Source organism: Colossoma macropomum, unplaced genomic scaffold, assembly GCF_904425465.1.
Source record: "Colossoma macropomum unplaced genomic scaffold, Colossoma_macropomum, whole genome shotgun sequence".
Classification (NCBI taxonomy): domain Eukaryota; kingdom Metazoa; phylum Chordata; class Actinopteri; order Characiformes; family Serrasalmidae; genus Colossoma; species Colossoma macropomum.
In genome coordinates this window covers 15,173,913-15,245,298 of record NW_023494788.1, presented here as the reverse complement: position 1 = coordinate 15,245,298, position 71,386 = coordinate 15,173,913, and the positions used below count along the sequence as shown (strand labels likewise).

The window sequence follows — 71,386 nt, the reverse complement described above, 5'->3', positions numbered from 1 at the left end:
TTTATTGAGTGCTTCAGAAAACTCAGAGCTAGTGTCTATGGTTGTTAAAACGTAACGGTTTATTGTCTTCTCGTCATGGCCTGATCAGCCATGACGGGTACCTAAATGTTGTTTTTTCTCATTCCAGGCTGTTTAGCTTAATCCTAGCTGTTGATTTTAATGAATTAAAGTGAGAGTTAGTCAAATGAGCAGTTTTAAAGAGGAAATTTAAATTATTAAGATGTAAACAAAGTGATTTGTAGTGGTTTGATGTTAAATTCACCATTCTAGAGTCAGAACTGTTCACAGTGGTGGTGATAGGAACCAGATGACTGAAGCTTTCAATCCTTCTAAAAGTTACATAAAATTACATGAAATGGTTATGAATACACTGCCTGATGCCTTGGATGTTGTTTTTTACATTTTGAGATAAGATTTAGGTCTAAAATATATATGTTTGAATCCATTCCTAGTGTAAGGTACAAAAGTACCCAAAGAAAACTTTTTTTTTTTCAGATTTGCCATATTTTACCACTATCAACATTACACATGAAGACACATGTATGTTCACCGGTTAGTTTGGATTATAAATGTCGCTGTAGACATCGCAACCCCTGGTTCCTATCAACACCACTGCAAAGAAAAACAGAGTCAGTAAGTTTATCTACAGTGCACTGTTTCACATCAAATCACTCTGAATGACTTTGTTTCTATCTCAATTATTCAATTCTCTAGATTTTTTTTTTTTTGAAAAATCAGTGGAATTTCTCTTGAAAACTACTTAAATGACTAATCAAACAATATGGTTTACATTACATGTAAAACATACAAGGATAGATACATAAATAACCCTGATTCAAAGGATACAGTCTATTATGAGTGGCCCACTGTGTGCTCAAGTTTCTTGTGATTTATTTGATCAGACTACATATTTCTGTTCAAACTCTCTGTACTGCCTGAGTGTCACTGGGTTTTGCTGACAGAAAATATTCATGATTCATTATCGACTCCTGCCACATCTATTTCTTTAAAGAAAACATTTCTGGCTTTCATAACATGTCAAATATCAATTGATATAAAACAATGCTGTCAAAATAATTAATGTTTCTTTTATGCGGTTCTAATAGTTTTGTTTGAAGTCTGCATAGCAGACGTCCCATGTTTTCTCAAAGATATATGAGAATACAACGAGAGCGGGCCGTCTCCATGGATATAATCTTTGGCATAAATCATCTTTAATGTAACCTCCGTTATCTAATTATGCTGCATTGCATAGTACATGTAACAAAAGGCCTTCTCCTCTCTGGAAGGAAACATGCTCGTTTTTCACTGTATAAACTGATCAATTGAATGGGACATCAAAAAATGAAATTTGAAGCACCAATTTTTTCGCTCTTACTCCTCTTTGAAACACCACAGTAATAGCAACAAAGTGCTTTTTCGTCAAAAGTGTACTTTCCGCAGATGGAGTGAGGGCTCGGGGCAGCGCATTTGAGCGTGTGAATGACGGGACACATCAGGCCTAAGTGAATTATGGCCCTGTTAAACTGGGTTTTAGTGCCATCCGTGGCAGACACATTTTCCTGACTTTTCCTGTAATTTTTGAAAGCCTTTTTGCTGTAATAAAATATCACTTTTTTCCTGCATTTGTGCATTAAACGTCCATCGTCTTCGTTGCTTTTTTCCGATGATAATCGCATTGTGTCTCGTTTCCCCCTCCAACCTCTGTGCTCCCTCCGTTAGATCACTTTTCTCTCATTCTGTGAAGATGACACTGGGGCCTGAGAACCACTCTCTTTCTCTCTCTCTTTCTCTCAAAGGCCCTCTGTGATGATGTCATTGCACTGTCTTTGGGTGCTCCAGGAGGCTTTTGCAAAGTGCTCTAATGTCCCATCACCCTGCTCTTTACCCATAACGCCCTGGGACCAGGTCCTGCACAGAGATGTGTCCACTGCTGCGTTATGTCCTGCTGCAGGCCCTCAAATGATCTGTTAGCTTCCAGCAGCGTGTTATCAGTGGTAATGTTTGTAAAGCTCTGATGTCCCCTCCAGGTCCTGTTACAGTAAGAACAGAACGTACTCACCTCTTACAACCCATGGTCTCCCACGGATGCTACCCACTGTTATTAAGCTGTGCAAATATGACAGCTGGTGAAGAGGCGACTGCTGAGCCATTGAAACCCAACTGTGGATGGCTGCAATCAGGCTAGGCCTAATTGTTTGCAAATGAGAACTGGAGATCGTTAAAAAATGGCAGAACTGATGATTACTGCTTGAATGAAGCAACTTAATTTCCCTTGCTGTGCGATGAGCAATCAGTAGTGCTTAACAACTGGTTAGAGTTTTTTACTTATAAGTATTATTGCAGTCAAACACAACACCGTCATACTCCATTTATCACTGCATCCTGCATCAGATTCTAATACTGAGTGTACAGTCTTGATGCCAAAGGCAGCAGAGCATGTCTATCTCTAACCTCAGCCTCATCACCTGCAGTCACTTCCAGATTCTATTCATCTTGTCAGCATGCCATTGTCACTCCTCCTGCACTGAACTCAATCCAAGCGTGCACTGTGAGAGGGCTTTAATTACTGTTTTTCTCAAGATACAGAGCAAACTGTGCTTGTGCTGTCAGGTACTAGAAAGTGAACATGCAGGGGAGGAAAACTTTACCCATAACACCCTGGGATAAAGTATGTCTCTCTTAAAGGGACCTTATCAAGGGCAAACACTACTCACTCTCTTTAGCTTTTTTAAAATAAAAGAGTTGATGTAGGCTGTTCACCTATTCAGTTCTTATATGGAAATTAGGCTACAAAAAAGGTCATTGTAATAGTAAAAAACAAAGCATTTATCTATATATCCAGCTATATAGCCTACAGAAGTTTAGCTCTGCCCATTTATGTTGAAGCTATAAAGAGTGTTTCTTAACCTGAATTGCTTTTTGAATAAGGTACACAGCAGGGCAGCCAATCAGAACAGAGAACATTTACATGTATCAGTCTTAAAGGCACAGAAACACTCTGTATAATTCTAGGGGTTAAAGATAGGTTGGAAAATTGTCATGTAAAATGAATTGTTGGTACCTACACTTACGCAAATGTTAAAAGTGGACCTCAGGGGAAAATAAAACATAAAACATAGGATGGAGACTATAAGCACTGTCCAAGCTGTACGAGTTTTACTAGAGGAGGTTCTGTAATTTGTGACTGGCCGAGTCTGATGAAGTATCTGTTTAATTTCCCCAAATTACCACACATAGCCTGGATTGAGACATTATAGCCCAGATGTGCACATCAGCTTTATGCGACAGGCAGCACACTCAATAACAATAACAACACATTACAGTACAGGAGGTTACTCTACAGTTATTACTGAGTGTAAAAACTATGAACGTTATAGATTTGTACTAAATTAAAATAACAAATCTTGTTCATAATTTAATTATATTACCTCTGCAAATAAAACTAACCCAGCTCAAATAGGACTTTAAAGACCTTAAAGGGAATACTCAAGTATATTACAACCTAATCTCTATCAGTCTAATTTATTGCCTATGCTCTGTTACCATGGACAGTATTTTTGATGCAGAACAGACAAGAATGGAAAACTGGTTGACTCAAATCGAACATATAATAGAAGTCGATGGGCAGGTGCTTCAAGTCAACAGGTTTTCTATTCTTTTACCTAGTACTGGGAAGGGTGTTGCAATTATTGTCCATGGTAATCAACCATTTGCTACCTATGTGGCTGATATAGATTAGGTCAAAAATGCTAAAGGAGTATTCCTTCAATCAAGCTAAGAGGAGTTGAAAAACCTGAGAGAGAGGAAAACAGAAAAGGCTACTAACTGTAAAAAGAGGAAATAATCAGGGCAAAGACTGAAAAAAAGGCTAATTTTATGAGAAAAGCAGTTGATCAAATGGTAGAAATAGCAGGCCGACTGTGGAACATGCCAGAAGGATTTGTGTCAGACTGGACCGATGCTTCATTATGTCAGTGACAGCTGCTGCAGGTGTGGCTGTCACCCTCCCCAATGGCATCCTCCCACCACTGACAGTGAGATATCGAAGGCTGCAGCATCCCGCTCTCGTCACCATGGTCACCGCACCTCTCTTTCCTCCAGCGCTGCTCACGGGTCTGGCAGCACCACCAGCAGCTGCTGGTTTAGATCAGAGAGAGACAATAAACAACAAAACACACCCACATATCACCCTCCCAGCGCCTCTCTCAGGGGATCAATATACCTGTCAGTCATCATGCTCCTTCATTGGACTAAAGCAAATGCATGTGTGATTTTAATAATGGTCTGTCAAGCGAGTAAACTGCATACAAAGTGCTGCCTATAGACACCAGGGCTGGGTGCATTTCACAAAAAAACAGTCAAATAGAAATGTAAGCACTATTTGCTCAGTATTAGACAATTACTAATGCTGTCAAATTAGATGCTACAATGTTAACACATAATAAAAATATGTAAAAGTAAGTACATTATAAACTTTTTTCATGATTATTTTTCATAAAAAAAAAGATACCATTCTTTGGACTGATGACACAGGAAAAGCACTTTTCAATGGGTGCATAATCGTATCCCACAATCTTATGAATATAGAAACATTTCATGCTTAAGAGGTTCTTAGCATGGTGAGATGTAGCACAAAAAGGCACTGCTATTGTTACAATGTCAAGTTTGTAACATTAGAAGAATCCTTTTTGGTGCTATATAGAACCACATACAACACATTCTCTGTCAGTCTGAAGAACAATTTCACCATGCAAAGAACCATTTAAACATGCAAATGGTTCTTTGAGAGTTCATGGTTGTATGTAGAACCACTGTCTTTACTAAAGAACCCTTGAAGAACCATTTTTAAGAGTGTATTTTTTTGTCACAAGGCACATATCCTACACACTGATCTTGAATTTTACTTTTTACCTTGAAGTCCACTTAAAACGTCTGTCTGAGTTTATGTACCAAAACAATTATAATTTATTTGTACATGACCATTTTCCAACCTCTCCTTATCCCTTCACATTAGACCTTCTGTTTTTCTGTTTTGGCTACTGTGCTTTCAAGACTGATATATGTAATTGACCCTTGTTCTGATTGGCTGTCCTGTGTTGTGCCATATTCAAAAGCAGTCCAGGCTTATAAGTCCACTCCTTATAACTTTAGTGTGAGTGGGCAGGGCTGAACAGCTGTAGAATGAATAGCTGGATATATATAAATGTATACGTTTTCATGACATCACAGAAACTGTGAATTTAAAATAGGCTGGTTTTGCAGTGTAGTTCCCACATCAAGTCAAGTCAAGTCAGGCTTTATTGTCATTCCAGCTATATACAAGTACACAGTGAAACGAAACAACATTCCTCCAGGACCATGGTGCAACACAGGAACACAAGTGCAAGACAATACAATAAACACAGTGCAGACAATACAGTACAATAAATAAACACGAAAAACTTACAATAAATACAAAACAGAGCACAGGCAGTACACGGTACTGAGAGTATGTGGAGTTGTGCAAAAGGAGAATGTAACATACTATGACTTAGTAACTTGTATATGATAGCCTAGCTTATAATGAGCATAGCAGTCACTGAGATGGCAACCAGAGCAGCAATATATAGTATACAGTATTTGGTTGATACAGTAATTCTAGCAGCTAGCATTGTTAAAGTGAAGTAAAATATGCAAACATGCAAGTATTCAGATCTACAGTCGTATCAAGTGAAGTGTTTCAGTGAAATGCAGTAACTATATTTATACAGTGTTCCATAATTTGGAACTGCAAGAAGTGGGGAGTGAGTTAGTCCCATGTTGTTATGTATGTGTGTGTGTGTGTGTGAGTCCGTGTGGGTGTTATGTATATGTGTGTGTGGGTCCGAGGGAATTGAGGACTGAATGGAAACTTTTGAAAGTTTAACAATGTTTACATACTACATCAAATTCTTTTGTTTCATAAAAGTGAGGTAAATGTAGTTTTCCTCTAAATGGGCCCTTTAAAATAAAGTTTCCTAAATGATTCTTGGCCTGGATACAGGAAAACACTTTAAAGTGATATAGAAACTTTACATCATGTGGAGCTCCTCCACACTCACACATCTCATTTACAAAAATGGTTCATCTATGGCAGCGCTCCAAAGAACCTTTTTTGGCACCTTTATTTTTAAGAGTATGGTTTTGTACTAAGAGAACCATCCTTGTAAATGAGTATGAAGAATGTTTTTAAAGTTTAAGGAACTTCTACATAATGGAAAATCTCTTTACTAATTCAAGGTTTTTTCTAGATGCAAACATTGAAGCCAAAACATGTAGGACATATATATATATATATATATATATATATATATATATATATATATATATATATATATATATACACCTCCCTTTTTTGAACTGTGAACACTCAAAGAAGCATTTGAATGCATAAAAGTTTCTTTGCATGGCTAAATGGCAATCTGCTATGACTGAACCTGGTAGTATATGATTTTTTAAATAACCATTAAAAAAAAAGTTCTATTTGGCACTAAAAAGACTTCTATTTTCACATAAAAGAACCTTTTCTAAGAGTATATCCAAGATAGTGAAACATATGATAATGTTTACAAACATTATCTAGTGGAGATATAAAGGAATTCTTCAGTGCACCTCTATGAGGTGTTTCATTCAGGTCATGCAAGACAATAGTTTGACTTGCAGAGATAAATGTGCTGGTATGAGAACAGGAAGGAGATGGATTGGTGTGGAAGATTGCTGAGCAGCCACTGCCAGGCCCTCAGCGCCGTGTCTATGAGCTGCACAGACAGAGGGAAATACCTGCATCAGCCTGGTAATCAAATCCTGCCCTTCACAGGAAAGGCTAAGTGAAAGATTCCCTCTCCGGGGAGAAGACTACAGGAGATTTCATTCTTAAATGATACAATGCTGCAAATGGAAGTTTGATTGGCTATTTGTACACAAGGCAAGAGGTCTGTGCTCTCCTCATGTATTGTGTGGAAAAAGAAAGAAAGAAAGAAAGAAAGAAAGAAAGAAAGAAAGAAAGAAAGAAAGAAAGAAAAAGAAAGAAATTAGGCCAATAAAATGTAATGGCACACAAAAAAAATACCAAATTAACTAGCAGGCTATTACAATGGAATTTCCCTGATATTTTTAGTTTGTGCTTTATGTTTCCATATAATAAACAATGTAATGAACAATTCATAAATTATTATATCATTATATAATATAATAATATCATTGTTGTTATTATTATTATTATTATTATTATTATTATTATTATCACTCAGATACAGCATAATCCCGTCAGTCTAATCACAGCCGCGTGTCTCCCACATTAAGAGTGTGTATTTAAAAGTGTTCTGTTAATAACTTTTAATCCCATAATGAACCGGCCCTGTGCGTAAACCTGAGAAATTCGCCCGTGGCTGCGCTTTAATGCGCCTCTCAGAACTTTAATAGCTGCGTTTTAGCCGTTATGGCGCATGTAAACAAAGCACTACATCATCCTCATCAGCGGCCTAAAGTCATTTGCACCTCACATGAGCGGACAGTAATAACCTCTCATTCTCTCGTTTGTCAATTAGGAGCAGGGCAGGGAAAGCGCGTCCAGCTGAGAGCGCGCAATAACGCGCAGCTGGGCTGAAGCGCGCGCGCCTGCTTTATTACTTCGCGACAGAGGCAGACAGAGACATATTTCAGTCATTGGGAACTTAATGAGGGCGCCCCAAATCCATAATGGAAATGCCAAGCAACGGCGGAGCAGCGCGCGCTCTCCGCTGCTGTCCGTCTGCAGGGGGAATCCGAGAGCAGCACGCGCCACCTTACGGCCAGCACACACACACACCACCACCACCACCAGGATTAGTGTGAGCTGTGAGCCCTGAGCTCATGATGGATGCCGTTAATGAAAAATACTTGCCTTTATTTCACAAACACATAAATACACAACCATACTACACAGAGGAAAAGAGTTCAGTACTGCAGCAGGAAGGTGAATGAAAACATGAGTACAAAGCCAACAAACACTACAATAATACATACTTGAGCAACAGCATTGGACTTTGAAAGACAAAAATCTGGTCCACATAAAAAACTGATAGATCTTCACACTTTGGGAAGGCACAAAACAACATTAAGCCCCACCACTCAGCCAGCTACAAAAAGGAAAAGCTACATAATACATAATAACTAGCTGTGTGTATATATATATATATATATATATAGACAAACAAAATGAAATAGGCTTCATGTTGAACAATACAAGATTTATTTATCAAAATTCAAACAAGAATTTCAGAGGGATGTAGATTTTATAACCGATTTCACAAAGCTTCACAAATGTAGTATATTCCGATAGTATCCCTTTGCCCTGCACAGACAGCCTTCCTCTTTGAATTTTTTGTGCCATGTCCAAATCTGCTTTCCAGTTGGTGCATTTTTATTGAATTTTCTCAAAAATGCATGCTGCACACTCTGAGCATATTCTAACACACAAAATGCCTTTTCATTTCTAGTGAATAGCATTCTTCAACCTGAAAACATAAAAAATCCAACTTGGTTAGTTTTTACACATTTTGTTAAAATTTGAGATCATTTGAGGGAGAATTGGCTATGTTATTAGACTACGAAATGATGTCAATTTTTTTGGGACACCCTGTATGTGTATATATATATTTAGACTGTTGACCCTAGAGCCAGGACCTCAACATTACTCAGTGTGTTTGGGATTACTTATATCATGAGTCTCCCAAAAAGAATGATAGCTATAATAAAAGCAAATAGTGTATATATATTATCATTATATATTATATTATATTTCATAACTCATGAAAACTCATGGTTTTTTAATGGAAAAGAACAAAACATAAAACATAAACATCCATCGCTTTTGCACAGGCCACATTTTATTGTTTCTTTCCCAAAGTTAATTTCCTCAAATAAATACCAATTGTGAATTAGTGTTCTCTATAGAGAAGGTACTTATGTTCAGATTAGACAATCAACAAAAAAAAAATGTCACCACAAGGGGTGCTCAAACTTCTGCATAAGACTGCATATATAGTTAATAAATTAAATAAATTACCTTCCCAATAGTGGGTTGTAAACAGTACCATTTGTCAGTTTAAAATGTGAGGGATTTTTTCAAAGACATAGACCTAGATAACAAGCTGCTTTATCTTTTATCCTTATACTAAAATCGAGTCAACCCCCACCTGCTAAAAACACAAAAGAACTGACTTAATATAAATAGTTCCAGCAGTCATGAACTTCCAGAAATGCTCCATAAAACATCAAAATCAGCTCAGTAACTAGCTGGCAGCTCTGTAGAGGCTGTCAGGATCAGCAGTCAATATCAGCTCTGTCCATCTCTCCTGTGTATATTCACAATGTAGTCCATCGACCAGTGCATATTAAAATGCCCTTCATAGACTGTCTGGATGGGTTCATTAAATACGCTGTTTTTCCAGCATTCTGTAGCCTCAACATTTCCCTCTCACACTGTCCACTCAGTGCATTTAGACCTGGATACATCACACTGGCTACCATCAGAGGTGGGCTGTAATTAGTTCCAATTATTTTGTTACATGTTTGATGGATTTGCACTTCTCTAATAATACTGATAATAAATATGATCATACCTTTAATTCTATTTGAAGATACAGTTTGTGAGGAAAGAAATCTACTTTTTTTTTACTTAGTTCCACCTTTGCCAATCAAATTAACCCCTTAAAAGGCCATGACCCACCAGCAGGTCCAAAGTTCCATTACATGCTTCTATGAATAACTCATCTGCACCGAAATCCCTGTAGTTATTGAATAATAAGTATGTAATGTAAAAGGTTAAGTTACAAATTACTTTTTTGTGTGTTAAACTTAATTGCAATCAGTTGGTTCAGCTCCAGGACTGGATTTATACCAAAAAGATCCTAAAAAGAGACAAATAGCACCTAAAAAATTTAGATGTACTAAGCATTTCCACTGCAGTTCTATCGTGTTTTTACCACTACTCAGGTTGGTTGATTTATTTATTTATTTTTTACTCACTCAGCTAAAACATGTTTACTTCTTGTCAGTACAGTATGAAAAACTGAAAAAAAGAGCATTCAAGGGTCTTGTGTTTTGAGGAAAGTCATCAAAACTAGACATCAGAGAACATCCTGTATATTGTCACTGTCCACACATATATGCATCTCCATTTTTGTTGATTTTTATTTTTCTGCAACATTTGAACACAGCAGCTCTCCTTTGTATCTTATGAAACTTTCATAATGAATGGACCAATAGAAATGCTCCAAATTCACTCTTTACATTTGCTTAGCATTTTTAAATTCTCCTATAAAATGATTATTTTGTAAATACATGTTATCTTACAGAAAATGCTTCTTGTCAATCTTTGGTTTTGAAATAAAACCTGTATTTTTGAGCCAAACCAATCTGTGTTTTATAGAACTAGACCTCTGTACAAAGTGATTATATCATTAAAATTAAGACATTTTAACACATACAATATATCAAAAATTCTATCAAATCCTGATTTCTGAGTCCAAAATCATTCAAACACTAACACTACTGCCTACCATTTGAGATTTTACTCCACAAACAGCCCCGTTCATTATTATGGTTGGTAGTAACATCACAGACTAAACTTAAACATCAGAATGAACTTTTTGCTTTCTCCCACAGTTTTTCTTTCGTGTGAAAGTAAAGTGAGTGGTGTTTAAAATAGAGTGTGCGTGAAGGGTCAAGCTGAACAGTGGGTAACTGAACCCTGCACTTTATTCAGATGTCCATTAATAGCAGCCTTCTGCCCATGACCTTTGGCCCTGGCTGACCCCTGCACATGGTGTTACTGGACAAGGGCAGCAGGCGCTGCTGCCCATGCGCCTCTGATCCCAACAGCATCGGGGAGGGAGTCATTAAGCTGGCTTTGAGGAAGAGGGCCAGGGGAGAGCTTTAGCTTCAGCCAAACACTGCCCTGAGAAAGAGTGTCCACTCTAATATCCACAGATACAGTTACATGGAAGTGAGAATGAATCATCTTTTAATTGCATTCTCTCTCCCCCCCTCTGTTTGGTCTCTCCATCCATTACCTCCCTCTCTGTGCCTTTCTCTCAGGCTCGCTCACTCTCGCTCACACATACACATGCATATATAGACTCTCTCTCTCTTTCTCTCCATTCATTAACAAACATCCTTTGGAGAATAAAAGCATGACATTTTAGCTTGAGATTCACTTTCAATGAACCTCTTCAGTGGACAAATTTGAGAACCACTTATTTTTAAATGATTCGTTTATTTTAAAGGTTTGAGTCGGATCATTTACCTGCCAGCCATGAAAAAAAAGCTCACCTGCCACGTGCATCTAAAAATAAAAGGCCCACTGAAACGTTATATAAGCATTTAAGAAGGACAGTGTTGCCTTCTCACACTGTATCTCTCTCACTCTGTCTCTCTCTCTCTCTCCCTCTCTGAGGAGCCAGCAGTGCTGAAAGCTAACACCGGCCTGCTCAGCCGTCTCCCTTTTGCTGTTGTCACCTATCCGAGCGCTGGTGAGCTATCACCTGCACCGTCAGGATCTCGCCCGAAACAGATTGAATTCTGATTGATTTCTGCCCAGGAAAGAGGGGAGAATTTAAAGGTCTTCCTTCTTAATTGGGTATTTGGTGTGTGCTGATGAGAGGACTGTGTGCGTCCCCGGGGATCCTTTATGGGGCAATAATGGCGCTGGGCTACAGCTTGGGCTGCTCTCTCTCTGCAAGGCCATAACCCCGCATTTGTTCTGAGTGCTTTTCTATTATGCATTGATAGTTGAGTATCAATCAATACGAGAGAGGGAAACAGAAAACCCAGCGAAACCAACTTCTTAAGTGTAAAACGCCTCTTAATACCAGAGCTTTCAAACAACTTAACCTGGGCTGGGTGCTTTTTTTTCTTTTTTTTCTCCTGCTGTGTCTCTTGTAGGACAAGGAGATGGAGACTCTGATGGTTTATTCAGCATTAGGGGAGGTGCATGGTGTAAGTGCACACCAAAGTACTGTTTTTAGCTTTAAGAGAGACGCTGCTGCATAGACACACACACATGCAAACACACAATATACACTCACTCAAGCACAACTGCCATAAATGAGTTTTTATGAATTATGGTGCTTATGATTGATACAGGCTGAAAGAAACTGTACAATAAGGCCAAGAATAAGATGACGGAATACTGAACATATAGTCATATGCAACAGTTTGTATGCCCTGCTCAAATAACATGTTTTGTTAATTGTGTAAGTAAAACTAAGTGAACACAAAATATTAATTGTGCCATAACTTTTGCACCGGCCACACTTTCTTTTTTTTCCTTTAAATGTTAAAGTCGGCTAAGAAACAGTAATTGTGCATTTAAATGTGCAGTTATATGTTCTCTGTAGAGGATGTTTTAACTAAAATCTACAAAACCTTTTTGAAAGGGGTGCCCCCAACTTTTGCACAAATCTTTCCACGTTTAGTAAAATAGAAAAAACAGAAAAAACAGAAATCACGCAACCTTAATGAACAGCTGTACATAGTTTAAGTGGGTTGAGAAAAGGTCTGGGGGTGTATCTACAGAAAAGATTTGGGTGACTATAGATTTCTAGTATTTTCTGACAACATTAGTTTTGTAGCTGTAGCGCTAAACTAAAAAAGCTAAATTTGGACACAAAACGTGTCTTGGCTGATCGACTACATCTAGGGTAAGTGGAAAAACTTACATGCTATAAGCAAGATAATGCTCCATCTTGTTTCACTAGTTGCATGAAGGTAAGTCTAAAACTGTAGCTTACTACTACCAAAGCCACTTAATTACCACACCTGATGATGGGCATCAAACCTCAGAAGTCTATTGTTCTGATTTGTTTTTAGCATATTTTAGCAAAATATGAAATGGGGAAAGCGTTTCACACCTGATGTTTTGAAATGATTATAACTAGGAGTCATTTGTATAAATAAAATCAAGTTGAAGAAAGTGAGTATAGAAACATATAATAAGTATTTATTTACAGTGCTCAAACAATAGGTACTTACTCAAGTAAGACATCAAATGTTATAAAAGTGTTTAAAAGCGATGCTATAAAGAGTCTATTTTTCAGACAGGCCTAAAATGATGACAAAACATTGTTAAATGGATTTGCTGTATGATCATCACAATATCTTACAAATACATATATCCACTTGGTTGTCCCTCATAATCTTCATCATCTTCACTTTCAGCATCATTGAAGGACGTGTTGTGGGCTTCATTTTTCCTTTTGGGAAGCTCTCTGTTTTGTGGAGATCCTGGAAGATTTGAAAGAGAGTTATAATACACTAGTAATCAAAACAATTGCTCAGCATGGCCAGCACAGTCACACCATTTAAATCCTGATGAACTTGAAAATGTCCACATGTCCACAAATAATCACAACAATTTAGTGACATACCAAAATAGCAGGTGCCCAAAAAAGGCACTATGCCTCTCAGACAGCATTTTCAACAGAAATGATTCAAAGTAGAATCATTCGAGCCTTTTCTGCATAACCTAATAGTAAAACCCCTTCTTTCATTTATATAATTCCATCTTTTGAGAATTTCTACACTTTGTCCTAAACTCTTCTTAGGCAAAGCTCAGCCAATTGGAGGAGGCCTGCACTGTGTCCAGAGTCACCTTTCTCCACCACCAGTCCCAGAGTTCAATGCGAAGGGGACTTTCCGGGAAATAGTGGGGCGGGAGGGGGGGGTCTGCCTGTGGCCCAGATAAGAGAAGCAGAGTAGAGGAGCAGACCCCCCAGAGAAAGAGATAACAACCAGACAGTCACAGCAAAGGCCTGCCACATAATACACAAATCCCTCCACCCCCCCCACTTCTTTCCTCTGTGTCTCCTCGTCCAAATCGCCCTCATCTCCATCCTCTCTCGACCTCCTGTCATCACTAATGCTGCGTTCCTTCAAGAGAAAGCCGGTGACTGGTGTAAAGTTATCTGCTGTTCTGTGGGATTTCTCGGAAAGCCAAGTTCACCTTTTCTGGTGTGGAGATGCTGGGTGCAGATAGTTAGGGGCGAAATCGATTGGCCCCCACTGTCGATGCTCATGCATGTCTTTGTCTACTATTATGCAGACCACAAAGAGTGGACACAGTGTGCTACTGAGACTGCTGCAAAAAGACACTGTGCACTGTCATTTGCTTTTAGCAGAGGAAAAATATTTAATGTTGGGATTTTGTATTTTGTTTTTTTACCTAGACCTGTGGTTAGTAAGTACAAATTTAGAATCAATGTTTTCAAAAATACAAAACCAATTTAAGTGCAGATAAATTTATAAAATGGTTCTAATTTGCTAGTCCTCTAATACTGTCGCTGTCACAAGAGAACTTGTCTGGAAAATGGTAACACATGTAAAAACATTTTGTAACTTTAAAAAAAAAAAAAGGTTCATTATTTTAACATACATGAATATCACAAGATTTTATTTCAGACCATTGCTATTGATCCATTCATCATGAAAAAAAAAAACAAAAATGGAGTTTAACACAAGAAACAGATGTGTCCACAATGACGAACTGACCTTTAGATGACTTTAGACACACTGTGAAAGCTGTACAGCACCATGAACACATTAATAGTAAAATCCAGAATCACTCTTATTATTATCTTATCTTGAATGTGTGTGTAAAATTACTTTTAAATAAATTACTTTATTTATCACGTTCTGCTGTTAAATAAGACTGAATGAAAAAATATATATAAAATTTATTATTGTTAATGAAATAACAAAAATTATTATTTTGACAAGAAATTGCAATTTTCTGAATGGTAGTGTGAAGATGAAAAGCCTGCAATAAGCCCACATACCCCATAGGCCTACTTGCACTTTTAATGTGAAAAAAAGGGAAAAATCAGATTAGTAAAAAAAAATGGTGCAAACATACGTTTCTATTACTGTTATGAGCCGATATAATTCTTTCAGTTTGAGATATTTATGAGAATGTGAGACAGAAAAGAAAACGAGAAATATGATAATAATATTCTCAATATACAGAGGTTAATGAGTAAATTAAATTAAATGTTAGTAAAACTTGCATGGTCAGCTATAATTTAGCACGAGAAGCTTTCACACACTTATCATTTTTAAAGTGGTAGGCCTACATTATAGCACTTCCATTTGCAGAGTTTATATTGCACCTTCTTGGAATCATCTTTACAAATTTTAAAGTGCACTCACATAGAATACATAAATAACAAAATAAAAGCATTTAGTAAAACAACAGAATCATTGTCGACTAAAAACTCTACAATTAGTTAACTAGTTGGCTTACAATCCCAGCTAAAATACATAAAATGAGGAATTTTTAATAACAATGGTTTGTGATTCATCCATACAAGACTATTTTTTTCATTATTAAGATCATCAATTATTACAATTCATCATTTTTTTCTGAAATTAAACACTGACTGGACTTATGGGAACACAAGTGAGCTGAAAGGGTATAAGACTTTTCATCTTTACTGTTCTTTGTTTCAGTTTTTTCTTTTTAAGTAAATATAACTTCCTTGATTCTGTTAAATGAGAGACTAATCTTTCATTTTATTTTAAGATGTATCATTAAAAACAAAGGTCCTCATGAGAAATGCTTATTTAGATTTAGGTTAGCCCACCAAGAGTGTACAGAGAGAGACTGTGTTTGAGAATGTTTTTCTACATGTAAGTGTGGGAGACCAAGCTGTAAATGTCTGTTTTCTCAGGCAGTTGACCTCTGACACTGTTTGCTAACGGCTGTGTGCATGAGTGTGTGTATCAGACATACCTCTGTGCATAACCCGTAATCTAGCGGAGGCAGACACCTCACCGAAGGCGTTCCTGGCGGCACATGTGTACACCCCTGCATCGTCAGGGCCGACCCCGTGGATCTGGAGCCAGCCGGTGAGCTCAAAGCGCCGCGGGCCTCCGCGCGCCTGTAATTACACAGAAAAGCAATCATCCACTGTCTATGTGAATCTCTGGCTGTGTCGCTGCATGAGTACATTTCTCGTTCAACTTGCTGTGAGGACGCAACAGTGTCACAAATAACACTTAGTAGCTAGCTTTGTGTAATAACTCACCCTTAATTACAAGACATGGATACATTACAGCATGTCTTGTAGGGCATGATATGGACAGAATACTATATTGTGATTTTATTGCTACATATTGCAACTGTGATAGACTGCAATATGTCCATAAAAAGAATGTGCCGATACTCATTAATTAGGTATTCCACAATATTCAACAATCATGATATTGTTGTCGTGGACATGCTGTAATATGCTATACATAATAGCTTTGGTTTCACAAGGTTTTACTGTGCTGTCACATTGTAATCTCATGTTATACTTCATGTTTGTACAGCTCATAGTAAAGGTTGCAGTGCTATCCTTTTATATTTGGTACGCTAGCCAAAGGGTCTACCACCAGCCCAAAAAAAAAAATAATAATAATAATTAAATAAAGGGGAAAACACGTGATACCCATTAAGACGAGTATTCAAGCAGGATTCCAGAAATTAAATTATACATTTTTTTTTTCAAAGACAGGAATCCCCAAAATGTAACCATCAACACATTATTGCTATTAAAATTACATTCAGGATGCTTTATGTATATACAACATTAAGAAAATATGCTGATAATATATCTCACACCGTGATACAAGGTTAGCTAATCAGTGTTAAATTCTTATACTGGTACATGCCTAATCAAAATACCTATATAGCATTTGTGATGTATTGAAACTGCAATGTATTTAAAATACATTATAGAACCTTTAATATAACTTAATTAAATACTGGCCTACATACATTGGTCGGATCATGTGCATGTCTGGATTTATCAAAACACTCATAAAAACTCCTCTGGAGCATCTTAAATTTTTAGAAAGCTGATTTTGTCATTTTCAGATCAAAAATTCACAATTTTTTTTACATTATTTCAAAATGTCAACTGCCCTTTAGAGTGTGTGAACACGTCATGACAACAATATACCAATAGTAATGGCTCATAATTATCTTATGTTATATCTGTTTACATTAACAAACATTAAAGTTAAAAACATTTTTCTTCATCTGCAGTGGTATGCATTTTTTGATCACCCCCAGTCAAATGAAAGTTTTTCTTGATTTTCTAAGTGAAAATAAGTTAACACATCCTGTACTGGGAACAGTGACATTTTTGTGCAATTTTGGGGCACAATTTCTATTTATTTGCAGAGATTAACATATTGGAAAAAAATAAAACATAAAATATAAATTGTGGTGTAACTTTTGCACGGGCCATACTTTACATTATATTTTTCTCCAGTATGTTAAATTCAGCAAATAAACAGTAATTGTGCATTGAAATGTGCAGAGCTGTATTTTCTGTAGTGGATGTGTCAGCTTATTTTCACGACAATCAACAAAACATGTTGGGGCACACAAACATTTGCATATGGCTAAGTAAAGTTACTATTTCAGAGGTACATAGGTTTTGCTCCAACAGATTTTGTTACAAAAGAAATTGTCTGCATAATAATAATGGGGCTACGTTGGAAACATAATTAACAAACAATGAATTGTGCAGAATTAAGACACTGTAAGTAGGCCTTGGCAATATCTAAAATAATTAGCATGATATTGTCTAGTTAAAAAATCATGACCAGTTAACTAAAAAAATACTCTATTAAATTCACATTACATGTAAAAGTTTTTATTGAAGAATATTACAAAAATACTCAGGTGCATGTCACAGAGTGTTGGTCCATTTCAACTAAGTTTGTAACAAGTGTTATGATGGGCCTGGATGCTAAACAGAAAATATACCAGAATCTTGTAGTGCATTACAACAGTCAGGTTTACTTTATATTATAATATTATTACCATATTCTCTTGCTTTATGAAGTATAAAACATATATAATTATAACTACTTCTGAGCAATGATACAGGCTTATGCCAAGTATTTTAAGGTATCATGTATGCCATATAATGCCTTATAAATGCATTTACAAAGCATTATGTGAAGGATTAATGGGACGTGTGTGCACATACCTGTATGGCTCTGCTGGAATCATCAGAAGTAAGGAAGACGCTGTCCCCCTCTTTCCTCCACTGTATGGACGCCAGAGGGTACGATGAAACCTCACAGGAAAGGAGGACATCACTTCCCTCCAGAGTGATGATGTCACGTGGGGCATAGGTGATGATTGGTTCTGCAGAGTTAACAGAAGACAGATATCTGTGGTTAACACTGCTTTATAAATACACACCAAAATCAGGCTCTGGTCTCCCTGGTGCTAAGTGAGCACTCTATCATTTCACAAAAATCGATGTCAGCAAAGAGGCAGAATTACTCACAGGACATGAGAAATCTGAGGGACTGCACGGCTACTCTTGCAAGCTATACATAGATTCATACAATAGAGACAAATGCGCTTTTAGCATTTACATTCATCAGTCTCACAAGTTTAGCGTATTGGGGTCACTGTACAGCTTATGTATCTCCATTAACCTAAACAGCCAGCCATACTGCAGCTTTGTTATCTGTGCTTTATGTTGCTTATGAGGCCTCGCTCAAAAATTTGAAGAACAATCAGGCTACATGTGGAGCTAACTATTCTAAACATTAGAGATTAGTCAAATTGCAAATTAATTACAAATAAAATAGGATATATAATCAGCCATGTTTTAAATTACTGCTACAGTGGTAGGAAGTATGAAAGCTTGACAAAACAAAGGACGTGTCAAGCTTCTCTCACATGCAACAAGTTTTAATTAGTAAAAAAATGCAGTTCATTTGCAAAAGCACATTACTGCTTGTAGTTTTCATGAAGATATTTGGACTATATGAGAGTATGAAAGCTCTCTAAATGGTGCCAAGCTGTTAATTATAAATTTATTCTTAGCTTATTTTATTGTTGATGGTATTTGAACAAGCTGGATGAAGGCTTTTGAAAACCAGTTTTAAACCCTTAAATGGCCAGGACTCACCACTAGATCCAGACTCCTACTGCTCACTCATATAAATTAGGAATAACTCAGGCAGTTTGCTTTGTTTTCTATGTAATTACTGAATAATAAGCCCTAGTATATAATAAGCCTGAGATTTTATGTGGTTAAAAACAGTAATACATCTTTGTCTGCTAAATAATGAGCCCTATTGATTTGTTATGATTCTTTCTAAACATAAAACAACTTTGTACTACGCATTTGAAACTCACAATCATCTTAACTATAGATCATACACTCACTTGCTTTGCAGGGTCCATGATGCGCCACAGTAACCTTCTGCCGCTCGCCTAGCCTGCGCTGGGCTGCCCGCAGTTGGCACACGTTTTCGTATGTCTTCCCATCCGAGCCGCACAGCATCTCTTGCTTGGTGCACACACACACTGGCTTGGGTTCTTCTTTCATTGAGGAGTCCCTCCTTGGCGCTTTACAGCGGAGTCCCTCAGCGCAACGCCCAAAGAAAGTGGACCCGGTCCAGGGCTCGGGGTCACACAGCTGACCCTCTCCATTCCCACATTCCCAACAACACCCGCACGGGTCACGGACCTGACCCGACACGCAGCTCTGGAGCAGCCTGGCATCCGGACACAGCTCGGGCTGGCACTTTTTTGGGCACTGCTCACCCGGCCTCATGCCCCGCTGCCAGTCTAAGTGCCTGAGGTGCTCCAATGGAAGAGGCTCAGAGAGGCAAGCCAGCAGCAGCGTTAGCATTGCTGTCAAACACACCATTCTCTGTTCCCTTGGTTACGCTTGTTGACAAACAAGATGACTCCTTTTTACTCAAGCGAGTGAGTGATTTGGAGATCCTCCCTGCGACTCAAACAGCAGGAGAGCCTTTCATCTCCTGCAGAACGCAGTCTGTCGGACAAACTCTTGACAGAGATGAGTGATCCTTAGCAGGCTGTAGGCCTGCAAGTCCCAGAGCACTGGTGTTAAAAGTTGGCCAGAGGATTCCTGCAAGCTAAGGTAAAGCAGCTTATCTGCCTTCACTCTTCCAACCTAAACTCACCCTATAAACAGAGTGGAGAGACGTCTGTCGGTACTTGCTGCCCGGACAAGAAAGAGGGCTAAAGAAAGGTACAAAGGAGAAAACACAAAAGGCGACGGACCCCTCTTAAATTGTAGGGTGCTCCCTGAAGGTGTGAGAAAGGTGTGATCAGAAACCTACCAAGAGCCAATCATAATCTTCTGTTTGTGGGGGGAAGGGGGAGGGTGTGCATGGGCGCTGGTCCAACCCAAATGTTGCAGTCAGCAGGAAAGGTCATAAATTCAGCCCCTACACACCTGGTCCCAGCAATGGCCCGGTTACTTGCAGGCCCTGAGGGGGGTTTTCAGGTTCAAATGGGCTAGTAAAACATGACTATGTTGCAGAGTCTTGCCATGACCTGTGCTCATTTTCTTTGATGAGAGATCATTTGATTTGTGCTGCACTAGCGATTATTTAAAAAAAAAGCAGGCACAGTGAATCATAACATTCTTTCTGATGAATGTTTTCAACTTAAAAGCACTTTGGGCTAGTTCTTTTCCACTTGTTTAGTTTGAGGTATTCTAACAAATATAAAGTGTGGCCTAAATAGCCAGTAGCCTGAGCCCACAAAGTAGCCTGAGACGTGTTGCCTCCTCTGAACAGCACTGAATAGTGTCTATAGGCTAGAGTAATTGAGAACACATTTAGCCCACCTCTCACTAATCTCTCCATTCTACCTGCAATTCTCACCTCTCCATGTTAGAGCAAAACAAACAATTACGGGGCCATTAAGGGCCCATTGTTAATTGTAAATAATCCATCATTAATATTGATTAGCTGCAGTGAGCAGAGCTCATTCAGCGCATGCCTCCTAATGAGTTGGTCTTAGTGGAGCTAATTGCTTTGGGCCATCTCAATGGAGCTCTGGAATGAATGGGTTATTTCAATGCATTGCTAGAAAAGCTGCAGGTAGCACAGAGTCATGGGTTAGTATTATTAGTTATTACTAAATATAATTAGGAGTATTCATTAACAAGATGATAAGGTCAGAACAAATCAGGTAACTTATGAGAACAGACAACTTATTTATTTACACAGGAAGAAACAAAGAATTTATGCTCTTCTTTACAGAAAAGTTATGCAAGCATGTGCCACTAATTTATTTGCATAAATATAAAGAGTAACTAAAATGCTAAAGTACCTCTTAACGTTGACCGTTCTGGTTGTTTTTTCCTGCTCAAAAACAAAAGATCTCTTCTTATTAAAAAGGGATCTGCATTATTAGTGATAAGAGACTGACTCTTGCCTCAGTTAGGCCTCTCTTGCTGTAAAGCATTCAAATGCTCAAATGCTCAACAGCTGTTTGCACTTTTCAACATCTTGAAAACAAGGCAACAAAAGGCAGCTTATCTTCTGCTTGCTGGTCAAGCTGTCTTCTACTGATGAATAAAAGTAACATTCTGTCACACTGCATGTACAATACTTCATATACAGACCTAAATATCAAAATAGAATAATTAAAATAAAAACTATATTTTGGTTTATTTAAAAGATGTTTAGGTAAAAGCCATTGTTGTGGTAATCCTTTGGTGTTTTTTAGGCAGACATAAGGAAACACTGTCCATATGTCGTCCTTCGCAGCTACACGTTATCACTGTTTATTACTAAAGGCATTGTATGCTTTTAAGTGGAATGAAGATGTCAACATAAATAAAACTACTGCATGTAAAATGTGCTGGTCTAAATCTCACTGGATCTCAATCACTGTATCACAATATGTCTGCAATTTTCATGCACAAAACCTCTAAACTCATTATTATTATTCATTTATTATCTTTTACATACTATAAATGGTTTCAGTAACATAGTTGTAAATGTCCTCTATAATGGAAGCGAGCCTGATTCATTTTCAAATGGACAGCCGATGTCAGAGCTATGAAGATCTATGGCATCATCCCATCTCCTCCTTCCTCTGTCATCTCTCTCTCTCTCTCTCTATCTCTCTCTCTCTCTCTCTCTCTCTCTCTCTCTCTCTCTCTCAAGTATCTCTCCCTCTTGCCTCTTATAAAAGCAATATACAAGGAGGCAAATAGGAGGAGCAGCCTTACAGTCGTCGCGGAGCCTCCACAAATTCAATTCTTTTATAACAATGTCACAGAGGGGAGGTCACAGATGGAGCAAATGCTTGTAAAACCATGAGGCCAGGCTGCAACTGCAACTGTCCTGTGGGTAGCACATACAGGGAAAAATAAACCTAACTCTAGGTATTTTTCACTCTGCCTTATGATGACATAAATGCTGTAACCACTGTACTGGAGGATGAACGTAATTGTTTTCAGAGCGATTTATACGAGTAAAGCATTTCCATGTTTTAATTTATGGGAAATGAGAAAATAATTCATGAGAGAATGATAGCTTTTCCTAGCAGATTTAAAAACACTAAATGACTCCACAATTGCTTTCTGGTAGTCAGAAACACTTTAGGAAAAAATAAAAACATTCTTTACTTTTAATGTGAGTTAATGTAATAATACTTTTTCCCAAGTAATTCTGGAGCATTGCTACTGGTCCATTCGTTATGACATTTTGCCACAATTTGAAGGACAGCTGCTGGGCTCAAATGATGTAAAAAAATAAAAATTGAAAAACAACTGGAAATGCATTTTTATTGTCACTGTCATATCAAAACTGTCTTTTTTTTTCTTTTTTTCCCACAATTTGAAAAGGCCAGCCACCGTTTCATGATGCACAGACCAATGGAAATGAAGCAAAATTACTTGGAATAAAATCTCTTATTATTGACATACAGCAGTGGCAATAGCCAGTGGCATAACTAGGGTCTAATGGGCCCCAGTGCAAAAACAAAAAAAATGGCATAAAAATACAGAAATAGGCTGTCAGTGAATAAAAATGACAATGTAATTTGTTTGTTTACTTCCAATTGTTATGTATTAAACAAGCTAAATGGTTACATTAGACTACCTGTTATCTCAGTATCTATGTGAGGTGGCCAATAAAGATTTTAGGGGGCCCAGTTACCAAGGGGCCCAAATCTGATTGTGCCCCTCTGCTCCCCTAGCAGTTGCGCTACTTGCAATAGCTCAATGAAAATACAAATCAAAACCTACTATTTGTAAATTTAAGCATATAATTTGAGCTTTTAGAGCCCATTCGTGTGTTAAGAGACAGATGTAGTTCAGTGGAACAATAAGTAAAAACGCTGCACGGCACTTCAGGGAGGATGTGTTTGCCTGCCGTTCTCTTATTCAGCAACTTTATTTGAAATAGATCATAATTTTCTAGTAACTCTCCAAACCATTTCAGCCATTAGTTATTATTATGCACAATGCACACTGTTATATTCCTTTGAAATTGATTTAAACTGCAGCTATTTCTTGTTATCGACATTAGCCTCACAGCATTAGCCTAGGTTTGGGGATTCGGCCTGGATCCTTTTGGCAAACCGCTCAGTATGATATTGCTGCTAATCTGCACATAACTGTCGATGCAGGATGTTTTAAGTGCATCATTCATCATACTGTTACATTAATCATATCACTATATAACAGGTAGATCTGGGCAGCGTGCATGGTATTTCCCAACAGTCACACCCAATGCCTAGATAGAACTGAATAATTAAAGTGATTGTGTATACAGTAATTCATTTGAAGTGCTCTCTCATTATTTGCCCCCCTGGGAAGGGTTTGAGCGGGAAAAGCTGTACCATGAAACACTGTTAAATAAATAAATAAAATAAGCACTCCACTTCATCCTAATGAGGCTTGGGGAAGATATACAGCTCTTTACAGCCATTATACAATTCTTACACAGCATTCTGTTCCCCTAGATAAGGAAACTGTGTGTGTGCGTGTAGGCAGTGGTGAAAAGCAGTAGCAAAAACATCCATCTGCTTCATGGTTATGTAGCTCTGTGTGGGTTCTGCAGTTCACTTCATTAGTTTTGTTTTTGCAACTTTAGCTTCTACTCACAGATGTTTTGACAGAACAAATCCGGACACATTTAAAAGGGCATTCCGGTCTAAACTACAGTTTAATGTGTTATTTGTCATGCTATACAGTATTTTGTAGCTTAGCGTTATATCCCTCATATAGCCTCATTGATTTGACAAAATTCACGATTTTATATCGTTTTTATGTTTTCGTTTGTCAATGTTCTCTTTCTACAGTACCTCGCATGCATTACACAAACACATCATATACAATCACTGGTAATCCCTGCAGCGTCAACCAAACCTGAATGCTAGCCCAGCCACTGTTCTATAAGCTAATAGATACAACCATGACATAACTCTTACTTCAGTTGTCTAACAAAGTCATTAAGAAAACAGTGATTCTATCTTTATTCAGAACAAAAATGATCAGTTTTTACCCTTTCAGTCAGAGATAAGAAGCAAAAATGGTAAAGTTATCTAGACAGCCAAGTAATCATGCTAACTTTAGCTTTTAGCTTCTGATGAGTTATTTTAGTTGTTTGATTAATCCATTCTCTCCACAGTAATGAAGATATGAAGGCAGTTACTACCTTTATATGGCTGCAATAAGATATTCAATTCAATAATGCAATAAGTTAACTTCCTAGCAGTAACGCTAGCTGTTCGGCCTTCCTTGCTTTTGCATTCAGCAGGTACCGAAAATAATTACAATAAAAGAAAAAGAAATAACAGCCACCCACAAAAATCCACCCCAGAGGAGCTGTAGTTTTTCAAACGTTTTACCCACCTTCAAGATGCATCATCAGAAGGGAGTTTCCTAGGCTTTAAACTGGAAAATCTCCGGCATGTTTCCAATGGATGATGGTTAAATTGCTCATTTTGGAGTGTCCCTTAGAATAGGAAGAAAGAAAAACATACATAATTTGCAATATATTAAAAATATTGACATCATCCATCTCTTTTTTGCAGTAATTCTTTAAAGGGGTGTAATAAAGCATCATGAGCTGTCTGCAGACTCATTAAGCATAACTGGGGAGCTGCAAATCATAAAATTTGATGACTGATCATTTGACAATAAATGATTGATTGAATTTGTGATTTCATAAATATAGAAATTGCTACTTTTTCTAAATATTTGTTTTTCCAAGGACGTATGCCACCCTGGGTATAACAGTCAGTCAAAATAATAGATTAAGTATTTTCCATTGTTAATAGTGATGAGTAGAAATATGGCCAATTAGAAAGTAGATGAAATTAAATTAAAGCATTTAATCCAGGAGAGTGAGCATAGATGAGCATCATCAAGAAGGAAACACACCATTATTGGACTCCAGTGGGCTGTTTAGATCCTCCTAACTGTCCTGTCAATACATCTCTCTATCAATATAGGCTACATGTCTCTATGCATCCATTATTTTTTCCATGCATTTATTATCCTTGCATCTAATCTATGCATTCATCCATCCATGTTTTTATGTCTCTTTGTCAATCACTGAGAATAATGGATTTTCAGTTCTGTTATTATGAATGACTTTACCGGTGCTGCTTATATCAAGGACAAACAAAAACAAAGACCAAACGTACATAAACACCGTCTCCCAGGCATGGCCACAGCCCAGCACCAAAGTTCTACAGTTACACAAACTTTGCTTTCGTCCGCTCTCGATCAAACCCCTTTCTCTTCGCCTGCCATCTGTTCCACAAGAATCTGTTTCACTCTCCAAGCCAAGCCCAGCCTTTATTGGTCTTAATGGTGCTATCAGCTGAGCCGCCAAACCCAATTACTGCTTAAAAAGGGAGGCCACCCCAGCTAATCATGGCCGTCTAACCTGATTTGGCTGTGATGAAGAGACGGGATAAAGAGCAGTTAATGGAGGGAGAATGATCTCACAAATACAAAAAACTCAATTCATTTCTCTGGGAGGGCAATCTGTCCGATTCAGCTCTAATGGAGTGGAGTTTCATTAGACTCAGGGTCTAAGCAGCCATCCCATCTCCTCTTATCATCCCAATGACAAATACTATCAAATATGCGTGAGTCGTCATTTGGGTCACGTTTGAAAAAGCTCTGAATTCTTTATGAAAGTGTTTTTGTGCCATCAAGCAATGCATTTATACAAAATATGCTGATTGGAGTTAAATGAATAGAACTAATTCAAACGTTCAGAATCTCAGATTCAGTCTTTAATCTTATTGTCAGTATTACACAACAATAACTGTAACAATTGCGATAATAATTACCACTCCACAATGACTGGAGGACAAGGTGAAGAACCACATCTGATATTGAATCTGGCTATTTCAGCGTCTGTTCACAGACTGTAACTATACTAAATATCAAAAGCACAATAGTCTGTGTGTAGACAAAGATTACAAAATCCCTCTAAAGTCAGTTAGAATAATTTCCCATACACAAGGCCTTTTAAAACAAATAGTCCTCTCTACCTATCTTTCACTCAACTTTACAACACAATCCTGCTGAGACATTCTTATCCTATTAACACAGAGTATGTATGTATTCACCTGAAGACTTGAATTCAGTCAGTCTGCTTGCTCTGTACCACACTGCAGTGAGAGGCAGAAGGGCAGAGGGGCAGTGTTGGGCTAGCGGAGCAGGGCCAGGCCGTACAGACGGACATTAGGCCAAGCTGGAGTTAAAATCCTATTAGTTTGAGTTGGGAATCGGATTATCGTCGTCGAGAATCACTCGTCTGGCAACTAGGGTCTAATTTGCGCCAATCAACGGCAATTATTGAGGGGAAGGGGAGCCTCTATTAGGGAGGCTCATCCACTTAGGCTAATGAATGGGGCAGATTCAATCTCTTGCTGCAGAGACATATTGGGGAGATGCAGCTGGAGGCGAATGTACTGTGCTGAAGAAGCACCACTGTTATTTATCAGTGTGAGAGGAAAAGAGATGGACTTATATTGTAGGGCTTGCTCCCTTAAAAAGAGAGCTGTGGGCCTTCATAGCTCCCTTGTTCATTTCTACTTTGCAACCGTTATTAGTTTTCCTTATGAAGGCCTCAATTATATGTATCTAATTACAAAGTAAAAAAATATGCAGCTTTTAAATTTAAACAGGTAACTGGGTTAACTTGAAAGTTTGAGTTCACTCAACTTGTAATGTAAAACACTAATTATTCTTCTGGTAACTTTAACTTACACATTCAATGAACTCAACATATCAAGTTTACCTGGTTACTTACTTTTTTAAGTTTAAAAGCTGCATTTTTTACAGTATAAGGATGATTCATGTGTAAGTATTACAGCACTGATTTGCATACCCACTGCAGGGAAACAAATTATTAATATTTTTTCCAACATTTTCAACAGGGAATTATTTTGAGACATTACGTCTCACGTTTTCTTCCTCATATGTATTTTTAACAGAAATTATAAAGCTGTCATTATGTTTTTTATGAGATAGAGGAAGACATAGTTCAGGAGATATGAAAGATAATTGTGCCCTCTAGCGTGTGAAAGCTGACAGTGTGCTATCAGTCAAAATAATGCACTTCAAATAATTCTTGAAAAAATAAATAAATAAAATAAGACCAACAAGCCTTTTGGTGATGCCACACTATTCTGTTTGTTGTAGTGACATCCTGGATTTCCCGGGCCAAATCTTATAAAATTCTAATGTTTATTTGAAATCACTGCACAGTTTGTTAGCAACCCCAAAGCTAATCCAGTGACAGTGGTTCAGCTGATTATGGCTTAACATTGTCCATTATTTCACGCAACAAACCGGTGTTTGAGGCTGTCTGTTTTATAGTATGTCTACTCAAAAGGTTTTGAAATATCCTAGTATAAGCAGTCAAATTGATTAGATTATGTCTCCAAGTGTGGCGAAGGAAGCTGAGCATATTTATCTTCAGCTGACGTTACAGTGTGGAGCGACTCTCACAATAGATACTGTCAATAGCTATGCTTACCTTGAGTTCATTATGCAAAAATGAAAAGTGTTTCCACAAATAAAAATTGTATTTTTTCATACTAGAATCCAACTGAAAAGCAACACGCTATTGTACATAAGGACGTTTATTTTGAAACTGTTGGACGCACTCCTTAACACTAGATGTCGCTCTTTAAAAAGAAAGACATGCTTCAAAAAAGCCTGAGCTGTCCTTCGGAAAACCAAGGCACCGTTGAACTTGCGCCTCTGCGCTGATCTGGGAACAGTTTCAAATTTCTCCCGCAGTGGCTGAAACCGGAGTTGGTTATGCAGAGCTGGTCCCACGTCCGTGTAAAGGGCAAACCTACATCGGTAGCTTTCTGAAAATCAAGATTTCAATATGGCGACGGAGGTATTGCAGATAAATAATACAAGCTAACAAGCTAGCGAAACAATCTAACAACAAGTTTTAGCACCTTGTAGAATAGTATGCAGGAAACTAACTGGCCCATAGTGACAGAAGCGTACAGAAAACTTGCATAATGGAAACACGGGGCATAGAGCAGATGTTTGACTTCCAGCGGTAAGATTCACTTTTACCATCAGCGCTAATTTTGCTATTAGTTAGGTTAACTAGCTAGCTTGTCTCAGTCAGTGAGCTAGTTAACCTAGTAACTTAGTGGATTAGAGGAGACTGAGCGATGACAGCAAGCCGGCTAGGCGTATATTCCACTTAACCTGTTGTTACTGTGTCTTGTTTACATACTGGCTAAATCTAAGGCCAACAAAACACCTCATGGGTAACCACAGCGGTCATTTTGGTTCTGTCAGTTTGCACATTAACAGATGTAGCTTAGCTAACTACCTAGCAAGCGAACCTAGCTCAGGTTCCCTCATTTCGAAACTAGCTAACCTAACGTACCAGTTTAAAGATTCCCTGGCTAGTAGCTATTCATCACAAAATTTATCTGAATAACGTTTGTCAGCTAGGTTAACTAGTAAGTTACCTATTAAGAAATATCAAGAGAATGCTTTTCAATTCAGGGGGGCATTATTATTCTTAAACGTCTTAAACATGTTGCCTGCTTAGTAAACTGTACAGGTTTGCTAGCCATGTTAGCTAGCTAACTAGCTATGTGGCAGTGCTGGATATGCTTAAACCTTTAGTTTAAACCCTCGCAGCACACAATTACATCGATCTCTTCATTGCCTACTTATTATTAAAGCTGGCTTCCACCTAGCTAGCTAACCATGTGTTTTTCCGTACTGACTTCTGGTTGAGTGTCCTATTTGGCCAAAGCTTTTATTGCCAGTTAACAATATAGTAATAAGCGATGTAAGTAGTTGTTTCATATTGCTGCATAGTCTCTGCTCAGTTAAACGTCAGCAGCACAATGACGGGGTTTAATAACGACCTGAGTTAATAATAAGCTATCCGGTACAGGTTCTGTTTGTACTGTTTTATGAAATCAGTCCAGTTCAGGGATGGGATTATTTGCAGGGGCCTCCTTCTGGGACAAAAAAAATCTGGTACACTCTGGCCAGGCATGTATGTGTTCTGTTACTGCAGCCTGTATGACAGTATTCTTAGTATACAGATAGTGTGTCATTTAAGAACCAGCTTGACCAACAACACAGCCAGAACAAGAACTGTTCTATGGACACAGCACGAAAGACAGACTATAAAATATCTGCATGTCAGTTACTGTCAGAAAGACAGTAACTGACATGCAGCGAATCTTTTAGTTTCACATTCTTTTTCAGCTGTCATTTGTAATTATAACTCTTATAGTCACAAGTGAGCTATGTTCTCCATAAAGAGATGTAACTATAAAAATCAGTTCCATTTTAGTTCATGACTGAAGTGTTCTATATTTGCAGGTTGCCAAGTGACGGTCTGATCCTGCTGCTGCTGCTGCTGTATTCCCCAGTAGGCCTTTGTTTGATGTTGCTACGAATATTTATTGGTGTCCATGTGTTTCTAGTGAGCTGTGCACTTCCAGACAGTTTTATAAGAAGGTAAGTAGAGAAGTATACACATTTTTTTAACAAAGACAATTAAAAGTAATGATTAAAGACCATAAACCTCTGAGGCTTAGTGTCTTAGTGCAAGTACAGTCAGAATCTAGAAAGGAGGCAAGGAGACAGGTGACAAATTGTCTTGGTAAGGTGTTGCACCTGAATAGCTTCAGTGCACTGGTATAGTTTCTACGTGAAGACCATAGCATATGATGTACATAATGTTAATGGTGGGATGTTAGCTGCTTAATTGCATCATGCAATGCACCTGTCTGCAAGCATCTGCACTCATTATGTTTCTCCATGCATTGATTTGAGTTTTTCCTTTAAATTGTATGTGTATTCAGCTTTATTGTAGGTCCAGTATGGTTATTTATTCGTGTTTAGAACTGGGTTTTGGCAAGTATTTCATTACACAAAATCAGTCTACAGGGAGGTCTATGTGGTACATAAAAAATATTTTTTTATTATTTCTTTTAGCATCAAGAGTTAAGATGTATAGGAGCATGTGCTTTTACAGGAATTATGTTTATATTATGGCACACCACAGTTGTACTTCAATAATATTTTGAATATCATGACAATATTGAATGCTAACTTACCTGAGTGGCTTGTGTCTTTCCTTCTGTTTCAGATTCATCGTACGAGTCATGTGCTCTGTACTAGGTCTGCATATAAGACAGAACAGCCCTCGCTTAAGAGACAAAAGTGTCAAGTTGTATGTCTGCAATCATGTCACTCAGTTCGACCACAACATTATTAACCTCCTTACCTCCTGCAACACTGTGAGTGTACTCTGTGTATGTGTGTGTGCATGTGCCTGCATCCGTAGGTGTGTGCACGTGTGCGCTGGTATATCTACAGCGATGATTTGTTAACATAATAGAATCTTTCTTTTCAGTTGCTGTTGTGCTTCCTTGTCTTTTGAGTTTGTGTCAAGGCAGTATTGATTTACTCAATTGTTGTCATCACAATGAGGCCCATTAGTCACTTTGCAGCTGTGGTGACTTAATGTTAGGCTAGTGTCCAATGACTTTGAGTCGTTTTTTTTTTTTCTGCATATCAGAGAGTTTACTTGACTAGTATGGAAGAGACTGCAAAATAGTTACATTTACAATTAGCATTACTTTTTAATGTTATGCTAACGATTACCAAATCTATTAACTGGAGATAAAAAATGGTTTAAAAAACTAAGCCATTCTCAAAATTCCTGAGTGATTATCAATGGGCAAAATGTATGCTCTGACTTGCATTTCCCAACCTTTATCAAAGCTCTTGGGCCATTTATGTGATGAATAGAAGTCTGAAATAATGCTTCATTGAAAAGAACTCTGTCCTAAGTCTTCTAATTCTTGTTTTCCAGCCATTGCTGGAAGGCTCTTCAGGGTTTGTGTGTTGGGCACGGGGCTTTATGGAGCTGGGTACTGTGGCAGGGAGCAGAACAGAGCTAGCAGAGACCCTGCATGGGTACTGCTCAGCTCCTGGAGCACTGCCTTTATTGCTCTTCCCAGAGGAGGACACCACTAACGGCCGTGCAGGCCTCCTCAAGTTTAGGTAAGTGACATTGTTGATGATGATCACTGCATCTGTTCTTCATAAGAAAATATTTTAGAAATTGATATTAAAGAAATTGATATGAAATTTTGGAAAATTGAATCGAAAAAAGTAGCGTTATTGAGTCAGGAGAAAAAAAAAATAAAATATGGTGTGCTGCTGTGAGTCACTATGTAAAGCCTGAAACAGTCATTGAAAAGTCAAAGGTGCCAGGTCAGATTTAACAGGAGTTTTAATATGTCTTAATATAACATGAAAAGGCTCAAAAAGAAAGGTGTGACTCGATATTTTGGTCTCAAATATAAGATCAGCATAATACTGATGGAAAATATGATCACAGTTGTGAAAAATTCACTTATATTCTCAGAAGATCATCAAATTCATCTACTCAGGGAAGGAGTTCGAAGCGCAAATGCTCTTCCTCATGTTGCATGCAGTTATACTATTCCACCAGAGAGGTCTCCAAATATTACATAGTGTAAAAATAAGTGATTGCAAAAATAGGTTAAGATGGAACAGAAGGAAAAATCAAAAGCAGATTATGCTGTTACAGTTTCTATGCAGATTATGCAGTTACTATAAACTCATTGTTGTTTATAGGCTCTGAGTAATTTGTCTTTAGGATATGTGAAGTTGTTCTGTCTTCTTAAAGTACTGATGTACTCAGAAAATTTACCATGATAACATTATCATGATAATAATACAGTATTGTCACATTGCCCACCCTTGCTCTCTAGTATCGTAATTATACATAGTGGCAAGCAGTATAGTTTTTATCAAAGAGCTTGTAATGGCCAAGTTTTGATTTGCTGCATTAAGGTTGTCTCTGTGTTCTGAGCTTTAGTAAGCCCAGTATGGCTGCTCAGTTTGACCATGCTTAGGTAAGGTCCGTCGTGTAAGAGCTTAGGTGATTAGGTGCCGAGCTGTCCTAGGACAACTGCCAGGTCCTTGCTAAGCTGCCCCAAAGCAGCTCACATCCGCCTGACCACCAGTTAATCACACAGTGTGAAGCTGTGACTGGACAGTAACACAAGTTTGCTCACTGCAGTTGCTGCAAGTGCAAAGCCATTGAGCATGTCTTGGCCCCTCCTCTTTCTCAGAATGCTTTTTCTTGGTACTGTAACATGACACAGATCATGTTAGATTCATGGAATATCTGATTATTTAGGCAAACCAATGCCTGAAAAATGGGATTAGAAGTTTGTGAAGTATGAACATTAATATAATGTTACAAAGAAGTTGAGGTTTTGAACACTGCAGTTGTACATATTAAATAGAACAAGTACTCTCTCTCTTTCTCTCCCTCTCCATCCCCCCACCCCAGCTCCTGGCCTTTCTCTGTGGCAGACTCTGTTCAGCCTGTGGCCTTGACGGTGAAGAGGCCTCTCTTATCTGTGGTAATTGTCAACATTATTAGTGGCTTTTAACATAATTTTTGTATTCCAAAAGTATTAGCCCATTAACTGTTAACTATTAATTAGTATTAACTGTTGTGAAAACTACAGGTTTCAAACTTTAAACAAACCTCATTAATTAAATACACTTATAGGAAAAGGAAAATCATGTCAGTATCATTTTGGTCATTCCTTCATAGTGAAATTGTCAAAGTGTATCTGGCCTTACTATCTTACATTGATCTTTGTGCTACAAGATACAGGCGTTGCATTAGCTCATAGGGCTCCCAGAAACGAACGCTTTCAATCCTTTTGCTCCCCACAGCGTTTACACAGAGGGCCCTTTCTCTAAGCGCCTACCTCATTAGGAGGATATTTATAGAAGCCTACAGAGACAGTTGATAATAAGTGTCACACAGTGTAGTGCTGTGAGAGTTGGTGAAGGTCATCAGATCAGATGGTGAATACTTTGCCCTTTGGTTTTTCCACAGCGTCAAATTTTCACTTTGGGCCAGTTTTATACCCCATGATGCCATTTAGTGATCACTGCTCTTTCTGAAGCCAGGCATCATTAGGGCAGTGTTAACTGGCAGGTGGAATATACACTATGATTCAGCTTGATACAGCTTCACTGGAGCAACACATTGATCAGTTGCACAGCGACAGCAGTCAGGGGAAGGGCAGAGACCTCCAGCTGTGTGACACTAATAAAACAACATCCCTTGATGCCTGTTTTTATTTTCTTTCCTTTTAGAATGTACCAGAGTCTTCATGGCTAACAGAATTGCTGTGGACGTTTTTTGTCCCGTTCACAGTGTATCAAGTAAGGTACTACATATTACTTACTATTTCTATTACTACTGGTAGTATTTCAGTGCTGCTTTTCAAACTAACTGATTTGTTTACACACCTGTTTACTGCATTTATATTGCATTTCTTCTATTTTGTAAGAAAATTTAACTGTTTCATTTTGTTACATTATATAATTTATTAATGCATACTTTTGTGTACTTAATGCCTTATTTCTTTAAACTAAGCAAATAAAACCTCATTCATGTTTTAATAATTACGTTGAGGACCTTCAATTCCATTGTAAGGGATTGAGCAAAAATCTTAAATTCCTTGACATAATATGTAAAAGTTAAATTGAGCCTTTTCCCCCCGCTCTTCTCTTCCCTCTGACCCTCTTTAAATACCATCAGATGGCTTCTTCCAATACATAGGCAAGATGGAGAATCACATCAAGAATTTGCCAACAGAGTCCAAGAGGTATGGTGTTCACTTTGATATGCTTACTTATTTAAAATGTAGTAGATAAGTAAATACATGAATAAGTAATTTGCTAGCTAGTCTCCCTAGAATCCCTAGTGAACAATGTTGTGTTTTTATGTTGAAAATCTAACTAAATATTTTTTGAGGGAAATTTAAGTTCTGAGTTTAGATTTTTTAAAAACGTCTCAGAACCAAATGTACAGCTGCTTCCGCAGCCCCCCAAAATCATATGTAACAGCTTTCTTGTGCTTAGTATCATTGCACTTAATGTAAATGCATAGAGCACTATTTTAGATCAACTGACCCCAAAAAGTTTCCAGAGCAAGAAATCCCAAGAATGAGGGCATTGAGATCATTCCAAATGAATTAGACCATAGCCATTCGGTCAATGTATAACTGTGTCAGAAGTGGTCATGTCTGAGACTGTGCACTGAGAGAATACCTTTTGAAAGTACCCTCAACCCCTGATCCCATCAAAACTCAAAGAAATAATTTTTCTTCTAAAAGCATTGTTAGTCTGTATGAAGTTGTTGAATAGTGTGTACTTTGTACTGTACAAACAGGTGCAGTACATCAATTGAAGGTTGACACAAATGGGAGTATCTCTGTGTTTGTTCTTGTTTTATCTGTATTCAGCTTCTAGCTACTGAGCTTGGTGTGGTCTCAACACAGATCACTAAGGCAGACAAAGCAGAGCACATCAAAAGGAAAAGGCATACAGTCCCACATACCACACACTCGAGTAAGTGCACTTTTGATAGTGGGAAACTGGACGCTGACCTGTGCTGTTCTTTAAAGGTTACAGATATGTTGAACGAAGATGATCCATTTACTTGTTAACTATAACAATACGTTAACTACTAACCCTCAAGTGAAAGTATGAAAGAAGAGTACACCCTCATATACACTAATTCTGCAGTGAAAAGCATTAATGATAAGGGTTTTTTATTTGCCTGCATAGATTTGGGTGCTAGACCTCGCACCGTGGCACAGGGTTTCCTAGGTTCAAGCCCAGGGGCAGAGAACCCTAGAGTGGTGCGTATGGCACAGCAGGTGAAGGAAGTGCTACCTGATATTCCCCTTAGTGTCATCACCAGAGACCTGTGTAAGTCATCTTTTGGTTTCTCTTACAGCACTTTTCTTGTACTAAACAAACAAAATAGCTCTAGTCTATACTCATCATGACACTTGTGTCTACCAATTCTCTTCATAAATTGTTTTTGTTTATAGTTGCTTATGATAATAAGTTGCTTATAAGTTTTTCTTTACATGTTTAGTGAAATCACCAAGTTCATATTAATCTCACATTTTCCTGCGCTATTGCATGATGGTCATTTATGTCCATATAGTGCAAACAAACTGTGTGGATGCAACAATTACCAATCTGCTGGAGAGCTCTGAGCAGTATCACACAGAGCCTGCAGAGGGTGCTACATCAGGTCCAGCCAGGCCTCAAATCTCCACAACCCCTTCTGTTGCTGCCTCCTCACCTACCATAAAAGTGAGAATAACCTTGCAAACTACATCCACACATCACTCTAAATAAATATTAGTCAGAAAATGTATTCATCATCAGTTAGTGCTGTACATATTGCTTTCTGCATATCAATTAGTCTTACTCAGATTCCTAGGTATTTACAACAACTTAAAGTTGCAGATGTATTGATTACGTTTAGGAAATTAAATATGAAATGCTGTATATTGTCAATGCATTGTTAATATTGCATGGACTATTCTGTGGTATTCGTTCAAAATGCAGTCCAAAAGTTAAAAAAAAAAAGTATTTAGACCATTATTTACAAGGATTATGTTACGATCTTTTTAACCTCAAAGCAATAATTTAGATAGTAATCATCTAAATATATACAAAAGCATTATTTATAGAGTCCTTTTTTATTGGGAGGTGTCTGTCCCAAACCCTAGAAGAAAGATTTATCATGAGTTTAATTTTTTTAGTGTATTTGGTGTCCCACGGTTTCTCGTCTTGAGTTTTAGTCCTTATGCAGAGCCTTATTTTAGCCACACTCCTGCATTTTAGAGCAGGAAATGAAACTGCATCCCTGTCCCTGATGGCCACATGGTTAACACTTAGATCCCATTGTTTTGTAGATCAGCGTGTAACATGAAAAAAATGTCCCTACTGAAACACAGCTGCAACTAAGTAAACTTTTTGTGTTTTAATCAAAGCATTATGATTTTATGTGTACAGCTTTTCAAAGCTGTGTTTGCTAGTCATGCACATTTTGAGTTATGCTCAAAATTAGCCAAAATCATCACTACCAAAAGAGTCACTACCAAAACATTTGGGAAAGTTTCAGTAGTGTTATGATTTTTTTGGTAGTGACTAAATGGAATGGTCAGTCATTTATTTTAATTAAGTGAAGATATAGGAACATTCAAAACAAAAGGATTTTAGCCCTTTGAACTAATGGAATGATTCGTATACAATGTATGTAGTGTATATAGTCATTTTGACTAATGAACAAGAAAAGTACTCTTGTGTGTTTTCCATGTATGAGCTGAGACCTAAATGTCTGCTGAATCAACATTTATGCTTGGTGTGCATGTTTGCCCATGTTTGGCAGGCAGTTTAGTTCATTTCTTTTGCTTATCCGATCTACAGCCAGCTGCCAAATCTTTTGGAAGATCGCCAGCAGACAGACACATGTCTCTACAGGAAAGAAAAGCGGCCTTGTATGAGTATGCAAGAAGGTGAGCCCTGAACATCTGATAGCAATGACAGCACGTAGTGTCATGAAAGTTCTCTTTTATAGCGCCCTGGTGTTCTCTGCCAGACCTAGCAAACCATAGAGAGAGTGACTGCACATTTTTAGTTCGGTAGCTGATGTCATTTACTGTCCTTATCGGACACTTAACATTGTAAAATAATTTGTTATCTGGGTTATATTAATGTTTATGGGATGCTTTTGCACCAGTTCAACAGAGCAAACATTACTAAGCTAGCATGCTGGAAGTCGCACTTTGGGTCAGCGATAACGATTGTGTAACTTAGCGTAGACCTGTTGGAGCTCTGCCAGTGTTTATTTACACAATGCAGTGAAATTAAACCGGATGAATAAGTGAGTTTGGCCTACAAGTCAGGTTACAGCATTCAAGCTGTTAACCATAGAAAGGTCAGACGCTTAGTGGACATGTGGACCATTTTTTTCAGCAAACCAACAACAATCCAAAAAAGCAAACTAACTGAAAAAACACAAGTACACTACTAACAACAACTATTGTTCTCCAAAAGATGGTGTTAACATTAACAGATTAAAAGTGTGGAAATCTACAGCAGAAAAAATATACCCACTGTCTTTAACAGGGAAAGTATAATATTAAAAAAAACTTTTTAAAGTCTTTCAGCTTGGTAATCCCACTGATGATCATGAGTATGGATGCTGTTCTTTTGTTAAGACCACTGTTTCATAAGATTTGATAACTTCCTGGGAGTCATGATCTAGGAGGCAAGCATGAGCACATTCTCAGCTATGCAGGTTGGCAGGTCACTTGTGAGCATTTATATTTACTGGAAAAGCAAGAGCGTCAGAGAGGAGGAGGGACAGAAATATCAAGATGGTTTTCCATCCACATTAAAAGAGGTGGTTCTTCAAGGGTTCGTTAGTAAAGGAAATAGTTCTATTTAGAACCATGAGTTGTATATGGAACCGTTTCATGCTTGCATTTGTTTTGCATGTTTTTGAACCCTTTTTGGTGCTATATAGAACAACTTTCAAAAAGGTTCTATACAAAACCGTATACAACACATTCTGCTTACATGTGAAGAACCATTTCACCGTGCAAAGAACCAGTTAGGCATGCAGATGGTTCTAAGTATTCGTGGTTCGATATAGGACCATTTCACTTTACTAAAGAAACCTTGAAGAATCATCTTTAAGAGTGTAGAAGTGACTTCTGTACAGCATCTATCACATTGCTTATATGATATGATCAAATATGCAAGGTGATTAGAAAAAGCTCAATCAGACAAAGATAAAATTGCTTAAGTTGTAGGAAGAGGGAAATGTATTAAATGACTGAAATGAATGTTATTCCTACCAGCTTCTCACCTTTTATGTTTTTCTTTGCGCCTTCTAGACGTTTTATTGAGAAACATGGACTGGAGGAAGACTCATGAGTTTGGACAAATCACCGTCCCAGGATGTGTTTACCGAGAGACAACTGACTTCACACACAATGTTACCCAAACAAGGAGAAGAGATTGTTGTGTTGACTTTACCTGAAATATTTGTGTTAACCAAACATACAGATTGAACTTCAGTGGATTTTTTTTAATCCTCTTGCATGGCAATCATGCATGTCTTTTTAATTATTTCTCTCTGCTACAGAAAAGCAAAAAGATTATTTTGGTAAACAATTTGTACTACACCCCAGTGACAGTGGAACATCTCATATTATTTTTATAAAGTTGAGAATTAGAAAGCAGGGGGTCAACATTGTGTGGTTCAAAATAAAACACAGTTTGAGGTTATGTTGTAAGGATATGTGTTGATTCAGTATCAGCTTTTAAAGACATTAAAGATCATTTATAAATGCAAAAAGTCTGTTTATTCTGTTGCTCATATAATGTATTATAATCTATGGATTGTACTAATATAAAGGCATTTTCTACTCAACTCTTACGATGAAACATTATGGGACTGCAAGCAAAACATGAGCCAGATGGACAGGCAGGTGACAAATGTTTGCAGTTGGTTTATGGATCTAATAATGGCATCTAATCACAAACCTAAAAGTTGGAACTGCATGTAGTTTCTTTATTTATCAATACAAATTTTGTCAGATGCTTTATTTGCACATTTTGTTGCAGGCTAAACTGACAGGCTGTACAATGTTGTAGCTGTAGTTTTCAACACGCAATATAAACATGAGCTGGGGGTGGGGGGTTCCAAAGAACCGTTACAGCGTGCTGAGTGAAAACGTACTCAGGTAAAGATAACGAAATGAAAAAATTTGAAACCTTATTGTGACGCCCTCCGCCAATCAGTGACGGCGTGTGCGTCTTCAGCCAATAGTCGTAAATTTTGTCAGGAGACTCCCGTCAAGTGTCCACCAATCAAATCGAAGAGGAGGCGGGTGCAAGACACGGAGCAACCAATGGGAGTTGAGCGTATCTAGGCGATGTCTCCAGACTGAATAAGTAGAAGTACTTCTCGAATTACTGTCTCATTGTCGCTGGACTGTGCCGGACGGGGTTCTTCTTTCAGTTATCTTGTTTGATCTACAGCAGGCAGAATGAGGGAGATCGTTCATTTGCAGGCAGGACAGTGCGGCAACCAAATTGGTGCCAAGGTAAGAAATAAAGGGCTTTTTTTCCTTTTACTTAATTCGGAGTGGCAGGCCTGGTAAAGCTGACTCGCTACTCTCTGAAGGCCTTGGTCTGTTTTAGCTGTTAGTGATTTACTGTTGGTTAGTCCGCGACGCCTTTATAAAGTTAACTTTTTTTCATCGATAATCGTTTGAGGGTTTTTTTGTGTCTTGTGAGCTGAAAAGTGGGTTTTATCGCCGTTGTACAAAATGCAACAAGTAGACAAAAACTTAAAAAAAAAAAAAAAAAACTCAGTTGCACGTCTGTTAGACCGTCGAAAAGACTCCGAACGTGTGTAAAGGCTTTCTTTGAGCCCCTTTTCGGTCTCCGGAAAGCGGATTGCTATGAATGAACTAATGGCGAAACAATGCAGTCTGCTGAAGGGTGTTGGCCCGACGCGCGCGCGCTGTCGTAACATGGCCGGTTGTATCTGGTTCAGCTCTTGGAAAAGGCGCTCAGCCGACAAGGCCAACACCCAGCTCTCTTTTTTTCATGGAATTGTTCGTGGCTTAAATACGGTGTTTCTGCCCGTTTAAATATACTGTTTTAGGGACGTCACTGACTGGATTTTGTCAAAGCCGGTCAGCGCCGGTCGTATAAAATGGCCTCATGACTTGGCAAACTCCATTTTGCCTCCGGTGTCATAGCTACCGTTATAAGTGGTGGCCTGATTAAGGGTTCTCGTTTTCTGAAACTGAGGTTTTAAATATGATTTCATTTCTATTCTTTTAATGATTTAGACTAAATAATGCATTTGTTGTTGTTGCCATGCACTCCTAACGTGGGCCCCATTCTCTCTTTTGTTCCCAATCAGTTCTGGGAAGTGATCAGTGACGAGCACGGTATTGACCCAACGGGCAGTTACCATGGCGACAGTGATCTTCAGCTGGACAGAATTAACGTGTACTACAATGAGGCCACAGGTGAGGCAAAAAAAGAGTTTGAGAAGGTGACCTCGATTTATATTTTAGTGTTGTGTAAGTGTTCTATACCTGTTCTTTTGCACTTCATGTTTTAATCCTCAATGTATTCCAGGTGGAAAGTATGTTCCTCGTGCTGTGCTGGTGGACTTGGAACCAGGTACCATGGACTCAGTGAGGTCTGGACCTTTTGGGCAGATCTTCAGACCTGACAACTTTGTTTTTGGTAATTTTTTTTTCCCTTCCATCCCATTTACAGTGGACTTTTTGCCCACTGCAGTGATGCAAAGTAATAAAATCTAATATGGTTGTCCATCTGTCTGCAGTGCCTTGCAGTCAAATTTACTCATTTGACTGCCAAGGTGCTAGTTTGGTTTGCATGTAATTTCCTCCTGATTCATGTCTGTAACTTTGCATATAATAAATGAATGCTTTTTCTGCAGGCCAGAGTGGTGCTGGTAACAACTGGGCCAAGGGCCACTATACAGAGGGAGCCGAGCTGGTGGACTCTGTTCTTGATGTGGTTCGCAAGGAGGCTGAAAGCTGCGACTGCCTGCAGGGCTTCCAGCTCACCCACTCCCTGGGTGGTGGCACCGGGTCCGGCATGGGCACCCTCCTCATCAGCAAGATCCGTGAGGAGTACCCTGACCGCATCATGAACACCTTCAGTGTTGTGCCGTCTCCCAAAGTCTCAGACACAGTGGTGGAACCCTACAACGCCACACTGTCAGTCCATCAATTGGTAGAAAACACAGATGAAACGTACTGCATCGACAATGAAGCGCTGTACGATATCTGCTTCCGCACACTCAAACTCACAACACCCACATATGGTGACCTCAACCATCTCGTCTCTGCTACCATGAGTGGCGTCACAACCTGCCTGAGGTTCCCTGGTCAGCTGAATGCTGACCTGCGCAAACTGGCTGTTAACATGGTGCCATTCCCCCGTCTGCACTTCTTCATGCCCGGCTTTGCCCCTCTCACCAGCAGGGGTAGCCAGCAGTACCGCGCCCTCACTGTTCCAGAGCTCACACAGCAGATGTTTGACGCCAAAAACATGATGGCTGCCTGCGATCCACGACATGGCCGTTACCTCACCGTTGCTGCCGTCTTCCGTGGCCGCATGTCCATGAAGGAGGTGGATGAGCAGATGCTGAATGTGCAGAACAAGAACAGCAGCTACTTTGTTGAGTGGATCCCAAACAATGTCAAGACTGCTGTCTGCGACATTCCACCCCGTGGCCTCAAGATGGCTGCCACCTTCATTGGCAACAGTACAGCCATCCAGGAGCTGTTCAAGCGCATCTCTGAGCAGTTCACAGCCATGTTCAGGCGCAAGGCTTTCCTGCACTGGTACACAGGAGAGGGCATGGATGAGATGGAGTTCACAGAAGCCGAGAGCAACATGAACGACCTGGTGTCCGAGTACCAGCAATACCAGGATGCCACCGCAGAAGAGGAAGGAGAGTTTGAGGAGGAGGGAGAGGAGGAGCTGGCTTAAGTTAATCTGTCAGTCATTTCTTTTTCCATGTTTTTCCTTTCAGAACTTTCCTTTTTGTCACTTTCTTACTGTGTTTGTCACTTGCATTCTGGGTTGTACCTTTACTACCAATAAAACATGCAGTTAATGACACCAGAGTTTTTCAGTGCTTTTTAATTTAAGTTCACCTCACCTTCAGTTACCTTTTAATCCAAAACAATTAGCAGGGTTTTTATGGACTCTTAATCTTAAGAGATTTTACAAAATTTAATGTCAATTTTTTTTAAACTGGTTGGATATTTAAATTCTAAGAAGAATGAAAATGATTCAAAGAGGTTGAAAATGGTACTTATGTATATTAATCTATTTGCAATAGTCCACCAACTAAAAATATCCAGCTAACCCCCAGTGGCCTTGTGGGCAGAAACTAGGGTAAAAGATTGCAGAAGTCCAGCAAAGAACAGGTGTAATTGGTAAAGCTGTATGGGAAAGATTGGAGTGTGTGTGTGTGTGGATAGGTTCTTAATAAACCCATATTGGCAGATCAATACAAGCCATAGTTAAGTCTGTGTACTATGCAGTGCAAATGTATTTTTCCACTCAAAAATATTAAAGGATTGAATTTGATTTTAAAACTCTTGTAGCAGAGAGTCAAGTGTCTCCATAACATCAGTGTATAAGTAAATTCAAGTATTTCATTCTCCAGCATCTTTACAGATACATTTAAATGCATGTAAGTCACCAGCTGAGAAAAATTTTGCTAAGTGGCAGCATATTGAGCATTGGAAAAAAAACAGTAATTAGAAAAACAGATGGCAATCTAACAGGTTTTGGGGAACTCTAAACTGAACCTGACAATTGTTTGCAGAGATACTGGAATTGAGGTGAGGGAAAATTAACTTGTTCAAGAACACACGCCTGTCTATGCACCCATCTGGCACATACTGAGCTTCATTTGTGTAGTGAGGTTGGCTTTGTGGTAGGGTGGCCTGGAATTTAAGCCTGGTTTATTGGATTAGCCGTGTTTATTGAAATTGTCTGGCTTTGCGAAATACCCCTTGAATTGAGTAAGAGCATGTTCTGGAATTGTCTTAAACAAGTCAGACTTGTTTATCCTTAGATTTGGATTGAAAGTTATATAAAGGGGATATTTGTATGTTCAGCCTCATACTAAATCCCACAGAAACGTCCACGTTTATACATGTTTACATTGCATACATCATATGGCAGCTTCTAGAAAAAAAAAACGACTCCTACTATAAACAAAGTTTGTCAAAACACTGTTGAAAATACACATTTTTTTTATCAACATTTATATTGCATTCATTACATTATTATCATTTAAAAAATAAAACATTAAGAAGACATTCTTAATAGGGATTTAACCTGATTTCTCCAGTAAGAAACCTGACTATTCTGTCAGTTGAAACAAAGCTGTAACTGGTCAGGCTCATGCATGAGGAAGTGCTCTCTTGTGCATTTCCCTTTAGCCCTTTCCTTTTATTCAAACAGACAAAGGGCTAATCTAAGATCCTTTCCCCAACATAGCTGGGGTAGATGTAATCAATGATACAGACTCCCACAATGCTTTTTATTAGCTGGTCAGTTGTCTGTGTTGATTTAAAGCACCCAGAGACACCTCTTGGTAGAGGAGTAGACAAGGAGACATTTCTAATCAGTACTTGGTTTACAATAAGAATAAATAAAAGTATATGTATTATAAAGCTGCTCGTTTTCCAAAGTGGCTTAAGGCAGTTCCAGTTATGGGCTATTTGTGTTATGAGATCTGATTATTCAGCTGACCGGGATAAAGTTCAAACTGCTTTTCTGCCTCCTCGCTGTATGAGTCACCTGAAAATAGAACATGAAACAAGAATAAACATTTACATTACCAATGTTGCCTGTTGATTAGATAACAAACTATGAGCTAATCAATTCTGGCCTACACTCTTAAAAAAGATGGCGCTTCAAGGGTTCTTTAGTAAAGAAAGTGGTTCTATATAGAACCATGAACACTCAAAGAACCCTTTGCATAATGAAACTGATGGAGAACATTGCATTAATGTGCTATAGACGATTCTGTATAGAACCTATGTATAAGGGTTCTATGTAGCCCCCAAGCTTGACATTGTCAAAATAGAAGAACCCTTTTGGGTGCTATACCTACAGCACATTCTCCATTACTCTGAAGAAATGGGTCATGCAAAGGGTTCTTTGAGTGTTCATGGTTCTATATACAACCATTTTCTTTACTTTAAGCATCTTTCTTAAGAGTGTAGCATTTCCATTGAGTACAGCTTTTCTTGCTCCTTTTTGTTTGTTCCAACAGATATTCTTGAAAGCCTTCAGTTTTAGTTGTGTGAATGTTTGTGAACACTACTGTTCTCAATGAATAGGGTTACTATAGCTGTGACTTACCTAGATGGCATTTATGCAACCAGACTCTATTGCCGTCATATTTGCAGTTGCAGCGCATGGCATTATTGGTGAAGTCACTCTCTGCGACCTCGAAGTTGGGATTTATTATAACCTGTGAGAGAGCAAAATCTTTTATTTAAAAAGCAAAATACCTATGCAGTAAAAATCTAGGGTCAGTTGGGGAGAAGAAAGAGCCAAAGGAAATAAATAACTGTGCTCTCGACCAGTTTAGGTTAATCTTAATCCTGAATCCGTAAAAGTCCTCCCTCCCTTCCTCTGTATACTCAAAGGTTCATTACGGCAGAAAATCAACCCAATCCTATTAAGAGTCTTGATCCTTAGATTCTTAGGAGTTAGCTGTGCAGTTGCAATTGCATGTGTCTGCCACAAGACGGCACTCCATCAACACTATACTTTATACAACATTTGAAACAAAGTGCCTGTCAGTAGGGTCCTTTGGGACCACGTTTGGCATGGTAATGTGGCTCAGCACTACAGAAGTAGTACTTACAATAGCAAAGAATTAAGCCTCTCTACACTGAGTTTGCCTCTTGTGGGTTGTGAATAAACTAATCATGTTTGAATGTATAAGTTTATATTTTACCTGTAGTATGTAGTTGCCTGGTTTAACATCAGTGATGTCAATCCACTGGCAGTCAATGTCATGTCTGTAGGTGTCCCAGCAGCCAACTGTGATGCCCTGCTCCCCAAAGTTGGCACACTCATATCGCTTTGAAATACCTGCCCCAAAATAAAAGTAACATTATAACTTTTGCTTCCTATTTACTGTAGACAGATAACCTGACTGATTACATGATGAGGACAGCCAGACATGGTCTGTGGACTTTTCCTGTAACAGTGCTGTTTCTGTCTATGCCATATACGTGCAAAAAGCCCTACATCAATGAATCCCTACTAATGTTAAAATGGTCCCAGATGAGCAATCCAGCAAAAGTCCCCACTTCCTCAGTCATTATGGCAGGAAATCAACTCAATCCTATTAACTGGCTTGATTGGTTGCAAGTGCTGTATGCCATGTACCTACAATGCTGCAGAAAAATCAGAGACCACCCTTCATTTATTTAATTTCCAGTCAAAATGGCCAATTTGTGTCTTTTTCCAGAAGATCACATGACAAATTGAATGTGTTGAAAAACTGAAAGTGAATTACCTGTAAATAATGAGAGCTGTAATAAAGGTAAAGGGTGGAAATTATATTATGTTATATGATTTTGTATTTAGTAATTCTCTGTTAAGTATATGTTTTCTGCTTTTTCCCTGATGCTGAAAAAGGAATAACTTATACATAATGGCTGTTTTGACTGGAAATTAAATAAATGAAGGGTGGTCTCTTATTACCTGCATTAACATTCAAAATAGTGTACTGAAACTTAAAACTGCATCCATTTAGAATCCGGCCCCTTGATCGCGTCTGAGGTGTCTCTCATTTGCTGTCTTTTATGGAAAATAGGGGCTGACATGGCAGGCACTAATCTTGACTTCAGAATATTGAACCTGACAATATGTGTATATACCAACATAACCAGAATGTAACCTCAGCCATACCCTCATGGCACTCCGTGTCCTCCAGACAGAAGCTGGCTTTGTGACCATCTGCCACTTTAGTGCCATTGAGATCCAGCAGGTCGTAGTGGGTAAAGATATCCATACTATGATAGTGCCTGAGAAGGAGATAACCACACACATTTAATGAGCACTGCAGAGGAACAGCAGAGCAAGTTCATGAATGCCTACACAATCATCTCCATAAATAAAATTAGTCAAATCATTTTTATGTTTGACCACAACTGGTCATAAGATGCCTAAAATATGAATGAATGTAAGGGTAGTTCTGTATGTAGTTCTGAGCTGCTATGCCTTTTCCAGAAGAAAATCTAAATTAAAAACAAGTTATCCTATCCAAATTCAGTGCTTTGGGTGGGAAACTGAACCCATGGAGTAAACACTGGTCTCTCTCTCTCTCTGGCTGAAGGCTGAAGCTGGGCTTCTGTTGCTTCCACAATGCGCCAGGTTTTCCCATTAAAGCTGCATTAAGCATAAATACTGAGTGACCTAATGTGTGCTGGGAGACCTGAGTGGATTTTGGAGCAGACATGCTGGTCACCACACACTGCTCTAGGCCCATTTTGAGCTTCTTCTTCTCTTCCCAACTCTTTCCAAAAGTAACAGATAAAGACAACTTGAACAGAGTTCAGAGCAACTAACCGCATGGCAACATCAGTTCAACAGCTGCCATACAAAACAAAAATCACTTTCACTATAGGAAATTAGATCCACTGTTGCCTCTGTTTCAGATATTCCAGGAAAACCACAATTAATATGTGACAGCCTAAACAATTGTTCAGTGATGCCCTTACAGCAATAACTCTTTATCAGAGTTAACATGTTAAGTAGCAGTTATTGTCTTTTACATCTACTTCTTCCATTCACAGAATTCTATAGTCTTTAAACAACAGAAGAGTAAACGAAACTGCAATCATGCACCCACATGTTGTCCATGCATGCAAACTAATGTAACGTGTCTTTACTCAAGCATGCACACATGCACCTTTGCTCTAAAGTAAGGTTGCTTTTAAGTGTGACAAAAAGAAACCACACTGACCCACCCCTGTCAGCTTGAGAAATGATAGATATTTTCCTCTTTTGATCATGCCCATCCACATGCACTCACTGAAACAGATGACACGAACAATAGAGCTCATCAGTCATGTGAACATGCAAGACTCCAGTGCAGACACTACTCTGTAATTTACTACAAACCAGTTTCTAGTCAGTAGGTTTGAGCACAGCTGTCTCCTGTGAATATTGTGCAAAAATGCCTTTTCTCTGAAGCTGAGCAACTTTTAAAAAGTACCAGTCTGTTCCTCAAAACCCTGTTGTCTTTGCTTCCACCACGCTGTCACCATGCTGTCATCTGGTTAAGTCTTCTACTCAAAGGAAGAGTTTAGCCAAAAAAAAAAAGTTCCGCAAATTTGCACACCTAAATCATCATACACATTGATCAAGCCATGTGAAATCATCTCAAATAGACTTGCTTATGTGGTTTCTGACACTGTATGACATACTTTTATGTATAAAAATGGACAAAAGTAACTTTTGAGTGATCAGTCCGAAAGTATGTATACAGCAATCATTATTTTTTTTTTATTTTAATCAAAATATTTATTTAGATTTTATCATTTCTTTATGGCCAACCAATTTTTTTGGAGACACTTTTTACTAGCCTTTTTTAACCCAAAGGTCACACTGTTTCAATAGCAACAAAAAAGCAGAAGCCTATTTAAATAACGTGAATCAAATAAAATACTACAGGAAACTGGCTATTTAGCACAATGACTTATGCTATGACATTTTGGTATATATTTATTATACAATGACATTTGGCTATAGGTTTATTTTGCTATGATATTTTGGTATATGTGCTGCAGTAGCACAGATGAGGAGTGAGTGCACTCACCTGTCTTATGTTATTTACATCATAAAATTCCAACACAGATCAGCCAAAATGAATTAACTGTGTGTTTGGATCAAACATCCCCACCTAAAAGGTTAGATATTGCCCTTGCAATATCTATAACAGTCTGTGCTTTTGTCCACTTTTATTAAAATAATGTCGCACCGTCAGAAACCACATCAGCAAGACTATTTACATTACTCCCATTAGTTGTTAGCTACATAACTTTGCAGCTGTAGCAAAACTAACACCAAACACATGGTGACTGATCAACTACATTTGGTGTAAGGGAAAATTGTGTATATTAGATTTTTTTCCCCAAAATATTCCTTTACCTTCAGCTAGATAACCATCTAGCATGCAGCCTCTGATAAGCATGCACTCTTGTATGCTAATACACAGACAGCCAGCTCTGACGATCAGCCCATGCCAGAGAGATAGCCCATGCATTTACCTATGGCATTCATGCCACACCCAGGAGTGACGGCCCAAACGGGGCCGGAAGTCAGCTCGTCCAACATTGTGGATCTCAGAGGAGAAGCGGAGAAGGCGGCGATGGCCATAAGGCCAGTTGGCTCTGACAGCAGATTTAGAAAGGCAGTTCTCTTCCGCCGCACAGTAGAGCAAATGCAGGGGCCGGTCTTCGATGTAGACACTCCGCTCCACCAGAGGGGCATTCAGGACCATGTCTGATGCAGCTGAAGATTGTGAGAGATGAGGAGATGACATAAATGAGTGATAAATGTAACAGACATCTGCTTTCAATCTGAGTGTCTCTGTATCTTTTCTATGTCCTCTACTGTTTATCCATTTAAAAGTTTTAGCAGATTTTTTTAAACATCTCACTCTTACTACTGTTTACTATACTGCTTGTCAAATAGAATTGTAGATACATAGCAAATACAGACTGAAAGTGTATACAAACATAAGAAATAGACAACTAAGAATGCTTTCCAGTATACTGTAGGTCCTCCTCTAGCCTTGCTGACCACCCTCACTGCTGCCATGCTTTTAAGTCATCTAAACAAACTGCTTTCCAAACATTCTTCTCCACAGACCATCTGAAGTGGTTGCATTTTTCTTCTCCACACATTTCCAGTGTATTTTACTGAACCAATAATAAATAATAAGGAATCATACTTAACTGTCCACATTAAGAAGAAGAAATGTAAGTGTGGCTGGCTGGTGCATGTGTAACTCACAGTCTGAGCAGATAATTCCTGCAGCAAACTGAGGTCCTGCCCTCTTACAGCTGACGACCTGATGGTGCTGACAGTCACTTAGAGTCATCTCATCTCCCCGACACTTCACCCCACTCATCACCATCTCAGTCACATTACTGCTGTCCCAGTACCACGTTTCCTTAACAACACAGAGGACACCGCAGTGCACAGATTACAAGTGGTGCCATACCTGTTACATTACGATAAAATCTAGAGATGAGTGATGAAACCACATGAGGAGTATTTCTCAAGGCAGGATTTCTCAGTTAGCAAGATAACTTAAGCCAAAAGCTAAGCTTTGTCCAACTGGATGAGAGCTAAGAGAAATTTCTACTGAATAAACCTCAAAGTTTGGCTTAAATGATCCAAATGACTGAGGAATCCTTTATAAAATACTTTATTTAGTGTTTCTGTGATGTTTAATTGCAGTACAGCTCCAGTTATTCTTCACCAGTTCTTTTAGCTCTAACACCTTCCGTATTTGCAATGTCATAGCATTTATGTTTGTGCTACATTTATATAACTAATAATAATCTAAATGTAAATCTTATTCATACAGTACTCCTCTTACTTACTGTGATTGCATGCAGGGCGTAGCCAAGGCCTAGCTGTCCGCACGCCACCATGGCCTCTCTAGTGCTCCACCCATCACTGCACAAAGTGCCCCATCGGGACCCAACCTGAACCTCCACTCTGCCCTCGTAATCCGTCCTGCCCCCGACTATACGGATCTGCACACAGATCCCCACTGCAAGGACTAAGCATGCAACCTATCCAATGATCTATGTGAAGAGAGCGTGACGCAGTTGCCCAGTGAGGTTAACAGACAGTCCACGTTTATTCTCTGCCTCAACTTGAAGAACAACTGTACCCAGCATTCAGCAATCTACTTGGTTTAAGTACCCAAGGCTTCCAAAGACTAGATTAGGAGATGCTGAGCCTAACCTACTGCTATGCTATTGCATAAGTTCATGCTTTGCTCTCTACAAGCTTGACTCCTTTTGTCAGTTATGAACAGAAGAGCTTGCATTTTTACTATTTTTAAGCATTTATGTTTAATTGCAGGATGGAGCCTGTGTTATACAAAAAAGCCTCCCAAAAATGTGAGGCTTTTTTGGGCCCTGCTGCTGCTTGATGGTATTGAGCTCAATGATGTCTTCTAAAAGACTATTTCTTCCAGTGAAGCATCATAGATCATGTCACAGCAAGTGCCTAGCCTTCAGAAAGCTATTTAAACAAAGAACAGTGTTTATGTATTCATTTCTCTCAGGTGACATAGTGTAATTTCTGAGTGTACATTTTTTTAGAACACCAGGTTTAGTCTGTACTTGCTGTCCCTGGATTCCTAACCTATTTTTTATGTGCAGGTGCTTCACTCTTAAAAATAAAAGTTTTCAAAAGCGTTCTTTTGTAAAATGCCACAGAAGAACCACTTCTGTTTCTGAAAAAAAAAAAAAAACTTTCAATGGATGGTTCTTTGGAGAAAACCTACTTTTGTAAATGAGATGTGTGAGTGTGAAGAACATCCACAAAATGTAAAGGTTGTAGGAAATGGTATAGAAAAGAGCTGGCAAAAGTTGGCCTGTTAGGAAGTGTGATTGAGCCCACCTAAAAGTCATCCTCACCCTATGAGAGAACAAACATATTTTTATATTATAAATGACTTAATAAATTATTAATTACTTTAAAAATGTATTTTTGAAGTAGCAACAAATAACATTAACGCTATGAAATACATGAAACCTTCTTAAACTCTTTATTTGTATACTGTTTTGTCTTTTTGGCCCTCAGTCCACCACAAACATTGCACTTTGGCCCTTCAAAACAAAAAAGGCTTGGCACCCTTTACATTATTTTAAATCTTTAGAAGGTTCTTCACGCTTACAAATCTTTTATCACTCAGTTCTTCACAGAATCAAATATGGTTCTTTAATTGGCATCGCTCAAAGAACACTTTCTGGCTAGTTTTTTAAGAGTGTACTTTCATTAGGGCTTCAAAATTCATTTCTAAACTCTTTTCTTCTTGCGCCAGAGCTGTTTCTCCATATCTTGATATATGTTACTTCCCAAACTTATGGTCACGGACATCTCAGTGATGTATTTGTTCAGTGATGTATTTGTTCAGTGATGTATTTGTGCAACCTAGCCAAGCTCCTTAAAATCCATCTTCCTGCAGAGTTAAGTTCTACCCCTAATCCAACACATCTGATCCAGCTTACCAAGGTTAAAAAGAGCATCTGAATATCAGAGCCAGATGTATAAGATCAGGGTAGGAATGGAACTCTCTCTACAGGAGGGTGAATGTCTGGCAGTTGAACAAGTCCCCTCTCGTGTACTCTGAGAATTCTCTTACGCTGAGGCCGCTGCTAGCATATCCAAGCCCCAACTGCCTGCAGGCAACCATGGCCTCTCGAGAGGTCCAGCCGTCCCCACAGATCAGCCCCCACTGCCCTAAAACACTGGCATTAGGGGCCAGGAGCTCCACACGCCCTTCCAACTGTGTACGCCCCCCGGTCAGCCGGATCTGGGATTGGGTTAGAGATGAGCAGCGAAGAGCAGAGGAAAGCATAAGGTCAAAAGTCAAACAGCCTTGACTTTAAACCAGGAGGTCAGAAGCTGTTCAGCTCTAGTTGTTCAGGGCTGCAGTGTCTTTGGTAATTTCATCCAATCATTAACTACTTCACTGATGTGCCTAATAATGAACATTAATGTACAGTATATGACCATATGAACAGTGCGTACCTGATCCAATAAACTCATTCTTCTCAAATTCTTTGGGCACTGCTTGGAGCATTGACAGACTACTCTCTGAGTTGAACAGCCCAGTACAAACTAATTGCACTCAGATGTTAACCTATAGCTACTACGCTAGAGTAAAACTCTGTATTATAAGCATATTTCATGGAGCTTCATGAGGATTGCATTAGTTTCAAGCAGTGCACATAAAAAGCAAGTCAAGCATGATTTTTCATAATACTGATTATGAAAAACAACATATAAAACCTAATGTCAAAGAGTTTTTGGGGAAAATGACTATCAAAAATATATTTTATTCTTTGACAGTCATTTGTTTACAGTTTGCTAAAATAGAGCTACCAACTCAACTACACAAATTGTACACCTACTGATTTCTAGTTTTCCTTTTGTATGAGAATTTTTGCTGTCTACACAAAGTGTCCTCCATGTTACTAATCTATGAACTGTACTAACGTATGAAATGAAGTATAAAACACAAACTGTCTGACCGTTTTTTCAAAGCCCATGCAAGGGATGTTGCACTTGACAGAGGCATCCTCCATGTGTTTGCAGTCCTTAGCAGTGATGCTCTTATGTGGACATTTCCACAAGCTCTTCTCATCTCCACGACACTGCACCTCATTCATGTAGATGGGACCCATGCCTGCAGAGAGGTTACACAGCAGATTCAGTCTGTTTTCACAGGCTAAGGTTGATCTTTAAATATTCCAACCATCTTGCCTTTATTTTGTTAAACGTTACTCATTTATACATTAAATTTAATTTGACTCAAGGAATTTGCCACTACATTGTATTGCACTTTCTTACTAACATGAGCATAATAACTGTTAAATCATAATTATACATGGGACACTCAGGACTTATATGGACATTATGTGGGACTGCCCAAAAGTATATGCCTTTTGGGAGAAGTTAGTTGAATCTCTCTCTCCATTGACTGACATGCACTTCTCCATGGACTCTGACCCACGCCTACTTAACAATGACTTAATATCTCCATCCCAATAAGGACTTGGAATATCTGGCTGCCTGGCTTAACAGCAGCAAAAAAGTCATCATCCATCGTCTGTCCAAACATCAACTTTTCATACATGGAATTATGGAATATCCAAGGTGAAGTGCCTTTCCCTTGCTTACCTGTATTATAAGTGCATCGCTGCTGTCGGAACAAAATCTCATATCTCCATTTTTGTCATTAGCGTACAAGGAAATACCCAACACTAGGTGCAATTGTAGTAGTACATTAGCCTAATCATAGCATAGATTTTGTCTCTTGGTTTTAGGTGTTGGATGAATTTGACCAACCTTGACCCATGCGTGCCCCGGTTAGCGCTTCTTTAGCTGTACCAAAGCCCAGCTCCCTGCACACCACACTGGCTGACTCCAGGTTCCAGAGGTCATCACACACCGTGCCCCATTCAGAGCCTTTCAGCACCTCCACTCGGCCCTCGCCAGCCCTTGCTCCTCCCTTCAGACGTACCTTAGTCTGGACCAGAGGCAGAGAATTGGCAACTTTATGTAATTCTGACACTCTTTGCAGTGCCAATACTGTATAAATACTGATCAACATTCAATGCAAAGCATGATTTATTCACAACATAAAGATTTATTGCAAAAGTGGTAGATGATGTGCTTAAGTAAAAATATTTAACTTATTTTTTAAAATTGTAATTGTGCTGATGCATTTTACATTTTATTCATGTGGAAATTATGTAGGGGAGAGCAGGGTTGTTTGGCACAGGTTTTACTCTGCTGTACATCTCAGGTACCATACATTAGCATAATCAAACTAGCAGCAAATTCAAAGCTGAACATCTTTGCTAAAAACAGAAACTTTCAATGTCAGAAAATATTTCCTGCCATTAATGCTTCATGACTAAACTCATGTTGTGCACTTGTACTAGCACCAACATGGAGTTGGCTGGCACAACATTAAGCTATAGTTTTACAGAATAAAGCAACAAATAGAAATAATCTGATCTTTTAATTTAAAGCTCAATACACATTTAAAAAAAGACATTTAATGGCAAATAAGCAACATTTTTAGCCAATTAAATGTTAGGAATGTTTCCTAACAGTGTGAAATGTATTTTCTTTTATTATCCTACATTAAAACATCTTAATGTATTATGAACAACTGTTCTTTTTCGATCTAGTGTGTTAAACAGTATCCTGTTAAAATAAAAAAGTTAAAACATTTAATACATAAATAGACTGCATTCAAAGTTATTTTATTTTTATCTTGAGATAGACTCAGTTATCATCAAATGGTCTAAAGCTTAGAGGTGAGAACAACTTCTTACAAATTTAATGTATATTAAATTTATATTAAACAGTATTATAGTAGAGTACAGCACTATAGATTTAGTTAGTACGCTATTTGATATGTGTTCCCCATACTGACCCAGAAATGAACACCAAACAACCCCTGTGTCAACAAGACCCAGTTTTTAATTGGGTAAGCCTAATGAACTGCAGTTACCACATGATTTAGCTTGCTCTTGCGTCCACGACCTTGAGTGAACTGGGGCCCAGGCACACAGCTGACAACAACAGGTCCTCCACCAATGCAGGGGGCGCTGGTGTTCTTACTGAACTCCATAGTGCAAGCGGAGAGATGAGCCTCATTCCCAGTGCAGGCCACAGAGTGAATTTTGTACATGCTACGGTGACTAGACAGAGATGATATGAGCGGATGAGTATGCACATCTAGGGTAAAACTACTTTGTTCCTCTTTTGATTAATGAATTCACTGTTAATCAATCAAACAAGATCATATAATACATTGCAGTAATATAACTTGATCAAAAGCAGAATGGCCTAGATCTAAACAAATCCTTTTCATCTTTAATTTCATTATTCCAATTCCAAATAAAAAGCAAAACCATCAGGTTTTAATCTTCAAGTTTCTAATGGTCTTTTTTTCAGCAGGGTTCCTGGGTCAACGAGAGTGATTCTGGGCAAGAAGGAAATCTGTGAGTGCCAGCTCTACTCATTTGACACATTTCTAACATTCTTGCAGCTTACTGACGAGAAGAGTAATGTGACAGAGGAAAACGGGCACAAAGAGAGCATGCTGACCTTCCAACGAGAGCCTGTTTTAATCAAGTTGCCACTGAGAAGGTAAAACCTTCACTACTACATGTATACAAGCAGTGCACATTTCTTTTGACACAGTTTAGTTATAGTGACTGGATATCAGTGTTAATGTTTCATATTTGAGCCAGTTTAATCATCATTTAAATTCCCTCCCAGGGCCTAAATTCTCTAACTAATCCTCTAATAATCCCTTATTAGTAATTACCAGTTACACTGTCTAATTTCTAAAGCTAATTTCTGGTTTTTAATTTTTCAAGTAGCTTGTCTGTCACCATCCATGTACAACTCACCTATCAGGCTCTTGACATCCTCAGACATTAACAGTCGAGATGGCATAGCAATTGGAAATTTGCTATGACGTAACTTTGCTGTGCAGCATACTGGGGTAAAGTTGAGTCACTGTGGTTTTCACACACCCCTGCTGACCTCTCACGCACGTGTGTGGGTAAGTGTGGAAGAGTGTGTGTGTATTACACACACAGGTTTATGAACTCCTTCACCTTCAGTTCAGTCTGTATTTTAGATACAGTACTGTGTGAAAGTAAGAAATCACAATATCTGCATTGATATTTTCCATGCTACTTCTAAACATCTCCAAAGTTCAGTCTTAGAAGTTGGTTGCATTTTCTGCATCTCATGATCCAAGTAATCCCAAACACATTCAATGATGTTGAGGTCTGGGCCCTAGGATGGTCAGTCCATTGTTCTGAGAACACCAACAGCTTCTTTGTATAATTTGCAAGTTTTCTTTTTTGTCCATTTCTCAGGAACAGCTTCTTGACACAGTTCTTCTCACAGTGAAAGGAAGGACAGAAATGCCTGTGGATTTTTTCAGTTCTGAAGCGAGAGTGAAGCTGGATTTTCATCTGTCTCTCAAAGACGATAAAGGTTTTGGTGGTCTACCAGGTCTTGCATGGATGCTAGGAGTCCCATTTTCACTATCCTTACATATTAACTTATGTTTTTTTACTTATTTTGCTTGGACAGTCCCTTTTCTTATACAAGTGGCTTATCTTATATCTACTCAGAAATATCTCCTGAAAAAATAATAACTTGTACTTTGTGGCCGTTTTGATTGGAAATTAAAAACAGTACTTTTGTACAGTACCATAAAAATCAGTAAAGTTGCTTAACCATTTTTTCATCACGAGTTACAAATCAATAAAGCTACTTCACCCAATTTTTCCTGATGAATTAATCAGCCTCAGGTTGCTAAATTGCTAGTGAGCAACAGAAAATGATCCATTACATAAACATTGAAACAGCATGAGAAGTAAAGCCAGGTACCAGCTCCACTAAGACCAGCAACTGAGGCCTTTAGGCTTTTTAATAGGATGACCTTATGACCTTAGGCAGAATATCAAGTTATAATAAGAGAAACTAGCATTTTATTTTTCATATAGCCCTGATAAATTAAATCATTACATAAAATGCACACAAAAAAAAGATAAATGACAAGTATCTAATCTTTTTGTTTAGTAAGGTAACAGGCCCTAATACTGTGCAGGGCAAGCAAAAATAAAGTGGTTTTGGCAGAATACTCTCTTAATTAGTCATAAAGACAAATGGCTTGTGTAGTTAATTCTGGAGCTTAATGACTGAGGAGTATTTTTCCTCAGATCTTTAAATGAATTCTCCAGAGTGCGAGTCTTACTGACTCAGTAAGTTGAACCATTCGTAGACTGTCTCTGTTCTTTCTCTCTCCACCCCTTTTGTATAAAGCTTCTTCCTCTCTCTCTCTCTCTCTCTCTCTCTCTTCTCTCTCTCTCTCTCTCTCTCTCTCTCTCTCTGTCTGGTTCTCTCACGTGTGCTCACACACGTCCTCTATCGCTCACGGACATGGTCTGTCTGTCACAGCACTCACTGCTTACATTTTACCATCTGGTGTGAATCTGTAACACTGTCTGCTCTCAGACGTGGACGGCTGCTTCAGCACAGAGAGAAGAGAGCCAGACAGAGTGAAAACGAGAGAAACAGTGATAGAGGGGCTTGAGGGACTTTGTTGAGAACTCAATAAAATTGCATCACTTCAACGTGACTTCAGGAACAAGAACTAAGACACTGCGAACATGAATCTGTACTCCAAATCTGATAAGGCCTACTATAGCTATTAATGTACTAGTAATGTGTTTACCTTAGAACTAAGAACTAAGATCCTCTAAGATCGTGGAAATGCTAGAATATCAATGTCTATTAATAATATAGTCTTCAATCGCTGAAATATTTTGACAGGAAGCCTCACACGTGGAAATGATTTGCTAACAGAGACTGTGTAACTGAGTTATGTGTCCCTATTACAAAACATAAAATCACTCTGAGAGAATAGCATTTCTTATCTCAAGTGCACAATATGAGATTTAGAGAATGATCCAACAACGAATCCATTCCAAAGCTTTCAAATCATCAGTGATTATCTGATAGTCTAGTACAAGTACAATGATTCACATGTACATTTATATTATATACACTATATTGCCAAAAGTATTCACTCAACCATCCAAATCATTGAATTCAGGTGTTCCAATCACTTCCATGGCTTTAGTGTATAAAACCAAGCACCTAAGCATGCAGACTGCTTCTACAAACATTTGTGAAAGAATGGGTTGCTCTCAGGAGCTCAGTGAATTCCAGCATGGTACCATGATAGGATGCAACCTGTGCAGCAAGTCCAGTCGTGAAATTTCCTTGCTACTAAATATTCCACAGTCAACTGTCAGTGGTATTATAACAAAGTGGAAGCGATTGGGAATGACAGCAACTCAGCCACAAAGTGGTAGTTCACGTAAAATGACAGAGCGGGGTCAGCGGATGCTGAGGCGCATAGTGTGCAGAGGTTGCCAACTTTCTGCAGAGTCAATCGCTACAGACCTCCAAACTTCATGTGGCCTTCAGATTAGCTCAAGAACAGTGCATAGAGAGCTTCATGGAATGGGTTTCCATGGCCGAGCAGCTGCATCTAAGCCTTACATCGCCAAGCGCAATGCAAAGCGTCAAATGCAGTGGTGTAAAGCGCCGCCACTGGACTCTAGAGCAGTGGAGACGTGTTCTCTGGAGTGACGAATCACGCTTCTCCGTCTGGCAATCTGATGGACGAGTCTGGGTCTGGCGGTTGCCAGGAGAATGGTACTTGTCTGACTGCATTGTGCCAAGTGTAAAGTTTGGTGGAGGAAGATTATGGTGTGGGGTTGTTTTTCAGGAGTTGGGCTCGGCCCCTTAGTTCCAGTGAAAGGAACTCTTAATGCTTCAGCAGACCAAGAGATTTTGGACAATTTCATGCTCCCAACTTTGTGGAAACAGTTTGGGGACGGCTCATTCCTATTCCAACATGACTGCGCACCAGTGCACAAAGCAAGGTCCATAAAGACATGGATGACCGAGTTTGGTGTGGAAGTCCTGAACTCAACCTGATAGAACACCTTTGGGATGAATTAGAGCAGAGACTGCGAGCCAGGCCTTCTCGTCCAACATCACTGTCTGACCTCACAAATGTGCTTCTGGAAGAATGGTCAAAAAATTCCCATAAACACACTCCTAAACCTTGTGGAAAGCCTTCCCAGAAGAATTGAAGCTGTTATAGCTGCAAAGGGTGGGCCGACATCATATTAAACCCTATGGATTAAGAATAGGATGTCACTCAAGTTCATATGTGTGTGAAGGCAGACAAGCAAATACTTTTGGCAATATAGTGTATGTAATCAAAGGGGAATTACTTCCTAAAACTAGCATTTCATGTATTATTTGTTATGTTATATAGTATTCTGTAGGGCAGCCTTGCATCCATCAACCTCACTGACTTTACAGAATTCATGATTTTGCATCGTTTTTGTGTTTTCATCTATCAGCAATCTCTCACTACAATACCCAGCATGCATTAAACAAATACATCTGACAGCTAGCCACTGACCTAGAGGGTAATACATACAGCTGTATGTCCATTTAAGTTTCATTAGTGAAACAGCATTAGTGAAATAGTATTAATCTCAATGAACTGTTTGCAAAATTCTGACAAGTCCTCCCTCACTTGGTTACTGTTGCTTCTTTGTCAAACTGTCAGTTCAGAGTACCTGGCATCTGTAGCACTTCTGCTTACAGAATAACTAAAATGTAAGGTGTTGATGGCTAATAAGGGAGAGGTTTGAACAAGAAATGTTGCCCCTTCAGACAAGCTCATTTTAAAGCTAACACTGGAGCTAGTCGGCGCAACATTAGATGCTGAGAAGGACTCATCATCTTGTACACAAGATCCTTTAGACTTTGATGAAAGAATATGTTATTTACTATTAGTCATCATATTAAAATGGGTGTTAGCCATTTTAAAGTTTACCTTAGCGTTTACATTAAGCTCTAAGTGTGGTCTTTCACATAGTTTCACCTAAAACTTTCTCAGCTTTGGGAATAAAATTAAAACAGCACCAGCCTCCACACTGGAGTTTTTCCTTTGCTTGACGGAGAAAGCAGTTTAGTCACAATTCTGAGTGACTAATAGGTGTGTCAACCATTGTTTTACAACTGGTCATAAAACTATTTTCTCTGTTAAAGGAATAATTCAGCTGGCTATTGAAGAAAAAAAAAAAACAAACAGCCACCACAAAGCACTTGTAGTCTTTCAAAACAAATTTCCACCTTCAAGAAACATCATCAAAATGGGTCTTTCCGTATCTTTAAACAAGAAAATCTCAATTGAGAGTCCAGAGAAGCACCACTGTCAAAGACTGCAAGTAAGCATGTTCCCAAAAAAGTTTTAGAAAAGGTTAATTTTTCCTTTTGGCTGGGATGCCCATTTATGTTTCATTACTGAATATAATAGCTTTCTTCCACAACCAATCACTTATAAATGTGAGTTTTCTCCTGCTGTCAGTTTTGGTATTACGATATGCATAACTGCAACAGCAACTGAATCTTGAGATTTTCCACCCTAACTTAGCAGTGTATAAACACATACATCTTAAAGTGGAAGTTGTGAGTTGTTTACATGAACTCATCATCACACATTCTCATGAAGCTTTTTATAACAAAACAACCACTCCATAACTCTTTGTGGACTAATTTAAGATACATACTCAATATGTGAAAACAGAAAACTTCAGAATCTCCAAAGACCCGACAGAAAAAGAGCACTTTGGGTCAGACAACAGGCAGCCCACAGCAAATTAGGCGTCTCAGCTTGTAGGAACCCTTTGCCGACAACAACTATAAAATGCTCTTTCAATCATCTGCACAGGACAGAATACACTGCTACAGAATTCTTTAGGAAGGCATCTGGCAAGTAAACACATTTTGCTGTCAGAAAAGTGTTCTATGCTCCTGTGTGGCTCACAATGAAGAGTGAAACTTCCACCTGGAAAAGGTTAGGGGCTTTCATGTACAGTGCTGTAGAGGAGGAGGACTGCAGGCCATGATTTACTGCCATGATGAATGTCCTCTACTAATGATTATCCTATCTGTATTTTATTTCCAGAGACATTACTGGCTGAGAAATGCAGAGGAAAACATTCAGTGTCATCACATGTCTAAACACAAACTCCCCAAAGCATCTCCTCCACACTCGGACAGAAGAAATGTACTCCTACCTGTGTGGCTTCTTTCCGGTAATCCTCTCTGAAGGGAATCCCATCATGCCACAGACCACACGTGAGTTTTTGACGGTCCAGCCAATGTTGCAGATTTGACTCCAGCCCTCTTTATACTTCACCTCCACTACGCCCTCAGTAACAGGCATTCGGGCACCATGGGCAGCAGAAAGGGGGCGCAAGCGGATCTCCTCCATCCTGTTCTCATCCACCTGCATCTAAAATGCCAACACAGTTGATGAGAATGACAATAAACTGTATGCCAGCAACGGCATCGTCCCTCATAGAATTTAAATCTATATTAACTTTACAGTTTATTCCCTTCAGCCATCAGAAGCCAACTCTGATACATAACGTATAACAGTATAGTATCATAATATTTACATACACTAGACTACAGCTGTATTTGCTTAACTCAGCCAGCAGTAGTTCAGTCATTATTATGTTACACGGTGACATAACTTTATTACTTATAGCCGTACGCAAAAGTTTGGAACCCCTGATCAAATTACATGTTTTGTTACACTTCTGAGTAAAAATAAGTTAACACATCCTCTACAGAGAACATGCTTACAAAGGTAAAGGGAAAGAAATCATACATAAAATGCAGTCTTTGCAAAAGTTATGGCACTAAACTTTGCAGAAAAATGCCATATTTAAATTTGTACCCTGTAGAAGATGTGTTCACTTATCTTTACTTAGAAAATCAACAAAACATCAACAACAACGGTACATGGGGTGTTTTTAATCCCTTCTTGTTTTCCACCTATTGCCTTGTCAGCTAAACAGCTAAAAACATAACAGAAAATAGCCAAAGATTAAGCACAATTAATGATGTTCTGTCAACGGATTTGTGAACGATGTAATATGAACAGTAAATATCAGCTCTCAGTAACACTGCCGGTTAGTGCCAACTCTGAGTGCTAAGCTAAACTGCATAAATAATTTTTGTTAATAGTTATATTTTATTCAGTTTATAAAAACTGAAACAAATGATGACCTATTGTGTCATCCATGCACAACAGGTGATAGAATAAAGAAAGTTTTTAACGGTGATTGAAACTTTCAGTGTCGTTTGCCTTCCAGCTCCCGCTGTGTCCTAGCAACCACCTCTGGACATGCATATCAGTGAAGCAGTGCAAAAATCGCACCCCAGTCTGCTACGTAGAGGGCAGCTGTGTTATCCACTATGCTACAACAACTGCTTTTACTATACTACAACCCCACAACAGTTCCAAATATGAGGACATTCGCAATACTCTCTCACTCATTCCTTGTTGCAGCTGATTTAGTATTGACATACAAGTGCACAAAATTAGGGGTTTAAACTTCCTAATTCCAGCTTTGAAAGAGAACCAACTGTGGACATGTGCAAGAAATCCAGACATGAGCAGTGAGTACACGTGCACACACACATACGCACATAGGCACACTCAGCCTGCTGAATCAGTGCCATGGAATGCTTGTATGTGTATAAGCAGACAGTGAGAAACTTCTCCTTTAGACTTCGTATCTGTAACTCTAATGAAATCCAATCCCATACGCCTGTTTGCATGCGTTGGCGTGCATGTGGGTGGGGGTTGGGTAGCCTCTTTGTTTGTGTGTGTGGCTTTGCGGTAGGCATGCATTATGATTTATAACTCACAAAAAGCAAAAATACAGACTGGTCAAAAATAGTTAAAAAAAAGATTGTTTACTAGTGGCACCTCTCAGAATTCTTGTTAATGTGTTTTGGACTTTATGCTGAATTTGGAGCTGAAATCTTTAATGTGCAGCATTCCAGTCTAAGTGTACACAGTGGTGTGTGTGTGAAGCTGAGCTCAGTGTTAGGCAGCTGCTTCTAACGGCAGCCTTGAGTTCTCCGTGTTCTTTCGTTCTTCCTGTATGAAACAGCCCATTGGACAGCAGTGCACGGCCTCTTACACATCTTTCCCCCATTCACTTTCTGGCTGTGTCTCTATGTCTTCCTCACTGTCTCTCTCTCGCTTGCTCTCTCTCTCACTCATCACTTCTTTCCTCTCACTCTTTCTCGCTCTCTCTTGTTCTCTTACTCACTCTCCCTCTTTCTCCCACACTCCCTCTCTTTCTTGCTCTCCCTCTGTTTCACTCTTTGTCTGTCTCTTTCGTTCCCTTCGTCCCTCCTTCTTTCTTTCTCTCACTCTTCCTCATTATGTCTCTCTTACCCCTCCCATCTCCCTTTCTATTCTATTGCTCTCTCCCTTAGTCTTTTTCTCTCTTTGCCTCCCTCTTTTCCCCCTTCTCATTCTCTCTCTTTCCCTCTCCCATCTCCCTCACCCCACCATCTGTCTCTCTTAAACCCTATCTTTTCCTCTTTTCCCTTCTCTTTCTCTCATTCTTACACTCACTCACTCTCTCATGCACATAATCTGTCACTCACACTCACTTGCTCACTCACTTTTTCTCTCTATTCTTCCTTCACTCACACATTTGCTCTCCCTTTCTTTCTTTCTTTCTTTCTTTCTTTCTTTTTTCATTCTCGCTCCCTCTCTTGTTCTCTTTCTCTTATTTCCCTTTCTCTCTCTCACCTTCTCTCTCCTTCCCTCTCTCATTCTCTCTCTCATTTTCTCTCTCCCTCCCTCTTTCCCTCTCCCCCCGGCTCTCTCTGCTGGCAGATCATATGAGGTTAATTTAGTGCAGAGTCGGTATCCTGCACTGCTGCTGGCTCCAACACAGACCGCTTCCCCCCAGGCTAACCTACAGCCTGTGGGCTCCATTCTGTGCAGAAAACAGGGGGAAAGGAAGAAAAGTCCAAAAGACAGAGAGAAACGACTCTAGACAGTTTGAGACAGTGAGTGGAAAGAAGAGAGATTTAAAACTGAGGGAGAAGGGAGGGATAGAGAGTGAGAGAATGAGAGAGAGAGGAGTGAAAGAGAGAGGTTAGAAAATAAACAGAGGGTTAGTCTGCACCACAGACTGCACGAATGAATGAGCACATTTCCCCTGAGCAAATGGAAAAATCACTTGGAGTGAGAGATTAAAAAGTTTATTAAATAGGAAGTCACTCATGAATAACTTAATCGAATTACTGACACACAAAATGGTAAGCTAACTTTCTATTAGAAAACAATATTCACAGTGGGCGTTTTGTCTGAGCTAAAACACAGCTATATTCTCAGTTTGCAGCAGCTCTGTAATCATCACAAGGATTCAGTCAAATAATGACATGGCTTTGATAGAACTCTCCCTATTGTTCTCTTTTCCAAGAAGCTAATTACTTGCTTTCATCACTTCAAATGGCTCTTTTCAGAGCATAATTGGTTTTCATATGTGAAAAGTACATAAAAGAAAAAAAACACAATGTGCTTGTAACACAGTGTGCTTGTCTTTCACAGTCCAATATAACATGACCAACATGTGTACTGACTTAGTTAATTAAGTAAATCAATCAAATGGAGATTTTTGTGCCTTTGAATGTACTCTCCCCAGTTACCCCCTCTGTCTATGATTTTCAAACAGCAGGATTCAAGTTCTGGCCAATCAAACATTGCAAAGAACATGGTTCAGTAACAATGAATCCTGACTGTTTCTTCAATGGTAATTCAATTTACTGTTACTTTGTGTCCCCTGTCTTTCTGTATGGCCCTGACTGATGGCATGTTCAGTTTACCTCAATGATGTTGGAGTCCAGGAAGCCAGGCAGCCTCTCGTCTTTACAGACAACCCCTGCATCCTCCTCATGAGTGCAATCACTGTTACCCCAGCCTCGAGACAGACATTTCTCAATGCTCTTCTCCGAGCCTGAGCATATCACATTATCCAGCCAGATCTTACCTGCAGAGATAGTGATATAAGGGCTCAGATATATCTAGCATGGGTTACGTCTTAAACCTTAGGCTTATTATCCAGCTATTATTCTTGAACTGTGATGCTGGTTTCCTTTCCAAAGACTCTGATTGGTATAGCATGGTGATCTTGCCTAGACGTGAACCCTAGTCTGCTCTGTGGAGTGCAGCATTGTTATCAACTACATTACATCAACCACATATTCAGTAACTACAATTAATTATTTATTCATTACTATGGGACAAATACACGCCATGGCCAAAAGTATGTGGACAAATGAGCATCACTACTATATGAGCTTTATGGACATCCCATTCTAAAACTATTTTTGAGTTGGCCGTTATTTGCAGCTATAACAGCCTCCACTCTTCTGGGAAGGCTTTCTACAAGAATGTGGAGTGTGTCTGTGGGAATTTGTGCCCATTCACTGTGCCAAACTCAGATGCATCCATAGACTGCTAGATATTGAAGCGTGATACATCACTCTACAGAACACATTTCCACTGCCCCAAAGTCAGTGATGGCCTGCTTCACATCACTCCAGCCGACAAATGGCATTGTGCATAGTGATCTTATGCTTGTGTGCAGCTGCTCGGCTATCAAAGCCCAGTTTCTGGAAGCTCCCAATTCACAGATATTATGCGGATGTTGTTTCCAGAGGCAGTTTGGAACTCTGTAGTAAGTAATGCAACAGAGGTTCGGCGATTTTTACACGTTACATGCTTCCGCTTGGTGTAAGTTTGTTGATCTACCCCTTTGTGGCTAAGCTGTTGTTGCTCCAAGATGCTTATACAACACATACCACTTACAGTTAACCAGGGCAGACCTAGCAGGGCAGAAATTGCACAGACTCACTTGTGGCAAAGGTGGCTTTCTATGACAGTGCCACACTTAAAGTCACTGAGCTCTTCAGTACAACCTATTACTCCTCATGTAATCAATTAACATCAACTGTTCATGTGCCTTTTCACTAGTAAGCATATCAACACTAATAACAAAATCTCTGAAAAACTTGGTCACTTTATATTAATGTATGAAATAAAGTTTCATTTTAAGTAATTTTGGACCATTTCTATTGGTCCGTTCATTGTGAAATGTTCACCCAATGTAAAGACAGCTGTCTCTTTTCAACTGGTGAAAAAAAAATGGAATCATGAGTTTTTGGTAAGTCACGAACATCATCTATTATACCAACCTGTGCCTGCTCCATACTTGGCACTATGTGACCAGCTGAGGGCCTCCACAAAACCCAGATGGCGGCACAACACATGTGCGTTAGAGAGAGTGAAGTCATCATCACAGATAGTGCCCCACTCGCCGTTATAGAAGACCTCCACTCTGCCCTCGTTATGTTTACGTGGGTAGCCAGCCAGACGGAATTTTAGCTGGTCATGTTGAGGAGAGGATGTCTGGCACAAACAGGAGGGGAACCACATATACACCAGTAATACCACTATATCCTGAGATTTCACCATGGTCTGAAAGAGAAAAAGAAAGAGAGGGAGAGAAACAAAAAAAAACTATTGTAAAGTAAAAAAGACATTACAGGGTGGATTCAGGTATTACTGGACCTCAGGTAATATGGAACCTATAGTAGTCTCATAAACATCATTTTTCTCATTCAATTTCCCACTTAACTTATCTTTTTAGCTCAATTTGCATAATCATACTATTGCTTTTTGCTAATTTATGAAGCATACCATGATCAAAATCAGCTTAAATTGGAATAAAGTTTCTAAAGTGTCCCCATTATGGCCCATAATACCTGAATAAATATTAATTTTGCTGATTTTTCAAAATTTGTAAAGAAAGTCATTCAGAGTGGTTTGATGTGAAATAATTAATTGTAGAGAAACTTCAGATTTTTTTACGGTGATGGTGATACGAACCAAAGGTCACGATGTCTGCAATACAATATAGCCATTTTATTTACTATCCAAAACCACCAGTGATCCTACATGTGTCTTCTCAGTTCTTATATGCATTGTTTATAATAATAAAACAGTGTTAATTCTGAAAAAAAAATCTCTTTGAGGAATATTTTACCTACACTAGTATTAGACTAAAGGCTCAAAATCATGAAATAAGTCTTTCAAATGACTTTCTGTGATTTAGCTTTTAAAGGTATTAAGCTCTTTAGACATCTGGTTCTTATTATCACCACTGTGAACAATTCTGACCCATTAAGTTCCTCTAGAAAGAAGCATTTCACATCAAACTACTCTGATTTTGTTTACAACTTTACCATTTAATTATACAATTAGAAAAAAATCAGTAGAATTCCCCTTTAACTTTTTCCACCACAATGTTTTGTTGTGTCCATTCTTTTTTTTTAAAGTATAATATTTATGTGCACTTAACTTGCTGTATTATTCTTACAAAGAATGTTCTTGAAGTGTGTAGATGATGCGCAGCTCATCTTACCTGTCTTTAAGAAGAGTTCACACCTGCAGAGTTTGCCTGTGTTACGAAGGAGTTCTGAAGATTCTCTCTGACCAAATTAAGAGGATGTTAAAATGTTCAACTTCCTTTTCAATAAACCGATCTGTCCTGAAGTTTCAGAGCATTTGGGGATCCATCGTAAAGCCAGAAAGATAGCGCCTGTTTGGCTGAGTGGACAGAGAGCTGGAGGGAGGCTGGGGTTGCTCTGGAACTTTGGTAAGCTCACTGTCTGCCTTCAACTATTTATAGGGGGAGGCGCAGACTGCTCTATACAGGAGAAACATCTTGACAGCAGTTCACGTGAAGTCTTGGTTTGAACAGTTTGCCAGATTGCTGCTGAATGCACATGTGCTGGGAGGAGAGAAGGATCACTGCAGGAAGCTCGTCTTGTAGGAGAGGTTTTTGATATGCATTGGAATTTCCATGTGAGAAAGTGGCTTGCAGTTTTTGCAGGTTGTTTCAAGTATAATAATGTTTATAATGGGAGAAGTTGAAAGAAATCATAGACTTGCAGACTTGCAGACTTAGAAAATTGCAAATGTTTACTGGATGTCAATGGTTAATGGCAAGGGCATTGAGGAACAGCGCCATCTGTTGGGCACTATAACCCAATGGTTAACCCATTAACCAAGCGCAAAGCCGCATCAGACCCTTCTCCCCTGATCGCTCCCACCACCACGCACAAAAAAGTACTTTTTTAAAATAACAAATAAATAAATATGACAAAATAAAAGTCACTGTCCATACGTTATTCTGAACGGTTTCTTCGGCAATGAAGCTGAATGAGAATTAATGGAAAGAAACAACGGGAGAAGGTAAACAGTTTCCCAAAATCACACCTTTCGCTTGCCCAGCTGTAAACTCTCAGCTTTCTGATGAGCAGGCTAACTAGACGAAGACAGTGTTTTTCAATAGATCAATTTTTTCAGTGTTTTTCAATAGATCAACTCTTACTTACTTAACAAACCGGATAGTCCCGGTCCTAAACACTGATTGCCTGAGCTGAGTTCGAAGCCGTTGTAAAATCCTCCGTATATGCACACCTATGACCGCCTCGCAGCAGCTGAGCTCTGTGTTTCTGTGCCACATCCCACAAAATCCGTATCCTGTTGATGGAATAATCTTTAACGTTAACTCAGATGCAGCTTGCATGGACCACCGAGTGTACTGATGAAGTAAGAACCTAGTTCTGCTTAAACTGAGGGGATGACAAAGTATTTTCTTAACTTAGAGCTAGGCTGCACATCTAACGTTCGCTAACAGGCTAAAAGATAGCAAACATGCTAAACAACCCTTCAGTAAAATCACAGGCTTGTCAATGGCAACATAAAAGACTAAAGAATGTCGCTTAAATGTCTTACAGGCTTCAAATGTCTGTTTTTCAGTTGAATCTGCCTTAAGTAGCATCAAACCCAGACTGAATCTCAAACAGCTCTGTACTCCCTAGCTACATAGTGTGTTAGCTAGCTAGCTAGTTATGTAGGTTAGCTAGTCAAGTTTTGAAATTCTAGCTACTGACTATTTTTTAGCTATATAATTCACTGTTGGGGTGCAGGAAGTGCACTATGTAGGGAGCAGTGAGCCATTTAGAGCCATTTAAGATTCAGCCCCAGCGTGGGAGGAGGGGTGCCGTTAGCTTGTTGCTAAATAAGACTGGAAATCGCATAGAGGCGCTAGTGGAAATTAGCATTGTCGTCATAGTGGTAATTTAGTGTCTAAAAAGTACTTATAAATCGAAGGTTTTTGTATTGAACAATGCTGTGTTGTGATATATTAATTATTTTTACACGACAAAAAGTTAATGAAATGACCGCTGCATAAGTTACAGTAATGGGTGACATAAAGGCGGAATACTTGTTTAAGTTATTTAACACTACTGAAATTGTGTATTTTATCATGTTTTATGTTTTCCGCAGTTTTATAAAAGCAATAGGCTTTATAACTCAACTGTGCATTACTTTTAGTTGCTATAATCAATTTTTTTGTGTTTAATTTCATTATGTCTCGTTGGTGACAGCATATGTACTCTTTTGCAGTTGGTCATACCTCAGATTTTTGAGTAGGAACTAGTAAATTTTAGTTCAAATGCTGATAGATGTTGGATGCGCTAAGCCTGCTGAAAAGCAAAACAAAACAAACAAAAAAACAGCACAGACCATGCTGTTTTATGCTGGTCTAGTGCTGGTCTCTTGCTGGTTTAGCTTGTCACCCAGCCTGGTCATGCTGGTTTACCTGCATACAGCATCCAAAACACAACATATGCTTGTTTTGTTGGTGACCATCCACGGTGGTCTGTGCTGGTTTCTCTAGCAGGGAAGTTCCATGGCAATTCTTCAAAATTACTCAGCACTTAAGAAGTTTTTGACCTTTTGTACTTCGACTCAGGTTGTTTTTTGGAAAGGTACTGTTACTTCTTGAGTTATTATTTCACAGACATAACAATACTTTTCCTGAAGTAAAGGTTTAGGCTACTCTACCCATCTCTAGTGCTGAAAGTGGTCTTCATCATGGTTTGGATAAGAGGCTAACAACTGAATGCTGATGTGAGTGAGAGAGAACTTTTGCTGTTCTTTGCTGTTTTGATTCTGCTGAAAGTTTCACAGTTGATCTGCGATTAGCGATAAGACAGTCTTTACAATCTAATTCTGTTTGCTGCATAATTTCAGTTGTGGCTACAGGATAAAATGGTTGTTTTGCATACTTGTATGTATTCAGACATAATTAATGTAATCAGCAGGGCTGTGTGAGAAGATGCTGACAAACTTCATTCCAAATTCTCTGTGAGTTGGTTTCTATTCTAGAAAGCTTGAGGCAAGGTGGTCCCCAGCTAGAAGTTAACACCCCATTTTACCCTCAGCAAGCATTTCACCATTTCTGCAGTCTCCTTAGCTCTCCTGGAACAGCTTAACAAGTCATACTAATGTTTCTTTGTCTCTCCCTCATTTCTCTCACAGTGTGAAATGTTCACCAGAATGATCTTCAGAGGCACTAGGCTGGCTTCACATGACCCTCCCTCTTTCCAGGCTGCCATGCCCTCTGAGCAGTTCGACAGGCAGGTAGGCTGCTCTCTCTGATCAGCTCGTCTTCATTCTCCTCACCCTGCTGAGGGAAAACCAGCCCTGCGGCACAGACCGCGCATTTAACAACCATCATTCTCTCTCTCTTGCTCGCTGTCTGCCTTTCTTTTACTCTATATTTCTACACATCACTCAGGGGCTCTGCAGAAGGCCTGTTTTGTCCAGAGACACTGCATCACAGCACTGCAGAGTAGTGATGGGTTGATGTTGTTTGATGCTTTATTGGAAATTTGGAGGTGTTTGAAGGAACTCTTTTCTCTCTCTTCTACTGTACCTATATTTATTCATTTCTTTTCTTAAAAAAGAAGGAATTTCATGAATTTTTCCAACGATTTTTAATATGGATGGTGGTAGCCTACAATGCAAAAATAGCCATGGATGAATTAAAAAAATACATTTCAGGCTGAAACGTTATCTCAAAGGTATTGAAAAGACAATGTCTCAGGCATCAGGCAATATAGTCATAATGATTTTGTGTATAACTTTCTGTGAGGTAGCTTTTAGAGGCATTAAACACCTCATACGTCTGGTTCCTATTACTGCCATTGTGAACAATTTTGACTTGGTTTCTCTAGAATGAAACATGTTCTTCAACCATTAAATTATGCAGAATCTTTGAAAAATCAGTGGAACTCCCCTTTAAGACTTAATCAGTAACATATTAATTATGCATTAACTACTGTGAAGTATTTAATGACTTATTTAGTTATGCGAGTGAGAAATCGAAATGTAGGCGCACATATAGGCTCAAAATATGGACTTAAAATGGTTTGGGCAATGAGGATATGTTCTTTCTTGCTTCGTCCACATACACATCCATGAATACGCACCAGTTTAATTTACGCATTGTGTCAAGATGGGCAAAGAAGAGGAAGAAATGCACAGACTTTATGGCCCCATAAAGAAGACATCACAAGTGTGCCAGCATGCCTTGAAGACACGTTTTGACATTCATTGTGTCATTGGCCATACTCCATTACCCCTGTGATCAGGAAGTTTGCCTCATGAGCAGCAGCTCCAGAGGGCAGGTCAATGTCACTTACTCTGTCTCAGAGCCATAAAAGCAGCGATGCATACATCCTTAAGCACCTACCGAGAAGCTAGTAGGGTCGGCCCCTCGCCTTAGCTCTAAATGTAATCATGGGGCTAGAGTGCGGCACGCGCCCCGGAGTGTGAGAGCACTGATTGACTCGGAATTGGATGTGTGAAGGGAGGATAATCAGCTGGCAGAGAAGAGGTGATCACGTTCAGTCGTACGATTACACTGAGAGCCCCAAACTGGGCTGATTTTCTCTGCTTCCCTATTGGCAGTATCAACACCTCATCTGCTGCATAGCGAGCTGTGAGCTATAGACCATAAGGCACTATTTTCCCCCAGTCTCAATCCCCTTCCACCTGATTCAGTTCATAAAGGACATGGTAATTAGTGGATGAGCTGAATAAGATGTGTTAGAGTGAGGAAAAACTGAGCGGTGCACTGGGGGAGGTGGGGAGGCTGCAGGTTGAAAAGCACTGCAGTTAGGGGAGGAGAATGAAAGATGAGACAGAGGGAGAGAGAAAGACAGATAGATAAAGGTTAGAGGAATAGTTCGGTCAGAAATCAAATTTATACTTTTTTGACCAAAGTTTTATTCTTTAAAAACTGACAGAAATTCAGGTTTCAGCTGATAGCTGCTACTACTGTTTTTAGCTATTTGACATACAGTGCCAAATACCACAGAAGAAAGTCTGT

The 71,386-nt window shown here is 38.9% G+C and overlaps 4 protein-coding genes across 9 annotated transcripts; 2 read left to right on the top strand and 2 right to left on the bottom strand.

Moving 5' to 3' along the window:
• Positions 1 to 12,981: 12,981 nt before the first annotated feature.
• On the bottom strand, positions 12,982 to 27,986 carry kazald2 (Kazal-type serine peptidase inhibitor domain 2). 4 transcript variants are annotated; one of them, XM_036568612.1, is made up of 7 exons: positions 27,859 to 27,986; positions 24,708 to 24,810; positions 20,011 to 20,319; positions 19,244 to 19,910; positions 18,045 to 18,205; positions 15,791 to 15,938; positions 12,982 to 13,287 (listed from the first exon to the last, which is right to left on the bottom strand). In XM_036568612.1, the coding sequence occupies exons 4-7, from the start codon at positions 19,728 to 19,730 to the stop codon at positions 13,163 to 13,165; spliced, it is 921 nt and encodes a 306-aa protein (XP_036424505.1). In that variant the 5' UTR covers positions 19,731 to 19,910; positions 20,011 to 20,319; positions 24,708 to 24,810; positions 27,859 to 27,986; the 3' UTR covers positions 12,982 to 13,162. The 4 variants fall into 4 exon arrangements, with proteins under 4 accessions (XP_036424505.1, XP_036424503.1, XP_036424504.1 ...); XM_036568610.1 differs by having other exon boundaries at positions 19,244 to 20,134; XM_036568611.1 differs by having other exon boundaries at positions 19,244 to 20,011.
• Positions 27,987 to 28,147: 161 nt separating this feature from the next.
• Positions 28,148 to 38,619, top strand: aup1 (AUP1 lipid droplet regulating VLDL assembly factor). Of its 2 annotated transcripts, none has more exons than XM_036568608.1 (12): positions 28,148 to 28,401; positions 29,700 to 29,837; positions 30,472 to 30,622; positions 31,201 to 31,391; positions 32,716 to 32,788; positions 33,540 to 33,613; positions 33,988 to 34,054; positions 34,730 to 34,799; positions 35,019 to 35,162; positions 35,407 to 35,558; positions 36,681 to 36,769; positions 38,156 to 38,619. In XM_036568608.1, the coding sequence occupies exons 1-12, from the start codon at positions 28,361 to 28,363 to the stop codon at positions 38,193 to 38,195; spliced, it is 1,230 nt and encodes a 409-aa protein (XP_036424501.1). In that variant the 5' UTR covers positions 28,148 to 28,360; the 3' UTR covers positions 38,196 to 38,619. The 2 variants fall into 2 exon arrangements, with proteins under 2 accessions (XP_036424501.1, XP_036424500.1); XM_036568607.1 differs by having other exon boundaries at positions 28,149 to 28,401; positions 34,694 to 34,799.
• Positions 38,620 to 39,193: 574 nt separating this feature from the next.
• tubb4b (tubulin, beta 4B class IVb) lies at positions 39,194 to 41,942 on the top strand. Its single transcript, XM_036568606.1, has 4 exons — positions 39,194 to 39,370; positions 40,201 to 40,309; positions 40,422 to 40,532; positions 40,750 to 41,942. Exons 1-4 carry the CDS (start codon positions 39,314 to 39,316, stop codon positions 41,808 to 41,810), a joined length of 1,338 nt encoding a protein of 445 aa, XP_036424499.1. The 5' UTR covers positions 39,194 to 39,313; the 3' UTR covers positions 41,811 to 41,942.
• Positions 41,943 to 43,067: 1,125 nt separating this feature from the next.
• On the bottom strand, positions 43,068 to 66,886 carry loxl3a (lysyl oxidase-like 3a). 2 transcript variants are annotated; one of them, XM_036568605.1, is made up of 15 exons: positions 66,560 to 66,886; positions 65,331 to 65,613; positions 63,960 to 64,123; positions 60,332 to 60,549; positions 54,145 to 54,334; positions 52,968 to 53,148; positions 52,151 to 52,305; positions 51,259 to 51,429; positions 49,481 to 49,636; positions 48,885 to 49,044; positions 48,137 to 48,380; positions 45,774 to 45,889; positions 44,812 to 44,948; positions 44,208 to 44,319; positions 43,068 to 43,640 (listed from the first exon to the last, which is right to left on the bottom strand). In XM_036568605.1, exons 2-15 carry the CDS (start codon positions 65,608 to 65,610, stop codon positions 43,567 to 43,569), a joined length of 2,358 nt encoding a protein of 785 aa, XP_036424498.1. In that variant the 5' UTR covers positions 65,611 to 65,613; positions 66,560 to 66,886; the 3' UTR covers positions 43,068 to 43,566. The 2 variants fall into 2 exon arrangements, with proteins under 2 accessions (XP_036424498.1, XP_036424497.1); XM_036568604.1 differs by lacking the exon at positions 49,481 to 49,636 and having other exon boundaries at positions 66,560 to 66,883.
• Between the last annotated feature and the right edge of the window lie 4,500 nt (positions 66,887 to 71,386).

Coding starts and splice junctions, on each gene's coding strand:
- kazald2 (XM_036568612.1), bottom strand. CDS start 19,730: ATGGTGTGTTTGACAGCAATGCTAACGCTGCTGCTGGCTTGCCTCTCT. Junction 15,939..18,044: donor ATTCCAGCAGAGCCATACAG/GTATGTGCACAC, acceptor GTGTAATTACAG/GCGCGCGGAGGCCCGCGGCG. Junction 13,288..15,790: donor ATTACGGGTTATGCACAGAG/GTATGTCTGATA, acceptor CAAATCTTCCAG/GATCTCCACAAAACAGAGAG.
- aup1 (XM_036568607.1), top strand. CDS start 28,361: ATGGAAACACGGGGCATAGAGCAGATGTTTGACTTCCAGCG. Junction 30,623..31,200: donor TCCTTACCTCCTGCAACACT/GTGAGTGTACTC, acceptor CTTGTTTTCCAG/CCATTGCTGGAAGGCTCTTC. Junction 32,789..33,539: donor AGAGGCCTCTCTTATCTGTG/GTAATTGTCAAC, acceptor CTTTCCTTTTAG/AATGTACCAGAGTCTTCATG.
- tubb4b (XM_036568606.1), top strand. CDS start 39,314: ATGAGGGAGATCGTTCATTTGCAGGCAGGACAGTGCGGCAACCAAATT. Junction 39,371..40,200: donor GCAACCAAATTGGTGCCAAG/GTAAGAAATAAA, acceptor GTTCCCAATCAG/TTCTGGGAAGTGATCAGTGA. Junction 40,533..40,749: donor ACCTGACAACTTTGTTTTTG/GTAATTTTTTTT, acceptor CTTTTTCTGCAG/GCCAGAGTGGTGCTGGTAAC.
- loxl3a (XM_036568605.1), bottom strand. CDS start 65,610: ATGGTGAAATCTCAGGATATAGTGGTATTACTGGTGTATATGTGGTTC. Junction 60,550..63,959: donor TGGACTCCAACATCATTGAG/GTAAACTGAACA, acceptor TTGGCATTTTAG/ATGCAGGTGGATGAGAACAG. Junction 43,641..44,207: donor GTTGCATAAATGCCATCTAG/GTAAGTCACAGC, acceptor TTCTATTTTCAG/GTGACTCATACAGCGAGGAG.